The sequence below is a fragment of the Pistacia vera genome, unplaced genomic scaffold (assembly GCF_008641045.1).
Source record: "Pistacia vera cultivar Batoury unplaced genomic scaffold, PisVer_v2 Contig218, whole genome shotgun sequence".
In the NCBI taxonomy this organism is placed as follows: domain Eukaryota; kingdom Viridiplantae; phylum Streptophyta; class Magnoliopsida; order Sapindales; family Anacardiaceae; genus Pistacia; species Pistacia vera.
This window is the reverse complement of record NW_022196022.1, coordinates 936556-997503: the sequence shown is the minus strand read 5'-3', so window position 1 is coordinate 997503 and position 60948 is coordinate 936556. Positions and strand designations below refer to the sequence as shown.

General features: G+C 37.6%; 7 protein-coding genes and 1 pseudogene across 8 annotated transcripts; 1 reads left to right on the top strand and 7 right to left on the bottom strand.

The window, feature by feature from the left end:
- Positions 1-7140: 7140 nt before the first annotated feature.
- LOC116130274 (malate synthase, glyoxysomal-like) lies at positions 7141-9298 on the bottom strand. The gene is made up of 4 exons (XM_031416030.1): positions 8906-9298; positions 8502-8827; positions 7937-8267; positions 7141-7852 (listed from the first exon to the last, which is right to left on the bottom strand). Exons 1-4 carry the CDS (start codon positions 9296-9298, stop codon positions 7196-7198), a joined length of 1707 nt encoding a protein of 568 aa, XP_031271890.1. The 3' UTR covers positions 7141-7195.
- An 8297-nt stretch (positions 9299-17595) lies between these two features.
- LOC116130225 (cyclin-dependent kinase G-2-like) lies at positions 17596-20284 on the top strand. The gene is made up of 6 exons (XM_031415963.1): positions 17596-18724; positions 18990-19125; positions 19235-19326; positions 19480-19591; positions 19699-19796; positions 19916-20284. Exons 1-6 carry the CDS (start codon positions 17862-17864, stop codon positions 20022-20024), a joined length of 1410 nt encoding a protein of 469 aa, XP_031271823.1. The 5' UTR covers positions 17596-17861; the 3' UTR covers positions 20025-20284.
- Positions 20285-20575: 291 nt separating this feature from the next.
- LOC116130226 lies at positions 20576-23790 on the bottom strand. 2 transcript variants are annotated; one of them, XM_031415965.1, is made up of 4 exons: positions 23223-23790; positions 22295-22723; positions 21794-22100; positions 20576-20936 (listed from the first exon to the last, which is right to left on the bottom strand). In XM_031415965.1, exons 1-4 carry the CDS (start codon positions 23655-23657, stop codon positions 20818-20820), a joined length of 1290 nt encoding a protein of 429 aa, XP_031271825.1. In that variant the 5' UTR covers positions 23658-23790; the 3' UTR covers positions 20576-20817. The 2 variants fall into 2 exon arrangements, with proteins under 2 accessions (XP_031271825.1, XP_031271824.1); XM_031415964.1 differs by having other exon boundaries at positions 20576-20960; positions 23223-23789.
- Positions 23791-27299: 3509 nt separating this feature from the next.
- On the bottom strand, positions 27300-29455 carry LOC116130202 (annotated as a pseudogene).
- Positions 29456-29857: 402 nt separating this feature from the next.
- Positions 29858-33077, bottom strand: LOC116130147 (4-coumarate--CoA ligase-like 9). The gene is made up of 6 exons (XM_031415896.1): positions 31966-33077; positions 31606-31792; positions 31378-31523; positions 31207-31274; positions 30666-30768; positions 29858-30317 (listed from the first exon to the last, which is right to left on the bottom strand). The coding sequence occupies exons 1-6, from the start codon at positions 33004-33006 to the stop codon at positions 30192-30194; spliced, it is 1671 nt and encodes a 556-aa protein (XP_031271756.1). The 5' UTR covers positions 33007-33077; the 3' UTR covers positions 29858-30191.
- A 6279-nt stretch (positions 33078-39356) lies between these two features.
- Positions 39357-43247, bottom strand: LOC116130150 (4-coumarate--CoA ligase-like 9). Its single transcript, XM_031415898.1, has 6 exons — positions 42089-43247; positions 41572-41761; positions 41223-41368; positions 41063-41130; positions 40370-40472; positions 39357-39687 (listed from the first exon to the last, which is right to left on the bottom strand). The coding sequence occupies exons 1-6, from the start codon at positions 43097-43099 to the stop codon at positions 39562-39564; spliced, it is 1644 nt and encodes a 547-aa protein (XP_031271758.1). The 5' UTR covers positions 43100-43247; the 3' UTR covers positions 39357-39561.
- Positions 43248-47114: 3867 nt separating this feature from the next.
- On the bottom strand, positions 47115-48364 carry LOC116130201. The gene is made up of 5 exons (XM_031415939.1): positions 48317-48364; positions 47973-48134; positions 47819-47872; positions 47539-47685; positions 47115-47444 (listed from the first exon to the last, which is right to left on the bottom strand). Exons 1-5 carry the CDS (start codon positions 48362-48364, stop codon positions 47115-47117), a joined length of 741 nt encoding a protein of 246 aa, XP_031271799.1.
- Positions 48365-49550: 1186 nt separating this feature from the next.
- On the bottom strand, positions 49551-54542 carry LOC116130149 (4-coumarate--CoA ligase-like 9). Its single transcript, XM_031415897.1, has 6 exons — positions 53267-54542; positions 52362-52551; positions 51358-51503; positions 51192-51259; positions 50449-50551; positions 49551-49918 (listed from the first exon to the last, which is right to left on the bottom strand). The coding sequence occupies exons 1-6, from the start codon at positions 54311-54313 to the stop codon at positions 49793-49795; spliced, it is 1680 nt and encodes a 559-aa protein (XP_031271757.1). The 5' UTR covers positions 54314-54542; the 3' UTR covers positions 49551-49792.
- Between the last annotated feature and the right edge of the window lie 6406 nt (positions 54543-60948).

Sequence of the window (60948 nt, the reverse complement as noted above, 5' to 3'; positions counted from 1 at the left end):
TCACAATATTCATTGCAGAAAAAGCCCTTTCAGCGGTCGCAGTCGCAACTGGTAAAACCAATGCAAGTTTCACAAGCTTATACACCAATGGATACAAAATGTCTTTTTTAAAGCAAACTAAATTCTTAGCCAAATCACCAATTCCTTGTAACTTAGAGAATTCCTCACAAGAACGCATGTCAATAACATAAGTCTCCGCCTGGTTCTCAAGTATCATCAACTCAAATGCAGAAAAATCAGATGGATAAAACTGGGCAAAACGAATCAACTTATGTTTGTCAAAAGCAGAGAATGAATTACTTGGATCTAAACATGCCATACAAAGAGCCTCAGTACTAACCTCGTGAAACGAGTGTTAAGTTCTTGAAGTTGCATATCTATCACAGTATAAAACAATTCAACTCGTAGTGATGCAAATTTGTCATGTGCTCAACTCTCCGTCGTGGCCGCCCTCGAATTGCAAACAATCATCCTATCAAATGGCAATATCATGCTTTTGGCAAAATGAAGAAACTTCACTCAACAAAGATTCCCATCCTTCATCTCTCAACAATTGTAACCGTGTTTGGAAACTTTGACTAGAGCCATGCATTACTGTCTTGATCTTTTCTCTGCAATGCTTGTGCAACTCATTAGTAATCGCCATATACTTTTCATCATATGTAAGTTAAATGCAAAATCAAAGGAATAGATTAAATCTAATAGATTACATGTTTCACCCCTTTGTTCAGGATTTAAACCATCTTCTTCAATAACCTCAAGCACATCGCCCACAGAAGATAACAAAGGATTAAGTTGATCAATGTGTAATAATACAAGCCCCAACATGTATCACTAGGTCGTTTTAGACTTGTCTCTTGATTCAAACCTCGTCCCTTGCTAACCACAATTTCTAGTGCTTGAACAAGTTTATTAATTTGGCTCTCCGAAGCATGTCTCCCTTGCATGAACCTCCAACAACATTTATCAGATTAGTAACCAAGCTAAAAAATGAGCAATAGAAATGTGATTTTTTGCAACAGCTACAAGTGTCAACTGAAGTTGGTGAGCAAAACAGTGAACATATAAGCATATTCATTCTCCCTCAAAATCAAACTTTTCAGACCATTAAATTCTCCTTGCATATTACTTGCCCCATCATAACCTTGTCCACGTATCTTGACAAACTCAATCCGTTGACAGAATATGACTCAGAGCCATCTTAAGTGATACGCAGTTGTGTCACTAACATGTACAATGCCAAGAAATCGCTCAAGTACATGACCCTTTTATCTACATAACGTATAGCAATAGCCATTTGTTCTTTAATTGACACATCACGAGACTCTCAATCAAAACTGAAAATATGTTCATCTCCAAGATCACTAATGATAGCTTTGTGGTTTCATTTGCTGCAACATTCACAATATCTTTCTGAATCACTGGTGCTATCAATTTAAGATTCCCAGGTGCATTCCAAAACAACACTCTTAAAATGTTCATATGCTGAGCTAGAAATAAGAAGTCCGAGAAAGTTACCTTGGTTCTTTGAGTCTTCAGTTTCATCATGACCACGAAATGCCAACCCTTGACGCAAAAGAAATCTAATGCAAACAATGGATGCAGTCAAGCGAGTTCGTATTTGTCCTAACTTGATCTGATTGCTTAGATAGAGCCACTTCAATATGTTGCTTTGATTCATAAATTCACACAACTCTGTCGTGCTTGGTTATGAGCACTATTTGCTGGCCAACATGAATTTGAAAGCGTTCTGGTTTCTTCCAATTACAAAATCCCTCACTAACGAAAGCGTCACTACCAGCTTGGCTTATAATGGAAGGTCTAAAAAGATAACAATACAAACAGAAATGCAGCATCTTTGGTTACACTATACTCAAGCCTCGCCATACACATCAAACCAAGCAGATTAAATCGACGATATCCTTTCCAAATTTTGTCAGTGGAAATGCATGATTTCGAGGCTGACAACAACTCTTTTGCAAGTAAAATCTTCTAATTGCATCCCTATATTAGAGTATAATGTTGATTTTAGGTCGTAAGCTGGATCAGATGAAGATCTTTCAAGATGGCTTCAAGTTCTACATGACTTTCTTTTAATGGATCATTTCTTTATCATTGGCTTTACTTTCTTGGACTGATGAGGATGATTGATCTATTCTGATTTCTTTTAAAAATTTATCCATATTGCATACCTAATAAGAAGTTTTAACAATAAAACTAAGGATTTACAGATTAATACCTATAGTGATTTACATACATAGTAATGAAAAGACAATAAGACATACATAGTAACCCAAGTGATTTACATATAGTTGGAAAGACAATAAGAATGTTATTTTGTGGGTTTGAATTCCTTTTAGACTCATTTAACATGATCATGCATATTTATAGAAAAGAAGCAACTCCTTTTATAAATTGACTTAGTCAAGTAATTTAATGAGACGAAAGAAAAGATCATATACAATGATTTCTCAAGCTAATCTTTACAACAATAAATAATTAATTGTTTATGTTTAAAGTTTAAAAAGTTTTTGATATTGTCAACAAAGAACTATTATATGGTGTACTTGACATTTATTGAAAGAAGACTCCTCTTGAATCATCCCTACTAGGACATGTAATGTGGCCATGGACCACCCCTCCCTTTTTTAAAGAAACTTTTAAGCCACTCAAAATTCTAACCCCACTTTATTTTTTCATTATCTTTTCTCATTTTTCTAATACATAATAGTATTGCTTTATTTAAATGAAATAAAAACTAACTTTTCGTATGGAAATCTAAAAATTAACCAGTCTCCTGTTCTTAAAAACAACACTGAAATAAATACAGAAAAATTGAACCATACTGAGAACTAAATGAAGAGAATAGATGAATGGGTTCTGTGCTGAACTGAAAATTCTGAAGGGTCCACTAAGCAGTGAGATAGACCTATATATTGGTTACAATCATCAATCTTCATTTCATTTACACTTTGAATCAATAAATAAATAAGTGGGGCCGTGGGGTCATGAGTAGTTTCCAATTGAACAAAGTTACACTTTTGATAAACATGCAAAAAGGAGATTCACAAATTCAAGTGGGGACCGTGGGGTTGATTCAATAACCATGCAGAGAGTTTTGAGAACTCTTTCATTTTTGTTTTTTTTTTTTTTTTTGCCTTTCCCATTGAGTGGATTAAAATTAAAATACACCTACAAAGTAAGCAAGCCAAACTTATTTCTCAACAATAATTAAATTAAAAAAACAAACTAAATTTACATGTAACATGATCCAAGTTCCAAATCCAACCATCAGCAGTAAATGAGGCATAATTCTGATAATGAATAATTTATTTTTTTGTCCTGTTTTTCATTGTGCTTGGGGACGTCTGGGCAATGGCATTGCTGCATTGGCTAAATGGTAAGGGCCCCTTCAATTTCAAATACTCTGGTTGGCCATTAGAGCAAGATTCAAGTTTAGTAATCACAAATTCTAATATATAATACTCAATTTTATTGGAAACTAAAATAAAAAAAGTTCTACAACTGTAAAACATGGAATGAATAGAGAAAATTAGGGATTTAGCCTTTAGGATTAGGGACATTACCTTTGATAAATGGATGAAAAGTACTGCTGGATGTTGGTTCAGCCGTTCAGCCTTGGAAGGAGAGTTTGGTGAGAGATTGAGAGTCAGAGTCTGAGAGAGACTGAGAGTTAGAGCACCTGCTGACCTGCACCATGAGAGAAAAAGGGAAGAGAGAAAGAGGAAAGAGAGGTTTTACTTTTTAGCGTGTGTTTTGTTCTGGAACTGTAAGAGTTCAAAACCCAAAAAGCTCTTCTTTTCCCAAAATGTCAAAGTTATATAGGGGGCGAAATGTCAAAGTCTTGTGGGGGCGAAATGTTAAAGTTTTATAGGGGGTAACATGCGAATAAATAAAAATATTTATGGACTCTGAAATTTTTTAAAATTTGAGTGGGGGCCGTGATCCCCACTCGTCATTAAGTAAATCCGCCACTGATCACTCGGATTGTTCGTGACTAGCTTGTGCTAGGTTGAGCTATATATCGACGAGTTTATGCTGGGTTGGACAATCAGTAGAGTCGGACTGATTCTGGGTCGAGCTATTACCTTGCAACTCCTCGAGCTTGATGGAAAATCACACACAACACCACCCCTAATGCCATTTGAAAATGCATCATTAACACCCTGAATGCTAACTCCTTCTGTTGGTGTTTAAAGGGCAAGAATGCCTTTTAACACTTTGACTTATATAAAACGTAGTTATTGTCAAACCCCTAACTATCACTTTCTCTTTGACCTAGCCCCAACAAATTCAACTCAAACCCATAACTTCTAGTTTCTCTCACTACAACCCCCATCCGCACCTTCTCCTCCTAATGATGCATCTCCTCTTTTAACACAAACACAAACCACCCATCTCCTCCACTAACGCAGGCACAACCGCCCATCACCTCCATCAACAAAAACACACATTCATAAACACAACTAATAGATACATTAACAAATTATTAAAATGACAAGCAAGGCCAAAAATCGCGACCTTGCCTAATGCCAATTGTGACGACCTAGGTTGTTTTAAGGCTCTTTGAGCTGTAGACCAAGATTTCTCACAGATAATGAACATTAGAAAATTACTCAAGAGAAAATTCATTCTATTGTATTTTTTTGCTATCTTGATAAAGATGAGCTACAATGCTTTATTTATAAATTGAAAACAGAATTATCTAGGTGATGAGTCATATAACCATATCCTTTGAATTATGGCTTTAACACACATGGTGAGGCAAGGTGTGAGCTAGTGTTGTACTGGGAATAAAAAGTTTGTTGTTGCTTAGTCAATCACCTGGGTGAGGGATATTTGAATAACTTTGCAAACGGTAAACATTATTTGAAATTTCCTTTGCTAACACACCTCCTTCAAGCGACATGGACTTTCAAGAACGTTAAGCTTTTCTTTGAAGAAGTTGAAAGATTCTGTTGTGGAGGTTTTTGTCATAATCAGTAATATATTCCTTCGAAGGAACATATCTAATTTCTGAGTTTCTGTTAGCAACCGAATCTCTGATGAAGTGAACATCAAACTCAATGTGTTTGGTTCTTCCATGGAGTATAGGATTCAAGGTTAGAGAAACTGCTTCTTGGTTGTCGCACCACATGATTGGCTTTTGAATAAGGTTCAATTGAAGTTCACTGAATAAAGAATCAATCTAGGAGATTTCAGAGAATGTTTGAGCAAGGGATCTATATTCACTTTCTATGCTAGACCTTGCAACAGCCCTTTGCTTTTTTGAACTCCATGAAATTAATTTTCCTACTAGAGATATGCAATATCCCCCAGCTGATTTTATATATCATCAATGTCGGATGCCTAGTTTGCATCAAAGAAACTTATTAGGTCAAGTCTCCCTTGATTAGTGAACTTCAAGCCATGGTTGATTGTTCTTTATAAGTACCTAAGGATGCTTTTGCAACTTTGCCAATAGAGCTCTGTTGGTTCATGCATGAACTGACTTTGTTTACTAACAACAAATTAGTTTATTCTCAGCAAATGTGATGTTTGGTCTTGTGTTTGGACCATGTTGCAATGCTACCAAGATACTCCTAGGGAGTGTTCCGTTTTAGAATGTGCTACTCCCTTCTTTATAAGTCCTGAGCCTGTAACCATAAGAGTAGGGGTTGGTTCACAATTGGCATGTTGGCTCTTTTCAGAATATCAAGAATGTACTTGGATTGAGACACATAAAGAATGTTTTTATCTCCACAAATTTCCATGCCAAGGAAATATTAGACATTTCCAAGACCTTTCAGGAAAAATTCTTTGCTTAACTTGTCAATAGCTTGAGAGATTTTTTTATTAGCAACATCATCTAACCAAGATGTCTTCAACATACATAAGGAGAATAATGAGATGATTTTGTTTACGTAGGACAAACATAGATGAATCTGATCTTGAGTTATCAAAGCCCCAATTGAGTAAACATTTCGTAGTCTCTGAAACCAAACTCTATAGGCCTCTTTCAATCCATAGAAGGCTTTTCTAGTTTGCACACATGGTTTGGGTGTTGTTATCTTGAAATCCATCTGGTTTGTTCCATGTATATTGTTTCAGCTAGAATGCCATTTAAGAAGGCATTATCCACGTCTACTTGCATCACCACCCAACCATTTAACATAACAAGGCTTAGTTGGTTGTGAATTTCACCACAAGACTGAAAGTTTCAAAAAAATCTACCCCTGCAGTTTGATAGAAACCCTTTCCAACTAATCTGGTCTTGTGCCTTGACACATTTCCATCCGGATTCTTGCCCCATTGCTCTCCTCCAATGAGAAGTTTGTAATGCTTTACCGACGTTTGTTGGTTTCTCAGTAAAGGATAAAGCTTTTGTCTGTAGAATTTGGTTTAAAGTTATATATGCCCTTCACATATTAATTTTAGATCATTGTATGTCAAGTTTAGGACTTTTTTTCTAGTTTTTAATAAATCTTTCCTTGATGATAGACCAAAATCCTAGGAAATCAAATGCAATTGTTCCCAAACATAGGGTGCGAAGTTATTTTACTATGTTTATCCGGAAAGCTCGCTATCGTCGTTTTTGAACTGAAACTTCAGGATCCAAGAATCGTGCTTTCAAGTTTCCAAGTCTTCGCTCTCGGCCTTCGGTACTCCCATCTACTGTTTGGATTTATTCTTCTATTCAACATATAAATATTCATTTATTCGATATATCAGTTAGGTGTTCAGTGTTCATCATTATTAATATTGTAGTACGAAAATAACTCAAACTACCAAGAAACGGAAAATGATCGTCTCTTCAGTTGTCTTTTGATGATTTTACTTGTAATTCACAATGGTTATCTGGGCTTGGAGAATTTGTTTGGTCTCATTTTAACGTATATTCGCAAATTAATTTGCTCTTTTTAGCAGGACTTATGTTTCTGATCTAGACTTTGTTGTTATGGTTCGTGATATTAACCTATCCAATTGGCTGCGTAAAATCCTGTTAGATTCTCATCAAATTTCAGTTAGAAAAGAAGTCTTGTTTCAGTATACTGCTTATATCTATGGTGGATTATAAATAAGTCGGGAGTTCTTCTAGGAAAATGATGAAATAAGGATAGAACTTATTTAGAACAGGCAGTTATTGCAACACAAGACAGACAAAAACTGTGAATTTGAAAAGGGTTAAACTCATTTAGAGTCTAGATGATCCCTTTGGATGATGTCTGACGATATGATTGTAGGCATCCAGAGTCAGAAAATCATCCAGTGTCGCTGCTTTGCATTGCCGAGTAAACATCTTACAAGCCTCCTTGTACATTCCCTTCCTGAACTTTTCTTTCCCCACCTCCCTCTCAATCCTCGCCATCTCTTCTTCCACAATTCTACCAAAGAGATCACGGCTCACTTTTACTCCAAGCCCGTCTCCATCCAATTCCGCTTCATATTTCAGCCATTGCCAGTTCTGAACTCTGCTAATCTCAGCAGTGGCTGCATCTTCCATGAGGTTATAAAGAGGTACTGATCCTGATCCAGTGAGCCATGCTGCCAAGTACTGGATTCCAACCCGGGTATTTAGGCGAAGACCTTCCAGGGTACGAACTCCTCTGGGCCTCTGTAAGAGGTCTTCTTCGGTTATATTCACTGCATCTTCTCGCTTCATGGTTTGTATCTGATTAGGGGCATTGCCCATGTTGTTGTTGAATAGTTCCATGCAGGCTGGGATCAGTCCAGGATGCGCCGCCCACGTTCCATCGTGCCCTGCCCTCACCTCTCTTAGCTTGTCCTTCCGAACAAGATCCAATGCAGCCTCATTTGCCGCCGGATCATCTCTAATTGGAATCTGAGCTGCCTGTTAAAATTAAATGTTGGATCTTTGTCATAAGTAAGAATGAAAAACGATAGAATAAGTTAATAAGAAGAAGAACTCATTTACCATGCCGCCCATGGCGTGAACACCGCGCCTATGGCAAGTCCTGATGAGGAGATCGGAGTAACTTTTCATGAAGTGTTGAGCCATGCCAACCTGGACCCTGTCTGGTAGAAGACGATTTGGGTGACCTTGGAATGTCTTCACATAGCTGAAGATATAATCCCATCGTCCACAATTCAAACCAACAGAATGATCCCTAAGCTCATACAGGATTTCATCCATTTGGAAGACAGCCGGAAGAGTTTCGATCAGAACAGTGGCTCTGATGCTTCCTCTTTCTATTCCTGCCATCATCTCCGCCCTCTCAAATACAGAGTTCCATATTTTTGCTTCCCTGCCAATAGTATTGAACTTATTGACCAACAGAATATTTCAAAGCATGATGTGTAGGTGTTTGTGTTTAAGAGGGAAAAATTGAAATGGAAATTGTGTAGAACTAAGTCATGGCTTTGTTCTCAACCTCCTCAATTGTCACATTCTATTTTCAGAATAAAAATACAGGTATTGTTGAATATTAAAGAGTTTCTTTATCTTTATAGATTTTTGCTTGTGCTGTCAACTCTCTTACCTTGAATGTTCCATCTTAGGTAGATAGAAGAAAGGCCCAAATCCTTCACCCTGGTTTCGTCGGAAGGCTGCATAGTTGTGGTAAAAGTATAGGCCAAAGTCTACCAGGCAACCAGTTGCAGGCTCTCCGTCAATGAGGATGTGCCCCTCAGGCAGATGCCAACCTCGTGGGCGGACAAATAGCTTAGCTGTCCTATCATTGAGCTTGTAAACTCTGTTCCTGGCCTTGTCATGGAAGCTTATTGTCCCATCAACAGCATCCTTTAAATTCACATGCCCACTAATAAGATTCTCCCAGCTGGGCGAGAGGGCATCTTCAAAATCAGCCTATGAAAAAACCAACAAAATCTTAGTTTTCGTTTCTTAGAAGATTAATAATGGCTTAATAAAAGAAGTAGAACTGACCATGAACACTTTAGCTCCAGAGTTGAGTGCATTGATGATCATCTTCCTCTCCACCGGGCCCGTAATTTCCACCCTCCGATCAGCAACAGCCTGCGGAACAGGCGCACATGTCCACTCCCCTTCCCTTATATACCTTGTTGCGGGATCAAACCCTGGCAACGCCCCTTCATTATACCTCCTTTTGGCCTCCTTGCGACACTCCATTGCATACTTGATATGGTTTCTGAATTCTCTGTGCAAATCTGCAACAAACTGCAAAGCATCCTTGGTGAGAATTCTTGCAAACTCTTCACCGTATCGGCCTCTAATCTCCACTCCCTGAGGAACATCATTGTATGCATTCATGTTTTTTGCAATTGTTGCGGGGTAACCGTTTGAACCAAAGCCCATCATCTTGCGTCTTTTCTGATAAAACTATTCCTGTTGTATTGTATTTGAATAGGATAAGTGTAGGAACTTTAGAAATATAAAGAGAAAGAGCGGCAAGTGGATTGGTACAAAAAGCGTTATCGGAATGGGCTAAGTTTAGAGATTCTATGGCTTTATGTGCGTAACATGATAAACTGTGACTAAGTCCTTGGTACAGAACGGATAAAGGGGTGGCTTTGAAGCTTGTGCCTGCCTCGGGAAGTGCAGTTTCTTATGATACTGTGGAACAAATGGTGCTATTGATGCGTGGCAGTATTGGCTCGTCGATGTTACCAAGATCATCATGTTCTAATTCATGAAGGCTTGTGGAAGTGTGGGCTGAACCCATTGTAAGGGATGATATTTTGTACCTTACAAACACAAAGCCATCTTGTTTCTGAGTTGCTGGTGTGGGCTTTGAAACTTGAGGACGAACAATTGAATTTTGTACCAGGAAAACAATAACTTGAGTCACAAATAATTAATGTTATAAAAATTGGTGACTGTTATGAATAAATGTGGATGTCTCTTGTAATTCTATAACTTTCTAATCTTTCATCTTCTCTAACTCTTAAACCTTTCAAGTTCTACAACTTCAAAATATTTTATTAACTTTTAATTTCATTTATAATATTTCATAATCTTGAGATTATAAATAGATGTATTATAAAAGATAATGTACACTCAATTTTGAAATAAGAAAACCATTTGATCTATTTCCCCTCAATTATCTTCTCTCTTCTTGTAGCTTATTTTATACGTTATCAGTACGAATCTCTAACCATATCAACTTGTCAAAGAAAAAAAGAATTCTAATCAAGTTTCAACTTTTGTCTCTTATGAAATTTGGAGTTGAAGTTTTCCATTTGCCAAGTAAGTAAATTCAATTTTGCTTGTATCTCAATATGCCTTATAAGTATGTTGGAATGGTTAACCATTTTTATAGTATAAAATATATGAAAGTGTTTTAATTTGGAACGTTTTGATTTCATTACAAACAAAACATTGTATAGTGATAGATTTATAATTTGATTAATATGAAAAGACATACATATATTTGTAAATATTTGCTTTTATGATTTGTGTTTTCAAATTATTAAATTCTCTATAATTGTAATAAATTGTATGTGCATTATTGTTATTCTAAACACTTATTTGTAGTAATATTTTCATTTTATTAGAGATTGTCTAATTTATTAAATATTTTTTTTATAGTTTTCGTCATGACAAATCTTACAAAACTTGAATTTGTGGCTCTAGATATTATGGGCAAGAATTATTTGTCATGGATTCTTGATGCTGAAATTCACTTAGATGTTATGGATCTTGGTGAATGGTGACACCATCAAAGAAGGAAATGAATCATCCAATCAAGATAAGGCTAAAGCCATGATTTTCCTTGAACATCATCTCTACGAAGGATTGAAAACTGAATACCTTATAGTAAAAGATCCACTTACTCTTTGGGAAAATTTGAAGGAAAGGTATGACCACCAGAAAACTGTGATTCTTCCTAGAGCTCGTTATGATTGGATACATTTACATTTACAAGATTTTAAATCAGTAATTGAATATAACTATGCAGTATTCAGAATTAATTCTCAATTGAAATTGTGCGGTGAAAATATTACTGATGAAGATATGTTAGAGAAAACATTAGCTACTTTTCATGCATCAAATGTGCTCCTGCAGTAGCATTATAGAGAAAAGGGTTTTCAAAAATATTCTGAACTAATTTCATGCCTTCTTGTGGCTGAACAAAATAATGAGCTATTAATGAAAAATTATGAAGCTCGCCCAACAGGTTATACTCCATTCCCTAAAGTGAATGTGACAATATCTAATAATCATGGGCATGGGTGAGGTCATGGCCGTGGTTGTGGTCGTGGTCGTGGCCGTGGCCGTGGACTTGGTCAAAGTCGTAATAATCACAACCGTTATAACTATAACTCTTCTAATTATAAAAGCTACTAGAAGTGGAATAATGATGAAGAGAAAAAGGAAAAGGGCAAAAGTGGACAACATAAAAATTTGAAAAATACAGAAAATTTGTGCTATCGATGTGGCATGAAAGGACATTGGTCACGTACCTGTTGTGCACCTAAACATCTTGTTGAACTTTATCAAGCATTGTTGAAAGAAAACGAGACAAATACGAAAGCAAATTTTGCTTACCAAAATGAAAATAGAGAAGCAAATTTTGCTTAACAAGATGATAATTTTGATCATGGACCTGATGATATAACACATCTGGATGTTGCAGATTTCTTCGAAAATCCTGAAGGGAGAATTGATCATTTAATCGAGGATGGGAATGATCAAAATTATTAAAGTTATGTTTTTGTGAGTGTTTTACTTTTAATATGTTTAAGTTGAGTGTTTTGCTTTTAATGAGTGTTTTACTTTAAATATGTTTGAGTGTGATTTTTAATTTTAGATAAATTATTTTGTTTTGTTGGCTTTGTAATATGCCTTACTATGTAATTTGTTTTTTAATAAAGAAAAATGAACATTCCCAAGTCTATGATTGGATCCAAGATTGATGATGAAGATCTTTGTCTCGCAGACAGTGCTACAACACACACTATACTTAAAGAAATAAAATATTTTTCTTCTTTGATAATGTGTGAAGCTAACATAAATACAACATCTGGTTGTACAAGATTAATTGAAGGCTCTGGAAGAGCTAATATATTATTGCCCAAAGGAACACAGTTTATTATAAAAGATGCATTATTTTCTTCCAAGTCTAAAAGAAACTTATTAATTTTTAAAGATATTCGCTGTAATGGATATCATACTGAGACAACAAATGAAGTAAATATTGAATATATTTATATTACAAGAATAATTGCAGGCAAGAAATGTGTGTTGGAAAAATTACTTGTTTTTTCTTCTGGATTATACTACACAAACATCAGTGTATTTGAAACACATGTTATAGTAAACTAGAAGTTTACTAATCCTAATACTTTTATTATTTGGCATGATCGGTTAGGCCATCCTGGTTCAATAATGATGCGAAGAATCATTGAGAATTCACATGGACATCCATTGAAAAACTAGAATATTTTTCAATCTAATGAATTCTCTTGGCTGCTTATTCTCAAGGTAAATTAATTATTAGACCATCACCAGCTAAAATTGGGATTGAATCACCTACTTTTTTAGAATGAATTCAATGTGATATATGTGGGCCTATTCATCCACCATGTGGACCATTTAGATATTTTATGGTATTAGTAGATGCATCTACAAGATGGTCCCATGTGTGTTTATTATCTACTCGCAACTTGGCATTTGCAAGATTACTTGCCCAAATAATTCGATTGTGAGCACAATTTCCAAATTATACAATTAAGACAATACGTCTTGATAATGCTGGTGAATTTATGTCTCAGGCTTTTAATGATTATTGTATGTCAATCAGAATAATGATTGAAAAGCCTGTTGCCCATGTTCATACACAGAATGGTCTAGCAGAGTCATTTATTAAACGCCTCCAATTGATTGCTAGACTATTACTTATGAGAACAAAGCTCCCAAGTTTTGCTTGGGGACATGCTATTTTACATGCAACAACACTTGTACACATTAGGCTAACAAGTTATCACAAATTCTCCCATTTACAATTGGCTTTTGGTCAAGAGTCAAATATTTCCCATTTAAGAATATTTGGATGTGTGATATATGTTCCAATTGCTCCACCACAACGCACTAAAATGGGTCCCAAAGAAGATTGAGAATATATGCTGGATATGAATCTCCTTCTATAATTAAATGTTTAGAACCATTAACAGAAGATTTATTTACGACACGATTTGCCGATTGTCATTATTTTGATGAAATAAAATTCCCAGCATTAGGGGGAGAGAATAGGCAATTGGAAAAGGAAATTACCTGGAAAATGTCATCATTATCTTATCTTGATCCCCGTTCTAAACAATGTGAACAAGAAGTTCAAAAGATAATTCATTTACAAAATGTAGCAAATCAGTTGCTAGATGCATTCACTAATTTAAAAAGAGTGACTAAATCTCACATACCAGCTGCAAATGCTCCAATTCGAATTGATGTCCCTGAAAGACAATTACTTGTAGCAAATGAATCTAAGGCACGTTTAAAGCGTGGTAGACCAATTGGTTCCAAAGATAAAAATCTCGAAAGAAAAGAGTAGCAAATGACCAAGATGTTTACATCAAAGAGGCAAGTTCTCATGAAGAGAATAGAGACATATTTAATCATGAAACTCCAGAAAAAGTTTAGATATCTGAAACTAGCAAGAATGAAGAGATCTCAATAAATTATGTCTCTACAAGAAAAATATGGAATCGAAAAGAAATAATTGTCGACAACATTTTTGCATACAATATAACAGTTGATATTGTAAATAATAATGAGGATCTTGAACCTAAATTTGTTGAAGAATATAGACAGAGAGAAGATTGGCCAAAATGGAAAGACACAATCAAGGCAGAACTGAATTCATTAGAAAAACGTGGAGTTTTTGGACCTATAGTATGAACACCTAAAGATGTAATACCGGTGGGGTACAAATGGATATTTGTGCGAAAACGAAATGAGAAAAATGAAGTCGTAAGATATAAAACACGACTTGTAGCAAAAGGGTTTTTGCAAAGACCTGACATTGATTATCAAGAAACATATTCTCTAGTGATGGATGCAATAACATTTCGATTTCTTATTAGTCTGGCAATAAATAAAACCCTTGATATGCATCTAATGGATGTAGTTACAGCCTATTTATATGGATCACTTGATAACGACATATATATGAAAATCCTTGAAGGATTTAAAATGCATGAAGTGTGCAACTCAAATTCTCGAGAATTTTATTCAATTAAATTGCATAAATCATTATATGGATTAAAGCAATCAGGTCATATGTGGTATAACCGTCTTAGTAAATATTTGTTGAAAAACGGTTATAAAAATGACCCTATTTGCCCATGTGTTTTCATAAAAAGATCTGGATCTGAATTTGTTATAATTGCTGTGTATGTTGATGACTTGAATATTATTGGAACTCTTGAAGAGATTCAAAGGACAACATATTATTTAAAAATGGAATTTGAGATGAAAAGACCTTGGAAAAACAAAATTTTGTCTCGGTTTGCAAATTGAGCACTTAACGAGTGGAATTTTTGTGCACCAATCAAATCATACTGAGAAAATATTAAAACAATTTTATATGGATAAAGCACATCCACTGAGTACGCCAATGGTTGTAAGATCACTTGATGTGAACAAAGATCCTTTTCGGTCGGCAAAAGATAAAAAAGAGGTACTTGGTCCTGAAATACCATACCTAAGTGCAATAGGTGCATTAATATATCTTGCTAACAATACACGACTAGATATATCATTTTCAGTAAATTTGTTAGCAAGATATAGTTGTGCTCCGACATGAAGACATTGGAACAAAATTAAGCATATATTCTGATGTCTTCAAGGAACAATAGATATGAGTTTATTTTATTCAAATGAATCTACACCTCAATTAATTGGTTATGTAGATGCAAGATATTTATCTGACCCACATAAAGCTAGATCTCAAACAGGCTATTTGTTCACATATAGAGGTACGGCTATTTCATGGCGTTCTACAAAACAAACTATAGCTGCTACTTCTTCAAACCATACTGAGATAATAGCTATCCATGAAGCAAGCCGAGAATGTGTTTGGCTCAGATCAATAACCCAACATATTCAAGAATCATGTAGCATTGATTACAACAAAGAAGTTCTTATAATATTATATGAAGATAATACTGCATGCATAGCTCAGTTAAAGGGAGGTTATATCAAAGGTGATAGGAAAAAACATATATCACCAAAATTCTTCTTCACTCATGATCTTCAAAAGAATGACAATATTGAAGTTAAACAGATTCGCTCATGTGATAATCTGGTAGACTTATTCACTAAAACTTTACCGACGGCAACATTTGAAAAGTTGGTATACAATATTGGAATGCGTCGGTACAAAAATCTTAAGTGATATCATCATGAGGGGGAGTAAATACGCACTGTACTCTTTTTCTCTTGACCAAGGTTTTATTCCATTGGGTTTTCCTGGTAAGATTTTTAATGAGACAATTTCTAAATTCATATATTACACAAGAATAATGTACTCTTTTTCCTTCACTAGGTTTATTGGGTTTTTTCCTAGTAAGGTTTTAACGAGACATATTCTTTGTGTAATGGACATCCAAGGGGGAGTGTTATGAATAAATGTGGATGTCCCTTGCAATTCTATAACTTCCTAATCTTTCATCTTCTCTAACTCTTAAACCTTTCAAGTTCTACAACTTCAAAGCATTTTATTAGTTTTTAATTTCATTTATAATATTTCATAATCTTGAGACTATAAATAGATGCATTATGAAAGATGATGTACACTCAACTTTAGAATAAGAAAAACATTGGTTCTATTTCCCCTCAATTATCTTCTCTCTTCTTATAGCTTATTTTATAGTGACTATGATATTAATAATTGCGTTAATCAAATTGGAGAAACTAGAAGTCAAGCTTTTTAATAAATTCTTTTTATTTATTAAAGTTTTACTTTAGATCATCCTTTTATTAATTTTTTTATATGATATTTCTAACCAACAATTTTGATAAGCTCCTCTTTTACAATACGGTCCAAAGTAATGTTACGTTGTTTTATCAATAAAGATTAGTTCACAACTCAATCATACAAACTTTCTCTTATAACTTCAACGTGACAATTTATAATTAGGTAGACGATACTTATTACGAGTTGATCAATTACGATCTGTCACATCGAGGTTGTAAGAGGAAGTTAAAAAGATTGAGTTTTAAGTATAGTATTACCGATTGTTTTATAAGTTATATACAATATCAAAATCCAAATGGTTGAGGAGCTTGATTTATATTTAGAAAAGTTGGATTAAGAAAGTAAATTAAGAAGAGTAATACTACACTTACAAAGAAATTTTACAAAGATCTTCATACAAAATGATGTGGCAAAAAATGAATGGAATAGTGAATTTAATGAGTTTGACTTTTTGTTTCACTCTTTCATTCATTTTTTGCCATCTCACTTTGTATAAAAATCTTTGTAAAATTTCTTTATAAGTATAGTATTATTGAATTAAGAATATCCAACTGAATAACGGCTTCGTATTTAGAAATGCAAAACAAAAATATAATTAGTTAATTAATTAATATAAGGAGTAACTTATATTAAAGGAAATTACCACTCCTATTTTTTATTTTCCGTTTCTTTGTTTCTTACAATAATAAAGGAAATTGCCATGTTTCTGTTATCTTAAAAGGCCGTCAGAGGACTAGAAATATAAATACCATAAGTACATGGTAATCAGAAACTAATCTGGACCGTTAATTTAAACCGACTTAAAAAAACGCGTGTATAAAAGATTCTGAACAGATCCACCAAGCACAAACACAAACACAAACACAAACGCAGAAGGAATACGCGTGGTCCGTAGGCAAAGCAGCTTCGGGTCGGTTTCGAGTTCGAATTCGAATTCGTTGTCTCTTCTCTTTCGCTCACTGGTAAGATCTTTAATTACCTGTGAATTTCGAAGGAGAGACAGAAGTAAGCACCAAATTGAAGTTCTAGGGTTTTGATTCTGCTCTGATTCATTACTCAATTTCAATTTTTGTCTTGATTCATCGTAATCATCTTTCTTTGATTTCTATAATTGATTTCTGTTCTGGCTATACATCTTTTTGTTGTTATACTTGATTGGGTTTTTGTACTAGAAAAATTGGGGATATTGTATACTCTGTTTTAAGAATTTGGGACACCCTTTATTATTGAATCTCTGAGGGTTTGGAACTGTTTTTTTTTTTTTTTTTTTTTGGTACTATTATTTCTTGAGTTTGATTTTTGATTGAGAAGAGTTGTGGTGTTAATAATATGGCGGCAGGGCGTACCAATGTTTCGAAGAGAAGAGAGGATTATTATGATGGTTACTCCAAAAAAGAAGTTGTTCATTACAGAAACGGTACTGGTGATGCCAAAGTGATCCGAGATTGGGTTGATGACAAATATAAACATGGGTACCGATATTTGTCAAATGGGCACAATTCTGGTCCGAAACGGGTTGAAGCCAGGTTTGACGATGCACACGGTTGTAAGAATGGTGAAGTGTCAAAATGTGATGATGGGATTCTGTTGCCTTCTGCGAAGAAAAGGAAGTTTTCACCCATCATATGGGACTTGGATGAAAAGAAAGTGGAAATTTCTTCTAAGAAAAGATTTGCACCTACGCGTACTGCTTTACTATCTCTGAAATCTTCTGTGCGCTTGGTTAGTGAGGTGCCGAATGTTGTTTCTGATGGGGGTGTTGCGAAAAGCCCTGCATTGGAAAATAAAGTTAAAGGGCTGGACTTCTTTTCAGAGAAGTCTTTTTCTGATGGTGGTTCAGTGGTGGCTACTGTGTCTGAGTCGCCAGGGGAATTGTCTCCTTCATTGCCTCAAGATATTGTGGTTGATGACCAGGTTCAGTCAGAGGTGGAAGAGTTTGTTCAAATGCAGAATACATCAACATCACGCTGGGCTTCTGACAGTGATTTGGAGGATATATCTCTATCTGATGGTGAAGATGCACCTGTTAAGGGGGAACAGCTTTCAAAGAGGTCTACTCCTGAGAGTGGGGAGTTCTGTAGAGAAAACTCTGAAGATGGGGCCAGATTGTCCGAATCTGATATTATAGATGGGGAACGTTCTTCCAAAGATGAATATTCTGATAATGAGTTGGAGGTTGATGATGTCTTGGATGTTGATAATACAGCTGAAGAGGATATTGCTGTCGAGGAGCCTGCCATTTCTGGACAAAGAAGTAGTAACATGCTTCAGAGTTGTAGGCATGTGCTTGAATATGAGTATCTCAACAAAGTAAACGAGGGCACTTACGGCGTTGTGTATAGAGCCAGGGATAAGAAGACGGGAGAAATTGTGGCATTGAAGAAGGTGAAGATGAATGTCGGTAGGAAAGAAGATTATTTAGAATATGGTTTTCCTACTTCATCTTTGAGGGAAATTAACATTCTCTTGTCTTTTAATCATCCTTCAGTTGTTAGGGTTAAGGAAGTTGTTATGGATGACTTTGATAGTGTTTTCATGGTTATGGAGTACATGGAATATGACCTCAAGGGGCTAATGGAGTCAATGAAGTTTCGTTTTAGTACTAGTGATGTCAAATGCTTGATGCTACAGCTTTTGGAGGGTGTTAAGTATCTGCATGACAATTGGGTTCTTCACAGGGATTTGAAAACATCAAATCTTCTTTTGAACAATCGTGGTGAGTTAAAAATTTGCGACTTTGGCATGTCACGCCAGTATGGAAGCCCACTTAAGCCATATACATCAATGGTGGTTACTCTATGGTACAGGTAAAGATGCATTTCATTTCTTCTGTAGATCATTAAAAGTATTATAATAATAATAAGACGCACTTCTTAACTAATAAATCAACTCTGTCTTTTCAGGGTTACTAAATGATCTATCTAGTATCGTGGTTTAAACTTTAAAGCACCTGATCGTTATCATAGGCCTTGTTTATATGTAGAATATACTTCTTTTTTCCTTGCCAAAAAGATTAGTAGCATAAACTAGTTATGGTAATCTCATTTAGTTCTGTGATACTGTATGTTACAGGGCTCCTGAACTTCTGCTAGGAGCAAAGAAGTATTCCACAGCAGTTGACATGTGGTCGGTGGGTTGTATAATGGCTGAAATGCTAGCCAAGAAACCACTATTCAGTGGGACAAGTGAAGCTGACCAGATTGACAAGGTAGTTATTTCTCATTGACATTATTCCTCTTTTTATTTTTTTAATTTATATATTTATTTCATTTTATGTGTTGGCCTTCTCAGTGATGAATGTTTGAAAATAATTGCAGATATTCAAAACCCTTGGCACGCCAACTGAGAAAGATTGGCCTGGATTGTCTGAACTACCGGGACGAGCCAAAGCAAAATTTGTTAACCAACCGTAAGCATCTTTTTATGCTATCTTTTTTTGGTCAAGTTTTTATGCATATAGACTATTCTAGGATATGGTCTCTTTTTGCAATTCTTGAAGTTAACTGTGCATAGGCACAGTTGTGTAATTTTTCAAATGATCATCTTTTTCATTTTGTCCCAGGTATAATCTGTTGCGAAGAAGGTTTCCTGCCACATCTTTCATAGGATCTCCGGTTCTTTCGGAATCAGGATTTGACTTGTTAAATAGACTTCTGACTTACGCTCCTGATCAGGTAATTTTCTGTTAATATGCAATTCCAAATATGATTTTGGTTATATCTTTATGTTATAAATTGCATGCTCAATACCCCTGTTAACAAATATTTTCTTGTTCATGCAGCGGATAACAGTTGATGATGCCCTCAATCACGATTGGTTTCGTGAGGATCCTCTTCCCAAGTTCAATCATACCTTCTCCCCACAGCATACTTGGAACAGGTAGCTGTCTAGCTAATGAGATAACTAGACGTAGCATACAACCTAAGAAAATTTCCGGCAGTTTTGGTTTCTTTTCTCTTGGTAGTTTGTGTCTCAAATTTTGTTAACTTGGTTCTAAGGCATTTAGAAGGAATGCAGAAGAAGAGAAGAGAGTCCGGACTAGGAAAATGTAGTGACAGTCAGCACGACTACTTGCATCATGTACCATTCATGAAGCGACTTTATTAAGGCATCGATGTGAACCCAATTCTATTGAAGCTTTGATTGATTAGGAGCCAAGAGGGAGTGGTGTTAGTTGAAGTCTACGTTTGGGATTAACTAATGAGTTATCCACTGACGTTTTACTAATCCTCATTGTAGATAGAAATGTAATTGTTACTTCCAGCATGGAGTAAACGAAAAAGGAAAAAAAGAAAAGTTTTTCTTATTCAGATGCTTACTTCAATCTTTTTTAATCACTGCCCCTGGCTTTAGTTTCAAATGCATCATCTTATGAGTGTTAATAAGGATTAGTTTTGTATCTGCAATTTCATTTCCCTTTTCCTTTCTAAACAAGCGAGAAACTGCTTCTGGGTTGCTGCCTAATTGAAAATTGTCTTTCCTGTGAATTTTTCTCAGAGAATCAATAAACATTACCAAGTTAATGTAAATGAAATATCTATCTATTCCCCGTTAACTATATCTATGTGCTACAGAAAGTCATTAAAATTACTTAATAATGAAATTTGAACATCCTATGTACTGTATTCGGACAAGTACATTTTCATTAAACACACATCTTCGTCATTATACTTTATATTGGTGCAGACGCTCTGTATTAGTCTTTATATTGGTACAGGCTTTGTATTAGTCATTTATAAGTACCAAATGATGTTATACATGGCTACTCATTATCTGAAGCAAATGAAGTGTCCTCTCAAGTAATAATATCAGTTAAGCAGACGCCATTTCCACCCATAACCGTAACCAAAAAACTCGGTGGATAGAAACGTGAGTTGCCAAAGAGATCTTGCTATGAATGTCATTTTGTAGTGAAAGTAATGGTCTTCCCAAGCACAAAAAGAACCACAGTGAGTTCAATGAAGAAAATTGTATTGATAAGAGCTCGATCAATAGTCCATCCGAAGATAGTGGCTCCACCTGAATTAGATTGCAAATATGTAACTGCAGGGCAAAAACGGCTCAAGTAAACATCATATATAATTACAAAAAATAGAGGACCAGACAGAATTACTATATAACTAGGGGAGCTGATACACAGATTGATAAAATTGGGGACCTTTTTCTGTTCTCCAGAAAGGACATTGCAGGAACCTTCGAGGAGATATATCTATAATTTTAGAATCCCGGCTTCAGTGTCAACCAAACATCACAAAGATGAAGTTTCTTTTCTGATTGACCTGTTTGGCTAGTCAAATGCATGCCAACTCCAACCAATACAATTATAGAATTAACAAGCTTTCCCTACTTAATCAAACTAGGTAAAACAGTGCAGACTGTCATTGAACCAGATTAACGTCCCTTGGGCAAGAATATATGACACTGTTAAATCTTCTTACAGGTTTAGTTTTTCCTACTTCACTTTAATGGTAAAACCTTGCTTTACAGCATCGTTAAATCTGGAGGTAGCCCATGGCCACAGTTTGGCTGCTGAATTGGTTGTTGCTACCATGGCAATGCCCAAGAGAGAAAAATCAAATCTTCCCGATGCTATTCTCAGTGTCTATGGTGCCTAACTCAAGTAATAGCCTTTTAAGTTTTACGGACTGAATAAGTTTTCTGACTGACAAAGAACCAAGATAGTTTGATCTAAAGACTTGCTGGCCTATAAGAAACTAATGCCTTAGATTGAGCAGAATGACAATTTAAGAATTTCTTATATCTTAGCATAAACTAGGCGAAAGTTTATACTGACTAGCTGGATAAGTGACATTTGATATATTAACTACTAATAGACGTATAAAAATAAGGAATTAATGTTTCATAGATACACATACCAAAGGCCTGTCTCTTGTGATACATGGTCATATAAGATGCCAACTGAGTATTTGTGGCCATTGGCACATAGTCACCCGACTCCAAATCACTTTCAGAGTAGCTAATAGGTATTGAGGATGAAGGATTTGCAGCCTCCAAGCTTCCAACATTACTATTGATTCCCAATTGAGAGGCACCGTTAGAGCTGCATGTGATTGAAGCATGCCATCTGCTAGCAACTGATCCAAGACCCTGCGCTCTATGTGAGATCTTAGCAGCTGCATGAAGGCAAATTACCATCCCAACAAGCTCAACAATACAGGCGACCTACCAAAACCAAAGTGAAGAAAGTGAATGTGAAAATCTTTGAGGTGATGATGGGCCTCACAGGATCGTCTTAACATAAGGTAAAAAAGCAGTTCAGCTGACGTATGAAACAAAAATTATGGCAACATACAAGTTTAATATATTATTGACTCGCATAAACTGAATAAAGAAGGAACATATTTTTTTGCACTTACTGCAAAATCACCGCCATTAATGAAATTGATGATCCCATAGTTCCCTGTGGTTTCCAGTAGCGACATAAATTGAGTTGCTGTCACAACCAAGAACTCAAGAAGCAGATATATTCGAAACCTGTGGCTTATCTTAGATAAATGATGCTTTAACCTTACATGTTCCTCGATATACACTGAAACGTCAAGATCTCTTTCTAAAAGTTTGCCATAATTTTCAAAGTGAATCACTTGCAAATTGCACACCAAATGGAACAGGAGACTGCCAGATAGATAGATAATGGTCGAGTAAGTCCATGATACAAGCAAGGCAACTACTATACCAACAGATTGCCACCACGATTGATGCGCATAGACAATATGTATAACCTCACGGGCAGCCTTCAAAAGAAAACAAGGTAAAATCCAAACGCCCAACAATTTGAAGAAACCCTGAACAAAGAGAACACTTGAATCAATGATCTGATCATATACCAAAACTTAAGTGCACAAGAAAGACCGACCGACCCCTAACCAAAAAGCTTGAACCTGTGATCTCAAGCAACAAAGATGTACTTATTAATATTATACTAGAAATTTACGCATTCCTTGGGGAAGAGTTGAAGCTTCACATCAATTGATCAAATCAAGTGCATAATTGAGTTTGAAACCAATACTATTTAGTTCATATTTCAAAATATTAGCTTTAGGTATCAATTGCATTTCTTCCCTACCAGAACTGATTTTTGAGCTCTATTCTTGAGGAACAAAACGACCTACAAATTTGATACTGTTTCTAAATCCCGCTATTTCGAATTTAATGTGAGATTCCAACCACAAAATTAGTGATAAAAAAAAAAAAAAAAAAAAAAAAAAAAAAAAAAAAAAAACCATTCTTCAATGAAAAAGTTTCTGAAAGAACTGAAAAGAAAAAAAGTTGGGTATTACTCACATGAATCTTCTGTATATACTCTCGACGAAACTCGGCGAGGTGACCGTGTTGGCCGTCCACGAAGAGAAACTTACGGACACCATACTTGCGGAGATTGTGAGAAACACAGAGAAGAGAAATGGCAGCAACAAGAGACTGGGAGATGAGAATCTCAAGCTCAAAGTTTTTAACCTCATACTTTTCACAGTTTGAACAGTAAGATAATTGGATTATGAAAAGGGGAAGAGCAACACACAGAAGAAGAAAACAAAACCACGAAAGACTAAAGCGTAAAAAAGAGTACTGGCAAAATCCAAAGATTCTGAGAAAGGTCTCTAAACGATCCAGAGATTTGGAGAGTTGGGTGTCGTTTACTTCCACATCTTCTTGTTGTAGGGGTGGCGTCTCTGTTTGTATAAGAGGGGTCTGTGTTGTTGATGAGTTAGGAGCTGCCATTAAAGCTAGAAAGAGAAATAGAAAAAGTTGAAGATTAAGTGTACTGGTTTTCTGTTGAACGTGAAGGACACAACAGTTTCCAAGCAACAATCGTTCAACGTGGAAAAGAACACTTCTTTTTTCCTTTTAGACTTTAAAACTCAAACAACTTTAAATACATAATTAAAGCTTGAAATAGTTATTCATTGGTTAAAAAGGAGGTGTTTTGTTGGTGGGTAATGATGATTTAAAGGAAAATGAAAGAGCTTTTCCGAAACCCCAAGCAGAGACAAGCCATGACTGAGCTCACATCACATGTATCTCAGCATTTAACAAAACCACCTTCACTTTATGGCATTCCCTGTGCTATTACGTGGGAAGTTTGATCCTAAATGAATTCAAACAAAACATTTCATCTTCAATATCACGGTCATTTTATTGAAAAAAAGCAGAATTATAAAAGCTATAAGAAAGTTGATGGAAACAGAAAAAAATATGAGTTGGGGCTTTCAAGTTTTATTTATTAATTTTATTTTATCGTTTATGAAATGAGATTAAAGAGGTTGCATGTCTTTTCAGAGTTCAATCAATTCGTCTAGACACATTTGGATTGAATGACAGGACAGGTGAGCTTTCTTTCTAAGAGGATGAAAATCAATTCACAATCCAGAAACCGTAAACCTAGTTGAAATATCATTAGCAAAAAAGGAAACTAGAAATATGTGGAGTATTTGTTATGCTGCACTCGACTGGACAGCATAAAAAACCAGCGACTCTACTGGAAGTATCCAAATCGTGTTTGGAGACGTCTCGACTCTCGACACTAACTACTTTATTACCAATCGAGGCGCAAACCGCGGGGCCACGGATCTCCTTTTTTCTTCGCCTTATGTCAAGACTCAAGGCTATGGGCCTTGCAACTCCAACTTAATTTATTTGGGATAATAACAAATTTCATCCCTAGGATTTGGTCTAGATAACTTCAGTTCAATATGATTTTTTCAACAAATTTTGGTCCTTCAGGTTTGGTTTAAGTAACAATATTATCCCTCAGCTTTGCTAATGACAAGGACCAAAATATTATTGATAACTACAACTAGGGGTGAAAACCAAGCCGAGCAGCTCAAGCTCAAGCTTGAGCTCAAATACTAATTTGAGTCGAGTTCAATCACTATATAACTTATCTCAAAAAGCTCGATTATACAAGCTCAAATTCGAACTTGATTTCTAATTTCAAATATCGAATTTGAGTTTGAACTCGATTCCTCAAGCTTGATCAGACTCGAATTCAATACTGTAGCAATTAAGTCGAGTTCGAGTAGTCAAATACTCGACTTGACTCGACTTGATTTCAACCTTAGCTAGGACGAAGCCATTAAGGGGTGCATGGGGGCATGAGCCCCCACTAGGCTTGGAAGAATTTTAATTATATCCTTCTTCTACTCTATATTTTAACATTAAAACCCCTTTGTTTTATTTAATCAAAATAGCCTAAATCTAAGCATTTTCATCACTTTTTTTTTTTTTTTTTTTTTTTTTGAAATATCAACCATATTTAATTCGTTTCTTTTGTTTTATCTTGTGAATAAAATATACAATATAAGAATTCTTAATACAGATTATGATTCCAAATAATTCTCTCTTTTCGACCTAATTTATCTTAATCTATTCAAATAGTAGTATGCTTTTTTTTTTTTTTTTAAATTATAGATAAGATTTTTATGGTTATTATTATTTTCAAAGAACTGAGATAAAATATAGTTTTGGGATTAATGGATAAATAATAATTTCACTGCACTAAATTATTTTGAAAGTATTTTTTTTAAAGTAAGGAGCTTTATGATTAAAAAAAAAAAAAAAGTTTGAAAACTATTTGAAAACATAGTCACATGATAGTATTTCTTTAATAACCAATCTAATATTATTTTTAATTCTAAAAAAAAAAAAAAAACTTTATCAATCGGAACATAAAATAAACAAAAAATTATTTGGGTTTTTAATTTAATTAACCAAAATTTTGGGGGCTACAAAAGTTGACCAAAATTTTAAACCCTATACCCATATAACCACAGAATTCCATTTTCCAAAATTACCCTCATATATAAACAAAATTTTCTCTCGTATCCTTCCATTTAAAAAGAAAACAAGGGTTTTGGAGCCGATTTTGATTTTCGAAATTTCACTCATTGCATTAATATGGTATTAGATTGATTAAACTCATGATCTTGATTGCACTTTGATTGATTTTCGGACGATTTTGGTTGTGAGAATGAAGTCAACCGTGACACTTTGAAAGGAAGTTTTTCTTCAATCGGAAATCGATAGAGATGGGCAAAAAGATTTGTTCCTTGACTCTTTGACACTTGTTACTACTAATTTATCATACGTTATTACTAGGGTTTATGTAAAATTTTAGGGTTTAAGGTAAGTTTTCTTTATTTTATATGTTTAGGGTTAATGTGATTATTGTTGTGGAAGTTGTTATTTTTATGAATGCTATGAGTGTTGGTGGTGAGGTGGTGGTTGTGTTTGATCTTCATAGAAGTTTATTGGTTGTGTTCGTATTGGATTAGATGTTTTTTGTTGATTTCGACTCTTAATGTGATTTTTTCTGATTAGGGTGATTTTCCATGCCAACTGGCTAAAACATATGCCAATAGACAAAAAGTTCTACACTAGTCGCATAGATATCTACGCCAACTAACATAGGGCAAATTTACCTTTTTCACCTGGCATGGTATTTTACACAATGAGCGCAAAACATTAGATCTATTGGCGTAATTTTTAGCTAGTTAGCATAGAGAATTACTCTAACTCGAAAATGGCCATATGCCTATACACTTCTTTCCCAGATAATGCATCCTTAATCTCAATTTTTTTTTTTTTACATATTTTACGCTATTAATTCACAAAAATATCTTACAACAATACTCATATTAAGTATAAACCAACGTAATAAAAGACAGAAACATCATTTTAAGTTAAGATTAAAAAAAAAAATGTAAGGATATAAAGATTTTTAAGTTAAGATCGATCTTTTAATCTGAATGTAATGCCTTTTCTTGCTTGATATAGAGTTCTTGCAGTGAGAGATTGCAAACGGGAGTTTGAAGTGATAAGGTTTTTTCTTTAAGTGTTAGGAGTTTCGGGATGAGGGTATTATAGTATTTAATTAAAGAAGGTTGTTAAATGGGCATAGGGATGACGATTTTGGTTAATTTTTCTAGCCCCCAAAATTTTGATCATTTAAGTAATAATAATAAGAATAAGGATCCTTAAAATTATAATTTTCATGTAAATATATAAAGCTTTGAAAGAAACTTTGAGAAGAGAATTAAAATATTTCTTTACCGATTTACCCTTTGTTAAAGCAAGAGAGCACAAAACCCCAACTCTTAACTTCTGAGCCGTCTTTCAAATGAGGATAAAGCCCATTATCATATAATTATTAAGTTTAAAGATGGAATCCCTAGATTCAACTGAATAAAAAGGGGGCTTAATTTACAAAACAATCATATTACTAAGACAAACAATGTTGAATTTCTTTATTTATTCTATTTGAACAGAAAACAGAAGATGCTGATTTATTGATCTAAACATACAAGTAAACACCAAAGTTAAAAGAGATGAACGGATTAACGTAACGAGGTATGATTGGTTGTCTTATTCCTCCATACCAAAAGGAATGCAGAGGCCGTCTCCCCAATTGTTTTTGCGTGGAAGTATTATTGTTATATGTGAAGCAGAGAGAGCTTGATTCACCAGCTCTCTCCTCAGAATCTTTCCAGCAGAAGATTTTGGAATAGAATCGATAAAAGCAACACGGCGTATCTTTTTATGTCTGAAACACCATCTCTTTTTAATAATTCGTATGCTAAAATAATATTTGACATTCTTTATAAATAATGTTGAATGTAGCTATTGATATTTGGATTTGGGATCAGCTGAGCCTCAGTGATGCTACTTCCAGGTTTTCTCACCACAAACGCCATGGGAATTTGCCCTGCTTCTTCATCAGGGTACCTGAACTTTTCACAAACATAAAAATTCATAATAGGCATATATATATGGAATTATGGAAATGAATGAAAACTGGATACATACGGAATAACAGCCGCATCAGCAATGTCAGGATTGAATAGAAGTACATATTCCAATTCTGCCGGGGGTACCTGCAATTACATTAACTTCCATATCACCATTTGCTTGTTGAATATGAGTCAAGATAAACTATATGTTGAGTAATTGAATAACCTGATATCCATTGTATTTTATTAATTCCTTCAATCTATCAGCAACAAACACGAATCCATCAGAGTCAAAATAACAAAGGTCTCCAGTCTTTAACCATCCATCTGAATCCAAAGTTTTAGCAGTTGCCTCTTCATCTCCCAAATAACCTGAACCAGCACAGAGCCAACATCATTCTATTTCTGTAATCAGCACCAAATAATTGAGAGATTTATTACTTGAAGATTATATACAGATAATAAGGGTGTGGCGTTACCTTTCATGACTGTTGGGCCACGCAACCACAGCTCCCCTTTCTGGGCAGGAGATAATGCTTCTCCACTTACAGTATCAACTATCTTGGCTTCCATAAGTTCAGCTAAGCGACCAACAAAACCAAACTTCTTTGACTCATCCTTAGGCCCTCTCATCCCCGCCACCATTCCTGCCGTCTCTGTCAGACCGTATTCCTATCACAAAAGAAGAACAACAACAAAGCTCAAACTTTTAATATAAAAGAAAACAATTAAAGAAGAGGAACATAGTAAAGTCTTTACTTACTTTCACAATATTCACGTTGGGGAATTTCTCTCTGAAACCTCCTTACCAAGTGGGGCGCCACCGCACACCAGCCACTTCAGCGAGCTGAGATCATACTTTTATGTTAATTCCGTCTTCACCAATGACACAATATACGAGCGCGAAACCGGAGTGTAAGTGGCCTTATACTTCTCCACGGCTTTCAGCATTTCCTCATCAAACTCAGGCCTCTCCAGTAAAACCAGAGCCAACCCCAATTGCAAATGCCCTCATCGTAATCACTAACCCAGAAATGTGAAAAAACGCACGTGTACTTAATGAAACGTGCTGTAATTGTCGCAGTTGAGTGGGATCATTCGCATAGTAAAAGCCAGCAATGGCCGCTATCAAGTTCCGTTGAGTCAGTAACACGCCCTTGCTACGACCAGTCACTCCTGAGGAGTACATGATTACTGCTATATCAGACTGACTCCCCCAATGTTCTCTACTGTTAAAACTGCAAATAATGTTCTCATGTTGAGTACTTAATAAGGACAGAAACTCGGGCGAGTCGATCAAGATTGTAGGGATATGGGAGGGGAGCTTGTGGGAGGTTTTTGAGGTAGCAAAGGCGATGGTGGGTGTACTTACTTGGACTTGGTGAGTTATCTAGGAGATGGAATCGTCCAGGTTAGCAGGTGAGACAAAAACACCTAAGGAGAGTAGAGAAAAGTAGAGGATAGGAATGTGGAGGGAAGAAGGGGATAGGATGAAAGCCTCGTTGCCTTTGGAAAGAGAGTAGTGTTTTTGAAGGGAGCGAGCAAGAGAGTTGGTTTGGTGGAGGAAGTCGGCATGGGTAAGACAGTGGCCAGTGGCGGCATTGATGAGAAACGTGGTGGTGGAATGAAGAAGTTTGAGGATGAAGTGTGAGATGGAGAGAGGTTGAGAAGGTGGCGGGAGAGGAATATTTGGCCTGAGACTGTGGAATGTTTTGGTTAGTGAACAGAAGCCACTGTTTGGATCAACCAGACCAACGGGGTTTGTAGTTTCTGCCATCAATGGAGCTTAATTCAAATTAGAAAGAGAGAGAGAGAGCAATTGCAGCTATTATTGAACTAGTTTTATTGGCAGTGGATAGAGGATGATATGAGAGGGAATATTTAAGGAAAAGTATACCTTGCCAGATCGGATTAATCGCCACTAAGAAAATTTTGTTTTTCAATGAAATTACAATTAAAAAGATACACAGAGTTTAGACCCCAGATAGATTCAATCGACTGCACATCGATTCTAACATTGGGATATTGTTTTTCTCTTTTGGAATCTAAGGAAGCAGACTATAAATATTAAAATAGTTTACAATGTTATGTTATTCACTATGAGGTGTGAGGATCTTGTGCGCCACACCGGCGCCAGGCTTAACTTTCTGAAAAAACAGTTAATTGATTTGCTTAATAAACGAAGAGGTCAGAGGTAAATGAATTCTTAACATCCATTTATCTAATTATTTGTTGCAGGCCAAAGTTCCACGTTAAACACAATTTACATCTTTACAATCTAATAAACAAACAATAATTTACACAAAACAAATTACAAGCTCAACCTTATCCTATTACAAACAATACCTTCAGTCCTTCACTCTTCCTCCGCAACAATACAGCCACTTCATTGTAACTAACTAATTCATCCCCACAAATAAAATAATATATTACAGATACCATGCATGCCAATTTCAGGATCAGGGGTGATGATACCTGGACGATAACGTCAAATCCAACATCAAGAGTTGTTTGAGCAGAGGAGAAATCATAGTTTAGAGAGATTGGCAGAGAGAGCATGAGTGATCAGCTCTCTCCTCAAGATTTTTCCAGCAGGGGATTTCGGAATAGAATTTACAAAAGCAACACCTCTTATTTTCTTGTATGGTGCAACCTGCAATAAGGAAGAACATGAAAAACATATGTAAGCTGAAACCATACATGGTTCTTCAAGTAATATATGAAATGTCAACGATTAGTAGAAACAGAGTACTATCTAGAAGGCAAGAGGCTTTTTTTCAAAGGGAGCCATAAGATTACTGTGTAACTTCTTATCCTGTCAAAACAATTAAATAAAGGTAACCAAAACCCACCATGTAACAATTATATATTCCATCTTTATGCAACATGAAGTCACCAAATTAGAGTGTTGTGACTATAATTGACAAAATGCAAATATCAATGTATGTTCTTAAGCCCAAGAAATCGCTTTAATTTAAAATTTTGAAAATTGGATACATGCCTGTTTTGCAATGAAATCCATTACTTGATTCTCAGTGATATAGCTTCCAGGTTTTCTCACCACTAAGGCCACAGGAATCTCCCCATCTTCTTCATCTGGGTATCTGCTTAAAAATAAAACAAATGGATAAGAACTGGCACTGTTAAACCACTAATTTTTTATTTATTTTTTTGCTTTCAAATGTACTATTATACCCCTCAACTGCTGGTTATAACAATAAATTATTACTGCTGCTTAACAGTTGGATTTTCAGACCCAGCAAAGTAAAAGACAAGCCACAAATATGACACTGGATGAGGACAGAAATCCTGACAAATTGGATATTAGACCGTGTTAATAGCTTAGGATAATTATCAATCTCACAAAGGCACAAACCATGTGCATTCCTCTTTTACCTACAGAATGTAGCATAGAGTTTTCTCTTAGAAATCATGTTTCAAAGTAATGAAAATGCCATACAGACGTAATGGTTAACAAGGAAAAGCACACGTAGAATAGTTCAACATGGAAAAAAAAAATGACACTAATTACAAATGCATACGGAATCACAGCAGCGTCACTGATTTCAGGATTTGATTGAAGCAAATGTTCCAACTCAGCCGGGGTAACCTGCAATAATGTTCCAGGTAAACCAGATGATCATAACTTTATTGACCTAAAACCATATGTCTATGTTAAATGACAATGTTGATAAAGAGATTGATTAAATCACCTGGTATGCCTTGTATTTGATAATTTCCTTTAGCCTATCAACAATGAAGAGGAAACCATCAGAGTCAAAATAACAAAGATCCCCAGTCTTTAACCAGCCCTCTGAATCCAAGGTTTCAGAAGTTGCCTTGTCATCTCCTACATAACCTGCATTAACACCGCCATTTATGGGTGGATATATGTGAATTAAGCTGCAGGTTACCAAGTTCAGTTTTACAGAATTTGTTACCTTTCATGACAGTTGGCCCTCGCAGCCATAGCTCCCCTTTCTGGCCCGGAGATAGAGCTTCTACAGTTACAGGATCAACAATCTTAGCTTCCAATAGTTCTGTTAGAAGACCAACAGAACCATACCTCTTCGCCTCATTCCGCCCCCTTATTGCTGAAATTCCTCCACCCTCAGTCATACCGTATCCCTAATACAAAGAAGAAACAATTAGCTTTCAACAAGAGGCAGGAATTCACAAGCCATTTGCACTAAATATGTGAGAGTATGCAAGAACATAGTAATTCCCTGCATATTTAACATCAATTACTAGCTTCTTTTATAAAATACATAAATAAATAAATAAAGCTAATTCTATTTCACCAGCAAAAGCTCCATGTGGGGAAATTTATCGTTGAACTTCTTAGCAACCTCCACCCCAAGAGGCGCACCGCCGCATATAAGCGACCGAAGCGAACTAAGATCATACTTGTTTGGCAATGCCGATTTTAATAACATCACAACCACCGGAGGCGAAATCGACACGCTAGTTATTTTATACTTCTCCACACACTTCAACATTGCCTCAAAATCAAACCTCTCCGTCAAAACCAAAGTCCCTCCCGTGGAAACCGCCTTCATTACTTCAAAAAAACCAAAAACATGGAACAGAGGTATCGTCAATAACGACACTTCCCGCGCTTTACTTGGATTAGCTTTAAACCCGACATGGTGGAGTATCGCAATCAAAGCGATGACGTTTCGGTGAGTCAACAACACGCCCTTCACTTTCCCGGTCGTTCCTGAAGAGTAAAGAATGGCTGCCGAGTCGGATTGTTGAACGGAAATAGTACAATCCGTTAAATCAACGTTCTGATTTTGGAGGTTTTGAGTTGATAAGGAGATGAACTGCGGCGAATCGATGAGGATGGCAGGGAGATTGGAGGGGAGTTTGTGTGAGGTATGTGACGTGGCAAAGGCGACGGAAGGTTTGCTGACGTGGACTTGGTGAGAGATTTCGGAGTGGGAGCTGAGGGGATTGGCGGGAGAAATAATGACACCAAGTGAGAAGAGAGAGAAGTAGAGAACAGGGATTTGGAAAGAGGAAGAAGCGAGGATAAAAACGACGTCGCCTTTGGATAGAGAGTAATGAGTTCGGAGTGAGAGGGAAAGAGAGTGAACCTGGAGGAGAAAGTCAGCATAAGTAAGGCGCTGATCGGTGACGGAGTTGATGAGAAACGGAGTTTGAGAAACGTTGGTGGCGGTGGATTGGAGGAGAGAGAGAGTGAATTGCGTTATGGAGAGAGGTTGAGAGGGTGGCGGGAGAGGAACTTCCGGTCGGAGGCTGTGGAAAGTTTTGGTTAGTGAACAGAAGCCGGTGGCGGGATGGATGAAAACATTAGAGTTGGTTCCACTTCCCTCCATTGATGGAGATTCAAATTAGACAGAGAAGGTGATGGAGATAGTGGGATTAGGGGACTGTGATTAAGGATGATAATTAAATTAATTTAATAGAATATGCTTTGATTATCATGACACAGCTGATTGGATAAATTATAAATTTTGTCTGGATTTTCCGTCGGTGCATTATTTCACGTGCTTTTGATGTTTCAACTACCGTCAGGTACATGTCATTGACACGGTGATGGAACAATTATAAATGAGTAAACGACATGTTCCCACCCAAGGTTTGACGAAATCCCAAGTTAGTACCACTGATTTTATTTATTCTAGATTCTCACCCTTAAAGTAACAGTGTTATGAATTTTTAGGGTTTAGAGGGTACAATTACCATAATGCCCTTAACCTTAAATTAATTAAAATTATGTTTTAACCCCTAAAATAGTAGAATTACAAAACTTACCATTTTATTTTCAAATTATATCAAAAACACTCTCAGTCACTATACACCCTCACCGGAAACAGCCCGATCTTGGCTGTTTCCGACGACGTCGAACCCCCTGATCACCTCCATCACCTTCCCCGTAGTCCGTCGTCCAAAACCCCTCTGGTTCCCGACTCATTTGCCCCTCCAATCGCCGGCACCGTTAGGCTTAGGGTTTCGGTGTTCTTCACCGGATTTCGGTCGATTCCGGCGGTGAAAATCCAATTGGACACCACCAATGCAACAAGCGTCCCCAAATCTATAAAACCCCTATGTCCCCAGCAACCGTTTCGTCGTCATTCGCCGGCCGAGAGTTCGTGTTCATCGACCGTTTTTCGTTGCCGTGGCCGGAGATCGGCGAGTGATGAGTGGTTGTGAATGATATGGTTTTGTAGAGGGGAGGATGGGGGTTCAAATGGTGGTGACTAGGGTGATTTTGGGTGAAAGAATCGCCGAAAAAGAGCGAAAAATGTCGGGAACGACGGCTACTAACGTGCGCCGGAGGACTGGTAGAGGCGGTGGTCTGCTAACGTGCGCCGCCCATGTAAAATGACCAATTTACCCCTTTACTGTTATATCAAACGTTTTTTCGTCACTTTAAGGGTGGAAATTTGGAATAAATGAAACCAGTGGTACTAACTTGGGATTTCGTCAAACCTTGGGTGGGAACATGTCGTTTACTCATTATAAATCATTAAATCTTACCAGAAAGTTTGTACTTCATACAATATCAAGGAATCTAACTACTTCAAATAAAGAATAATTAGTAATTAATTTAACTTGTATTAAATTTGAATTTGAATTTTTATTAATTGAAGCTGACTTCTGGTCGAGGTGGGGCCGCAAGGATTTTACAATTAGTCTGTTTGTTTCCTAGCCAATAGGAATTAATTGATTACTTTATTGTTTTTTTTTTAAATCTAGTCTATAGGAATTGGTTGATTTTACCTAGTCTTTAGCTTCTACTAGTGGTTCCTAATTTCTTGCCACTAGCAGCTGCTTTTAGCCCTATATAAAGAGTATTAGTCTAGTATTTTTTAATCATGCACAGCAATAAAAGTTACAAAGCTATGGACACCGATTATTGTATCGAAAATGTGTACCAGCTTACGTGTATCACTGGCCTGATGGTACTCGCCTCTTTTGTCACAAGTACTTAGCCTGTAGGTCTTGTGTTCGAGACGTGGGAAAGACGAAAGAAACCCACTTGCAGGGATGGGGATATCCGGATGAGGGAGGGCCCAAGATGAGGGGGCGCATGTGGAAAGCCCATGAGGCCCCAGTGTGCCAAGATTAGGATAGCTCATGGCCTAAGATGAGGGGGTCCTCACAGAACACACATCCTGTGTTCGTTCGAACACGAACACGAACAATCGAACATGCTTATCGAACGATTTTTGAACGGGCCTGTTCGTTTATGTTCGGTTCGATTGCAGGCCTATATTGTGAGGACACTAACACAAGAGTACATGGGAAAATGTACAATATCCTCAATACCATAGTTCATATTTCAGTTTCAAGTTCAAATGAACACATAAACGGATCACCATATGGTGTGTTTTCAAGCCCAATCCAGGCTGGTTGTAGACCACTGTACACCTAATTGTCAGCTGACCTTAGCACATGAAAAATGAAAATAAATAAGTTCAGTATATCCAAATAAAGAGCAACAGAGGCCAAAATATATTTGTCATGTGGGAAGCGCTTGAACAAATGATCAGTGTCATAGACTATGTATCCGCAGAAGACCAAAGAACTAATTCCACCATATACAACAACAGTCGTTGATCCAAGAGGAAAGAACATCTTAAACATAACAAAAGGATTTTCAAATCCCATAACAAAAATTACAAATACGTATGCAAAATCATGCACATATTTAATGAGGACGATGAAGCAATTTAACAGAACCGAGATCTCATACCTGCATAAAGCTAGTCAGGAAGAGGATAATGAGGCTGGTAAATAAAATTGGTTCAAAGAAGCTAAAGTCCTTGCTCTTGTTAGAGGCCCATAAATTGTACTTAGTTAAAGAGCACACTACGACTGAGATTAGAATTAGTGCTTTGAGCACAATCCTACCTGAAAATCAAATGCACAACAAGAATGAAGTCATAGTGGTAAAATGGGGAGCACCACTACGCAGAGTAAATTCAATCGGTCAAAATTCCGTAGATCTGAGAGTAGAAATTAGATATATATTTTTCATAATCTACTATGGGTACCCAATAGATTATGAACAATAATGCACATATGTCAATATTGTTGCTAGCAGTGCAATAGCAACAATTGTTCAATTAAATTAGGAATATATCCTAGATTACGTAAGGATAAAAGCTAAAAGATACTTGACTAACTAAGATTAACAATTCCTTAAGTTTAGGACTGTAGAAACGCTTGAGACCGGGGCTATGAAACATATATACAAGAATCCCAATTGTAAAATAAAGTAAAATACCTTAACTCTGAGCAATGGTAATTTGATCTCTGATCTATCAACAATCTTCCTGTAGATCTCTCTATGAGATTTCTAACCTGAAATTAAATGAAGTTACAACAATATATACTATTAATGTATAGGCGCATATTACACTAGCTCCTGGGATTACAATCACAAGAAAGTCAAAATAACCCTTGACACTTTGTATAAATGTTCAAGAACTGAATTTTGATCATTGGGATTCATGTAAGATTCATCATTCATACAATTTCTGCCATGAAAATTGAGTTAGCCATATAAAGATCTTCAGAAAGATGAAAAAAAAGAAAATAAATTACCTTTGTATATTCGAAGGGCCTCACAGAAGTCACAGGTATCTTGGTTGGACTACATTGATTACCCTATACCACAATGCATGAATTTTGACACAGTGAAAACAAATGAAACAATGATACCGCCTGTTAAAAAGACAATTAAGGTTGTTTTTCCCAGTAAAAACCTTTATGTCAAATAGAAGCACATGTTTTTGCTTTGATTCTCCATCAATCAATGATGTTGCCACTGAAGAATTTCTCTAATAGGAAATGAAGAAAATAATTAAAAGAATTAAAGAGGAAGCAGAGCTTACCGTGCATACAATTCAAGCAAGGAACTGGAAATTAGTCTAGAAATTTCGTTTTTCGGATTCAATAATGAAATTTCATGACTTAGCCTTAGATTTCATTACCAATAAGCAAGCTGTGAGTTACTCCTTCCTGCATTAAAAACCACAGCAAGATCAGCGCTGGCAGCAGGATCCGAAATTCAAAGAAAAAAGAGTAGAGATACAGTCCGAGATAAACAACTGTAATGAAATGAACAAATAAAGAAATGGATAGAGTTAAATTCCCTCCATATCTGTTTATGAATCATAATTAGCAAAATCCTATCATAATTAAAAAAATAAAAGAGATAGAGACAGAGAGAGACATAAGGGATATGAACAGACGGACAAAATGGAGCAGAGAGAGGAAAGGGAGAAGGCCAGAATTGCCCCTCAGGAGGTTGTTGATGGAAGAGTAGAGAAGGTGACGGAGGAAACAAGAGTGGTCAACACGATCAAGGCGGTCGAAATTCCGTAAACTTGACGGATGAATCCCCAACGGAGCTGGTGTAGAGGTTGACCTGGTGCGGCTGTGGTAGCGGCTGCATTTCGCCTGAGATTGGGGAATGTGGTGGCTAGGGTTCTAAAATTGAAAGGAAATCTGGGAAAAACTTTAGGGTTCGAATTTAAGTGAAAATGAAATTGATTTAGGATTTGGATTTAGGGAAAATCAAATTTGAAATTTGTTATTGTTATTGTTATTGTCAAATTTTTTTTATTTTTTTTATTTTTGGTGGGAGTGACGTGATATTTTGCTGGCATTGCAGATGAGATGGCATCTGCCACGTCAACTGCTGTAAGAGAGTATTGTATGTATAGTGTTATTAAATAACAAAATGCCAACATGTATAACAGATTATCAGGTGACCAGGACTGACAATCTGAGGACCACTTACATATTTTGCTCTGTTTTCAAATTGTGATCCTACCACTTACAACACAATTGTCAAGAATCAAAATGACAGAAGGCTATGAATGATAAAATTTCAGCCATTGAAAGAAGTAACACTTGGGAGTTGATTGATCTTTCAAAAGGGCACAAGATAATTGGTGTCAAGTGGGTTTACAAACCAAAATCTAAGGAGAATGGTGAAATTGACAAATACAAGACGCAGTTAGTAGCTAAAGGCTATAAACAAGAGTTTGACATTGACTATAAAGAAGTATTTGCTCCGACTGCAAGGCACGATACAATCAGATTGACAATTGCTTTGGCAGCACAAAATTCATGGCCTATCTTTCAATTGGACATGAAATCGACATTCTTGCATGGTGATTTTGAAGAATAGGTATTTATCGATCAACCTTTTGATTATGTTAAGATTGGAGATGAGAATAAGGTTTATAAATTAAAAAAGACACTATATGGACTAAAACAAGCTCAAGGAGCTTGATATAGTCGTATAGATGCTTATTTTTCTAAGGAGGGATTTAAGAAATATCCATATGAACATACACTTTTTACAAAAATTAGTGATGGAGGAAAGATGCTCATTGTGTGCCTATATGAGGATGATCTTATTTACATTAGAAATGATAGATTGAAGATTTTAAACAGTCTATGATGGTTGAATTTGAAATGATTGATATTGGATTAATGCATTATTTTTTGGCTATAGAAGTTAAACAATCAGCTGTTGGAATTTTTATTTCTCAAAAGAAGTATGTGCGAGAAATTTTATACAGGTTTCAAATGAAGAATTGCAATTCTGTTAGCACACCAACTGAGTGGGTTTGAAGCTCATCGAAGATTCTGAAGGGAGGAGGGTTGACAACACACTTTACAAGCAAATTGTGGGAAGTTTGATTTATTTGACTGCCACAAGGCCTGATATAATGCATGTCATAAGTCTCATCAATAGGTACATGGAGAGCCCAAGGGAGATGCATCTTCTAGCTGTAAAGAGAATTTTGCGTTACTTATAAGGTAATGTTGATTTTGGATTGCTATACAAGAAGGGACAAATTTCGGATCTGATGGACTTTACTGACAGTGATTATGTTGGAGATCAAAATGATAGGAAAAACACTTCGGGGTATGCTTTTGTGCTCGGTTCAGGAGCTGTCTCATGGTCTTCAAAGAAACAACCAATTGTCACTGTATCAACAACCGAAGCTGAGTTTGTAACGGTAAAATCTTGTGCTTGTCAAGCTATTTGGCTAAGGAAAATTCTTGAAAAGCTACATTTCAAGCAAGAAGGGGCCACCACAATTGATTGTGGCAGTAGTTCAACAATAAAGCTCAGAAAAAATCATGTTCTACATGGTCAAATCAAGCATACTGATGTGAAGTATCATTTCTTGAGAGATCTTGCAAACAATGGAGACATTAATCTAATATACTACAAAAGTGAGGACCAGATTGCTGATATTCTAACTAAGCCCCTCAAATTTCCAATGTTTCAAAAGTTAAGAAAGCTTCTTAGTGTCTGCACTGCATATGATTCTTATTAAACTGATGTTTCAGACAAAACATTCAATTTAAAGGGGGGATTGTTGAATTAGTGTGGTTGTTTCCCAGTCAATAGGAATTAATTTATTAGTTTATTGTTTACCTAGTCTATAGGAATTGGTTGATTATACCTAGTCTTTAGCTTTCACTAGGTTGTTCCTAATCACTTGCCACTAGTCGTTGCTTTTAGCCCTATACAAAGAGCATTAGTCTCGTACTTTATAATCATGCAAACTTGCAAAGCAATAAAAGTTCTATTTCTTCTTCCTTTTGTCTTCTTCATTTCTCCATATTCAAATGTTCTATCATTTGTAACAGTTATCATATCGATTGGAGTGACGCTACTAACAGTTGATTTTGAAGCATAACACTGTTTTTTTTATTGAGCAGATGGAAACAACAAAAAACAAACTACTCCCAATTTTGGCAATAACAAAAATCAAATACTCCGAGGTCATAAATTTTTAAACATTTATGTAATCTATGATAATGAGTAACTAGCCGATGTTGAAAAATATATATTTCTCAACATCAAAATAATACCCCTGGTTTTTGATTAATCACAATTTAGACAAATTGGTAGAGACTGCATGAGTGACCAGTTCCCTTCTCAAGATCTTTCCAGCAGCAGATTTTGGTATTGAATCGATGAAAGCCACACGTCTTATCTTCTTGTATGGCGCCACCTGCAATCAGGAGTGCATCAACATAACTAGCTGAACCCAGCATTTGACATAGTAGTTCTTGAAATAATACACTATTGCAAATGATTACTTTACAGAGGGCAGATTTTTCTTTATAGATTCTCAGTATTAATCAGACAATGGATTCTCATATCATGAGCTTCTTTATGAAGGCTTATTCATAAAGGAGGGGGTTTCTCTTTTTTCCTACTTTCCAGAAACAGTCAATCAAGGATGAAAAATTCTTCTTATATCCTTTTTGTTAGAAGATAAGTTTCAGGAAAAAATAAAATTGGCTGCTTACTTAATCATCTGGTTACATTTGCATAGCCCAGAAGGAAAACTACTGCTTTACTACTGATTATATAAGTCTAAATTCGTGTTCAAGAATTCTGGTGTTTGCACCAAAAAAATAAAGCAATGGACCTTTTCTTGAAGGAAATCTAATTTCCTATAGTTGGTATATACAATTTAAAGATATAAATACACTACCATATAAAAAGATGGGAAGATGTCATAACATAAAACACATCAAACATTAAATTACGTCTTTGTGCAACAAGAGGCCAACAATTGAGAAAGTACTGTGTGCCCGTGATTGATGAAATGCAAAATCAAAAAGACATCATTTCGGCCTTTTGACCCAAAATATTCTTCTTTGTAATGTTGGTTTTCAGAAGCATACCTGTTTTGCAATGAAATCCATTACTTGAGCTGCAGTGATATTGCTTCCAGGTCTTCTCACCACAAAAGCCATGGGAATCTGTCCTGCTTCTTCATCAGGGTAACTGTTTGAGAATAAACCAAATGGTCGAGAGATGAGCCAGGCACCCACACAATCATGACAGATAAACGTAATTCCAAAGGAAGGCTACTAAACTTTAAGATGCATCAGAGGAAAAAAAAAAAATGTTTTCTTAGCCCCTGTAGCTCCTGGTTTTATCTATAATTAAGTTATTAATTGATGTACATTATCTCTCCAATTTTTCAAACTTAATAAAAATCTGACAAATCAAGGAACAAAGAAACCAGTCACAACTGTGCTCCACCTATGATTGACCTTCCTAAATCACATGTTATGCAAGTTGTAAGTGCAAGAAAAAGAAACATGTGCTGAATAACTGTTGCCTGAGAACTTTGGATGTTAATATAAAAATCCTGGGTACCCACCATTGCTTTGCCTACACATATTATATATATTTAACATAAAAGCTCTCTTAAAAACAATTCACTGAAGTAGTGAACAAAAGAAAGCTTTCTAGACACGTGTAAAAGTTTTGAGTCATTGTTATGATGTTACACACCATTAGCGCCAAACAATCAAGAATTTCTACATGCATTCAATATGAAAAAAAAAAAATTGACAGTAAACACATACGGAATCACGGCCGCATCAGCAATTTCGGGATTGGACTGGAGTAAATGTTCCAACTCAGCTGGGGGAACCTGAAATAATATTTTAGATGAGATAACATTGTTCACATACGTAATATGCTTTAAAGAAAAATGTATGTAGAGATTCAGAGTAATTAGCTAACCTGATATGCCTTATACTTGATCAATTCCTTTAATCTATCAACAATAAATAAGAACCCATCCGAGTCAAAATAACAAAGATCCCCAGTTTTTAACCAACCATCGGGACTAAAGGCTTCAGCTGTTGCCTTGTCATCTCCTATATAACCTGCACAAGTAGTTACCAGAGATTGCATAATCAACAAAAATAATTTAATATTTTGCTTTCAAACTATGTCGAAATATATAAAACCTGGAAAGAAAGTGTAAGCGATTTACAAATTCTGTTTTTAGGCATCACTAGCATGCAATTAAATACATAGGTGGGAAGCATTTTGACTAGACAATTAGCGTACTTTCTCAGATGATTACCTTTCATAATTGTTATTCCTCGCAACCACAGCTCCCCTTTCTGACCCGGAGGCAGAGCTTCTCCAGTTGCAGGATCAACAATCTTCGCTTCCAAAAATTCGTATAAACGACCAACAGAACCCAATCGATTTGCCTCATCAGGTCCCCTCATCCCTGCCCCCACGCCTCCAGTCTCGGTCAAACCATATCCCTAAGACAAAAATCAATAATTAAGCACTCGCTAATCAACATGAAATTTGTAAATGTATTATCACGGAAGATTATGAAACACAAAGTAATTCTTCAATCACTACCACGCTAACCAATTTTATGTAGTTTTAAAAGTTCTAATAAGAAATGCTAACCTTACAAAGATGTATATAAAAAGAGTCATACAAAGACAAATCTTATCCTTAATTTTCATGATTGTTTTTCTCTTTCTTTTTCCCTTCTTTCAAGAGTGGATTTATCTTTGTATACTCCTCTTTATATACATCTTTATAAGCGTAGTATTACTCAAGTTCTAATACCCCCTTACCTGTATAATCTCCACATGTGGAAATTTCTCCTTGAACTTGAGGGTAACCTCCTTACCAAGGGGAGCACCGCCGCTGTGCAGCAACTGAAGCAAGCTAAGATCGTAGGATTTAGTCAACTCCGATTTTGCAAACGCCACAATTAATGGTGGCGAAACCGCCATGCGACAGATTTTATATTTCTCAATAGCCTTTAACATCGTCTCAAAATCAAATCTCTCCATCACGGCCAAAGTATAAGTATTAGTGAACGTCAGAATTAACGCTAGAAAACCGTAGACATGAAACAGAGGGAGTGGTGATAACGAAACCTCATGCAGCGATTGAGCTTCAATTGAGTCAGTTTGGGATTTCGAATGGTAGAATGCGGCGGCCAAAGCGATTAAGTTTCGGTGAGTCAACAACACGCCTTTCACTTTCCCGGTTGTTCCGGAAGAATAAAGAATGGCGGCCGAGTCAGACTGATCAACAACCGGAGTCGTGAAATTGACGTCGTCGTTTTGTGTTTGAGTGGACAAGGAGACGAACTCGGGGGAGTCGATGAGAACAGTACGGAGATTGGAGGGGAGTTTGTGTGAGGTGTCAGAGGTTGCGAAGGCAATAGAAGGTTTGGTGAGTTGGAGTTGATGAGAGATCTCGGAGGCGGAGGCGAGTGGATTGGCGGGAGAAATAACGACGCCGATGGAGAGGAGCGAGAAGTAGATAGCGGGAATGCGAAAAGAGGAAGGTAAGAGAATGAAAGCGACGTGGCCTTTGGAGAGAGAAAAGCGTGTCCGGAGAGAAAGGGAGAGAGATTGAACCTGGTTGAGGAATTGTCCATAGGTGAGACGTTGATCGGTGACGGCGTTGATGAGAAAGTCGACGTCAGGGGTGGTAGTTTGAGGGAGGGAAAGAAGAAATTGAGTGATGGAAAGAGAATGAGAGAGCGGAAGAGGAACTTGGGGTCTAAGGTTATGATAAGTTTTGGTTTGAGAAGAATAACCGCTTTTAGGATCGATATTTGTTCCCGCCATGAATGGAGATACAGTTAAAACGAGAGACTAATGAAGAAGATGAAGATGATGAGAGAGTTAATTAAGTGTTTGAAAGAAAGAGGGAATGAATTTTGTTCATGGCATTCAATTCAGAGTGGATGATTGACTTTGAATTTAATGGGAAATTGCCAGCGGAGCAGGTAAGGACTGTTGATTGTTAGTTGTTGTTTCATGTTTGCAAATAAAAACTTGTTCGTGCGTTGAATATAACTAAAATCTGAAAGGCTTGGGGCCCTGGCGGGTGCTTTAAATAATTGCCTCCACATGCACGCCTCGTCAGTCGTCAGATCCCCCCACCTGGAATCCCTGTTATCAACTAAGTTTTAAAAAACAATGTGAAACTCGTATCCCAAATTGTAATATTATTAACATTTATTTTAATTTTGAATTTGAATTTACTTATTTTTAATAGTCTTTCGAAAAGTACTCCCTTCCCTATGCAAAATATGCATATCCTCAGTGACCACGTGTATAGCAAAATTTGGTATTCAAATGAGCAATGGACAACAGGGAAAGCTTCAACCATGCAAGAAAACGTTTTTTTAATTTATTCCAAACAAGTGGATAACGAGTAATCAATATTTCTTATTTCAATAAGAAATTAATTTTGGTTAAATTATTCTGTTGACGGATATATATACTTAACTCTAAATTAATGCATAGTTGAAATAGATTTTAGATGATTAATTATTCCAACATATATATAATTATTTTTATTAAAAATTGTTCAAAAATAAACTATTTTATACCAATCATATTTAAAATAATAAAAATATATTTGAAATTATAATATAATTCTTATTTATTAGCGCGTGGAAGATGAATACCATTATTCTAATCTAATACTATCTCGAGTAAACGACATGTTCCCACCCAAAGTTTAGCCAAATTAAGCTTACCACCCCTAGTTTCATAAATCCCATATTCCCACCCTTAAATGAAAACCGTAAGTGATTGTTGAATGCTATTATCCTATTGCCCTTGACAAAACCCACCCATGGATTCATAAATTCTAATAGCCATTTTGGTTGCTTTCTCGTCGAAAAATCCACCAACCTAGTAGGAATCACTCCCCTAGCCCCCCTTTGACCAAAATTTGGCCTAATTGCACTGGATTTGCGCCTCCACCCATGACCTCCTCCGTTTTGCTATCGCCGTTTTCTGGCCAAATTGGTCTGATAACGACGTCTTTGGAACAACCCGACACCACCAAACACATCCCCTCACCTCCCTTATCAAAACCGCTATCATTTCCACTCCTCTGCACCATTAAATCGTCGACCGCCACTCAGTGGAATTGCGCGCTTCTTGTCGATTTCCAACCAATTTCGACAACAAAAACCTACCCCGACACCATCTTTTGATCCATTGGCATCCCCTCTCTAAAACCCCCACAACCCCAAGCTGTGATTGCTAGTTGGTTGTCGCCCACCACTTCCCCAATGAATTCTTAATAGTTGAAATTGGGTTTTCAATTGGAGTTTGTTTTGAAGCTTAGTTGAAGGGAAATTGATTGTTTATGGAAGTGTTTCTTATTGTTGTTGATTTTGTATTTTTTTTTGGCTGTTTCCCGTCGCCAGCCATAAAACCACCTGCTGGACCCTTTGCCCCAACCAACATCCAAGCTTCTCCCCCTTGTGTGCTGCTCCAGTGCACACAACCCACCGTGCACGAGCTCAAGTTCCCAGCTGTCACGAGGCCCTCATGCGGCAACCAAAATCTGGCCATTGTGAGGGCTAAGAAGTAGCCATTTGGCTACTGCTTCTTGGCCCTCTCGATGGCCAGATTTTGGCTGCTGCGTGAAGGCCTCATTGCAGTTGGATTTTGTGGCCACAAAGCCCTCACGGGGCGACCAAATTCTAGCCACTGTGAGGGCCAAGAATCAGCCATTTGATTGCTGCTTTTTGGCCCACGCAAAGGCCAAGTCTGGCCGCCATCAGAGAAATGTTAGAGAGAGAGTGCTTGTGAGAGAAATTTAAGACACAGAGGGTTGATTTTAAATTTTTATTTTTATTTCAAATTTATTGCGGTATAAATGACCATTTTACCTTGTATCCATTAAATTAAACGTTTTTGTGTTAATTTAAGAGTGGAAATATAGAATTTATGAAACAGAGGTAATAACTTGGGTTTATGTTAAACCTCGGGTAGGAACTGTCGTTTACACATACTATCTCTACAAATTTGCTTGTCAAATTTTTTAATGATTCATGTGATTACACATTTACACTGATTATCTAATATAATTGTTGATTAAAATAATTGGAAATACATTAATCCCTCTATCAAAAATGATATAGTCACCGAAGGTTGTGCACCAATTTCATGCACCGAATGACATAGCAAAATCTTGACTGTCGATTAATAATCAGTTAAAATTAATCAACGATCAGAATTTTATTACGTTATTCGATGCATGAATTCGATACACTATTTCAATGACAGTAGCATTAATCATCCGCTTATTGGCTAGTGCCAGATCTCAGTTATAAGTTTTTTTTTGTTTTTCCCTGTTAAATCAAACAGAGTACGGGTAAACACTAAAAGGTATCTACACGTATTTTTCAATTAAAATAAAATAAAAAAACATTAAAACCTAGTATTAGTTGGATGCCTGCAATCCAAACTGCCACGTGTCTTTAGTGGATTCTATAACAAAAAGCCAATTGTTCATCTTCCTTCTTCTATCGCGCCAAAACCAACGCAAATAAACCCTAAAACTCATCACAGTTTTAGGTAATGGCCTGAACAAAACAAACGGGGAATAAATAAATGAATAAAATCAAAAGTCAAAGTTCGTAAGTAAATACATTTTGAAGAGGCGAGGGCAAATAAGAAGTCGTCTACGTTTCTTGCGCTGGTTTTCTCCGCGCTGTATACCCTCCTCCTGAATCTCCCGACCAGGTAAACAAACTTAATTGTCTATCTTGTTAATTCGTTGGTTTCGGTGCTCGGTGATTTTGATTTTTCGGGTTTTAGGAGTTGGCCAAGATTTCGATAACTGAAAATTTTGAGTTTTTTTTTATCTTAATCAAGTTTTAATTTGATTTTTTTACGGAGATTTTTTTTCGGGAGAACGTAATTAAAGATGGGTTTTAGGGTTTTAAGTGACTGGTTATTGGGAAAATGTAGAAAAGTTGAGTGAGAAGCATAATATTATTGCTCTGTCATCGAAGTGGGTAACCATAGCATATCAAATTATTTTCTCTGGTTTAATTGAGTGGAAGGAGGGAAACGCGAAATAACTTCACTAAAGTTCATCATCATATGCTTAAAGCTGAATTTCCATGTTGCACTAACAAGTAGATAATTTCCTTGCAAGTTTCTTTTCCATTTGGATTTGGGTACTAATAAATACATATATGTGCTACAATATTGTTCATCAGAAAAGTTTAGAATTTACATTTTCTCAAAGAAACTAATAATCTCCAATATCACTTTTCGTTTGGCCTATCCTGTTTACAAATCTCAAGGGTCAGATAACAATAATCCATCTGGTGCATTATGTGCCTGTTGATTGGGAAGAAGCCCCATTTTGCAACATGTAAGAGATTTTATTCCATCATGTCTATGGTTTTCAATGTCACTGGCTTTATACTCATGCTGCCCTGTGACTTGTTTTTAAGCTATGTCCGTCATCAAAAGATGTTATTTTTAGCTGGCGGTGAAGGATTGGATTCCCCTGAAACCACCAAATCCTTCTTGTGATTTGTCGGTGACAAACTCAAGTGAGCAACCAAACTGCTTTATTGATGCAGCCGACCAATCTACAAGTGCCTTTTTTCCTAACCTTCAATTCAGAACCAGTAGCTGAATCCGTGAAGTCGGCGTTGTCGGCCTCTTGTTCCTTACATTGTTTTAAAAGCCGGACCGGAGGGTAACCCACTCTGCTGTCCGGGTCACAGTTCAACTGGTCCAATCAGTTGGACCGACAGTTGGACTGGTGATGTCATCACACATTATGGTGATGTCATCACACATTATGATGATGTCATCACACATAATCTGAAACATAGTAAACATCATAGCAGTTGTACTCATCTGCATAAGTAGATACCCATTCCAGGAACTTCAAGATACGAGAATTATCAAGAACTCTCATTCTCTTCATGTAACATGAATCGCCGAAAATTGGGTCTAGATATTCTCCATTTCCCATTTTCGTTGCAGTGTGGGGAGATTGCCCCAACTTTAAGCTGTAAACTTCACCTCCCCATTCTACACTTTCTGCACCACTAATTATCAAACTAAACAAGTTATGAGGCCAGTACCCCACGTTGATTTTTTCTCCATACTGCATCCACCAATTGCTTGTATTTGGATCCTGAAATCAAAGGATTATAAAAATTCTGAAGATATGAGAATAAAATATTATTCAAAGCGTTTTCAATGAAAGAAAAGTTCCATTTCGTTTTTACCTTAAATATGTAAATACTTATCTGGTATGGAAGGCCGTTAGCTACTGAGATGGGATAAATTGCAACCCCAAGTGCAATTTCCTTGATAGTTTGAACAAAACCAGGGCAAGTAAGATCAAAGCACCCTATTGCCTTTGATCCATCAACCTATTTAATAAAGAAAAGAAATAAAATTTTGGATCTTATGTTGTGTATTTAGACTATTTAGTAGCATAGACATCTCCACAAGAAGTTAACCTCCATAAAAGTTATAATAACCTATTTGTTGACAAGTACTTACGGTCCAATCTACATACAATCGAGTCTTCTTATCCCCATACACTCTTGGATTTACCTGAAAAATTATGAACCAAAAAAGGAAAAAAGGTATTTGTTTAGCTAGTGCTGTAATGGATGAATGACTGAACTGAAAAAGAATTCTTAGTTATACTAACTGCCCATCCAGATTCAATGCTTTCAAAATCGTAGTAAGGACCACTTTGGAGACTAACTCGGGAAGTACTGTACTCATCGTCAGATTCGACAGAAGGGTCCCAAACTTTGATGTCTGCTTTAGCTCCAAAGTAAATATAACCTAGTGTAAGCAGTATTGCCTTCTGATTTAATTACAGAAATTGAACCAAATCAGAAAAAATAGGAAAAAGATAATGATTCAAAGTGAATATGATCAGGTATTAACTATTAACCCTAAAAGTTCATAAGGGTACGAATCAGAAGATGTTCGCTAAATTTATTGTTTGCAACTCACCTTGAATCAAATTGGATTGTCAAGACATGCATGCCAATCAGCCTTCATGCGTCGATTTCCGGCGAGGGAGGAACGCATCGTCGCGATTTCAGAGACTGGAGTTGCGATCGATTTTAGTAAGGAATGGTTGCGATTTCAGCAAGGAATAGTTGCGATTTCAGCAAGATTCAGTTTTGATTTGTGTGGGATTTCAGATTTTCGTGATTTCATTCAAATTTTTTCAGAGTATTTTGTGCGTAGAGGAACTGGGGATGAAGAAACTGCGCGATGGGGAGAAAGTGAGAAAATTAGGGATTTTTTTGCCCTTTTCAGTGTTTGGGCCGATTTTGCTTGCGGTTCGGTTGGATCGGCGGTCTAGCACTGTTCACGCGGTCCATTGACGAGTTAAAATGGGTTATTGCATAATATCGGTTTTTATGTTGACTCGAACCGGACTCGTGACCAGTTCACGGTCCAACCGGTTGGACCGGCCGGTCCGGTCTGGCTTTTAAAACAGTGGTTCCTTATTCAAGTTCTTTATGACAGTTTCATCGTTAAGCTGTTTTTCAGGACGATTTATATCTACATCTTTGAGGGAATTTGTGATATTAGGTGTTTTGTTTTAATGTGTATAAAACGGTTTTTTCCTTCGTCAAAATATGGGATTTAAAAGTGATTACTTATTTAAAAGTATTGAAGTTAGTTAAACAAATTAATACATATTATATGATAACTATATTGGTTGATTTAAATTTATTTTTAATTTTGTACAGCTGTTATTTTAAAGTTTTAAGAAAGAAGGAAATGGTGTCTAAATAATCCCAAGGAGTTGGACGGTAAAAAAAGATTGTTTCTTTCTTTTGAGTTTTTTTATTCAAATTTTAGAATCACTTATCATAATAATATTGTGGTTTACCTGATACTTTAAGTTTATAGTTGAGATGATATCCCGATTGAAAATAAATAAAAAATAAAATTGGTGTCTAAATAACCTAGGAAAGGCCCTTTACACTTACCTTAGTTTAGTACTTGACTTAATTGTGGCAGCAAAAAGCAACTACGTGGAAATCCATGTTGATTCACTGAAGTGCTTGGTTTTGTGGAATTTGGTGACTATATAGGCTGGGAAAGGCCCCTTTTTTTGTAGATATGCGGCATGTTCATTCTTTTTATTCCCCCCATTTTGTATGTTTTCGATTTTGCAATTATATATTGAATTATTTGTTTCTCTTGCTTTTCATATTAAAAATAAGAAAAAAGAACAGAAATAATAAGTAAATGAGTATTGCATATTTTCCAAGATATAACACAGAATAAAAACAGAAAAAATGAAAACAGGAATACATTGAACGGATCCTTATATTATCACCCATGTAAAGAGAAGTGGTAAGGTTAGACCCAAATGGATACAAATTTTTTTGCAGCTGCTCTCAACTGAAATATCTTCAATAACTTCCTAACATTGGATAGTATGATGCATTTCTGAGCATCCAGCTAAGAACCCTCACTTTTGCAGGGAAAGATGGATCATAATTTAGACAAATTGCCAGAGAGAGCGTGATTCACCAGTTCCCTCCTTAAGATCTTTCCAGCAGGAGATTTTGGAATAGCATTGATAAAAGCTACACGTCGTATTTTCTTGTATGGTGCAACCTGCAATACCAAAACTCCAGGGTAAGAATATCATGAAACCTTAATTTGATGGTAAATTACTTCACAAAATGGTACATAAAAAGCAATGACTACTATGAGACGGAATATGTTATACAAACCAGATAGTTTTCTCAATAGAATAAACATTGATTTCGACAATAAGATTTCACTTAAGAGAACTGGAATGATAATGGTCAATCAAGCATGAAAACTTCATGTAATCTATTCCACTGTAATAATAAGTTATTTTGATAAATTAGGCGTAAAGATAAGAGTAGAAGCATATCCTAAGAACCAGACTGTTGCAAGATCAGATTATAGGTGGGAAGAGATTGAATAGCCTAGAAAGAAAACTAGCTATATCATAAAACTTATCAAATGTTAAATTATATCTTCATGAAACTAGGCTACCAAATGTGAATATTTTGTAGCCATGATTGATGAAAAGCAAAATGGAAAGACACTTAAGTCTAGCCTTTTAACTTCAAAAAGAAAATGCTTCATTGTTATATTAGTACTCAGAAACATGCCTGTTTTGCAATGAAATCCATAACTTGAGCTGCAGTGATATTGCTTCCAGGTTTTCTCACCACAAAAGCCATGGGAATCTGCCCTGCTTCTTCATCGGGATACCTGCTTGAGTATAAACCAAATGAATGAGAGATTTGCTCTGCTAAACCATTATGACATAAACCTTATTCCTATTGAAGGTCCAGATTGGGCTAGTCCACTTTAAGAACTATGAAACCCAAAAAGAAAAATACACTATTAGCTCCTCAATTCCCACTAATATTTATTAGCTCTTAACAGATGCATAACATTCCTTCAATTTTCAGACCCCAGAGAGTTGATTCATAAGAAACAAAGAAACCTGTCAATATTATAATATTTCTGCTCGTATAATTCTATTTTCTGCATCAATCATCTTATACAGTAAATTAAGTTTAAAATATCAAACAAATAATTTTAGGTAACTTTTACATTGCATATGCAAAAGCAACAACGATGAGTGGTAAAAGTGATTAAAAAAATCCTGATTCATGTGGATGAAGTGATCTCAGGATATATCCCATAGACCCTACATTCACTGTTGTTTCACCAAACACCATGAACTTTTCTGTTAGAGAAAATGTTCAGAAGTATTGCACAAGAGAATGCTTTGAAGATATTTGCGAACTAGTGAGCAAGTTAGTAGTTTCAAATAGTCATGATATAAGTCAAGTGTATGCAGATGTACTCAACAGAGGAAAAAAAAAAGACACTAGATACATACGGAATCACAGCAGCATCAGCAATTTCGGGATTCGATTGAAGTAAATGTTCCAACTCAGCTGGGGGAACCTGAAAGATATACCAGGTAAAATGAAATGAAATTATTCATCTACAACCATGTCTATCACGCCAAGGCAGCTGGTACAGATTTGGAGTTATAAAATCACCTGATATGCCTTGTATTTTATCAACTCCTTTAACCTATCAACAATGTAAAGGAAACCATTGGAATCAAAATAACATAGATCTCCAGTCTTTAACCAACCCTCTGAATCCAAGGTTTCAGATGTTGCCTTCTCATCTCCCACATAACCTGCTTTAAAACCATTCAGCTAATTATACAAGAAGCTTTATCATTTTGTTTATTACTAGAGATGATAGAGATGTTTAAATTAGAGACAGTGGTGAAACTCGGAATAGAAGTGCAAAGGCATTTTTGAGACAATAAGAAGTGTACAGTAACAAGCCAATCCATAGAAGAGATCATAGATTATACTTTAAATAAGCATTTCAACTGATGGTCTGTGTCAAAGACATATCCTCTTGAACAGTAAGAAAAAGAATACTAAAACACTGTCTAATAGTTGTCATGGGCCTTGTGGCAACTGGCAAATGAATACCCTCCAAAACTTATCTGTTTCGGAACAGGTAATAGCTGCCCCACATAAGTGTAATATGCGTGGTGGAATCAAAACGTTAAACTAAGAAAAGGAAGAGATTAGCCAGGCCAGTCAATGGTTTCAAGAATTGATATCCATCAACCACTTGCAGCAGCTATTTGCCAAAGAGGAGGCTTGCAACCTCTTTCAGCAAATGGCAGTGAGCCATGGCGGCCAATTATACTGTAGAGAAAGGGATGGTGAGTAAGTGATGCATAGGGATCAAAGGGATAAGAATGGAAGTGCCATTTACTAAAGCAAACTCCAAAGATGGGAAATCACCCTTCATATTGCCCTACCTACTCACTGAACAAGCCCATTGCATGCAACAGAATCACTTTGTCTGGTGAATTCTACAGAGCCAAACATGCATCTGCGAGTTCAATGATTCTAAAATTCTCTCTAATCAAAGAGTGAAAAGGGTACTACTACTGTAGAGATTTTGGGTGGCTGATATACTTCAGTCAATGATTATATAGGAAATTACAGTCATTATCTTCTCATTTTGTTACCTTTCATGATTGTTGGCCCTCGCAACCACAAATCCCCTTTCTGGCCTGGAGGTAGTGCTTCTCCACTTGCAGGATCGACAATCTTGGCTTCCATTAATTCAGCAAGACGACCAACTGAACCATACCTTTTCACCTCATCAGGCCCCATGGTCCTTGCTGCCCCTCCTCCAGTCTCAGTTAAACCATATCCCTAAGACAAAAGAAGAAGAAGAAGAAAAGATTTATACTCAGCAACCAGCATTTACTCATAGTACCCTTGAAATATTTTATTGACAAAAATAGGCATCACACTACGAAAATCAAAATGGAGAGAATATGCAACTCAAGTAATTCTGCAGAACATTACAAAGCAAACTTCCCGTCAATGTGGTTTCAACACAGTTTATGCAGATTTTCCATTGCTTTTCAGGAGTTGGTAAGTTTTAATGACTAAACTGACAACGATGAGAAGCGTAATAAAGATGTAAATATCAATTATAGGATATGGACAATCTACTTGTAACATTGCCCGGTCAAAAGCATGCTGTTATATCGACCTAATTGAAAGACATAACAACATCAAAGCTTTATCATTGTTAAGACAAATTCATAACTAACCAAAATTGATCACAAGTCTACGGCCAGTCCCCCAGCAGTAGCACTCTTCTTCATTGATTATAGAACAAATAAAGTCGAACAATCTCAACATCACCAAACTAATTTAGGCGACCAGAAACATTTAAAGCTAGTAACAGTGAAAGCATTTCATGTGATTAGAAAAGCAATCAATAAATTGGTCAACGCAAAATCTAGCATTATTATTTATTAATTACCTCCTAAAGCGGTCCATTTAACATTAGTTGAAAAACACAAGAAGTTACCAACATTAGATTCAAAATAAAAGGACAATTCAGATTCTCTCTTACCTGAAAAATCTCCACATTGGGAAACTTCTCCTTGAACTTCTCAGCAAGCTCTTTTCCAAGAGGCGCCCCACCGCAGCCGAGCACTAAAAGCGAGCTAAGATCGTACTTTTTAGTCAACTCCGACTTTACGAAAGCCACAATTAGAGGTGGTGAAACCGGCATGTAAGTAACTTTATACTTCTCCACCACCTTCAGCATTGTCTCAAAATCAAACCTCTCCATCAAAACCAAAGTCTCACCCAGAGTAAGCGCCCTCAACAACATAAAAAAACCGAAAACGTGAAACAGAGGCAGCGTGAATAACGAAACCGGATGTGGTGGTGGCGGTTCATCTGGGTTAACTTCCGGCTTCAAATGGTAGTGTCCGGAAATTAACGCAATCAAGTTCCGGTGTGTCAACAACACACCCTTGACTTTGCCGGTAGTTCCGGAAGAGTAAAGAATGGCTGACGAGTCGGACTGGTTTACCTCAACTCCAAGAGTAGAATTGATGAAGTTAACGTCGTCGTTTTGGTTCTGGTTTGATAAGGAAACGAACTGTGGGGAGTCGATTAGGATTGTACGCAGATTGGAGGGGAGTTTGTGAGAGGTATGCGACGTGGCGAAAGCGATGGAAGGCTTGCTGAGGTGGATTTGGTGAGAAATTTCAGAGTCGGAGCTGAGAGGATTGACGGGAGAGATGACAACGCCGAGTGCGAGAAGAGAGAAGTAAAGAACGGGGATGTTGAGAGAGGGAGGGGAAATGATGAAAGCGACATCGTTTCGGCGGAGAGAGTAGTGTGTCTTGAGTGAGAAGGAGAGAGAGTTAACTTGGCGGATGAACTGAGAGTAGGTGAGAGCTTGACCGGTGATGGCGTTGACGAGAAAAGTAGTGGAAGGAGTGGCAGTGGTGGAGGTTTGGAGAAGAGAGAGAGTGAATTGACTGATGGAGAGAGGCTGAGATGGTGGAGGAAGAGGAACGTTTGGTCTTAAGCTGTGGTAAGTTTTGGTTTGGGCGCAGAATCCACTGTTTGGATCAATAGAAGGGTTAGGATTGGGTTCCGCCATGAACGGAGAAATCAAAAGAGAGGGAGGGAGATGTGATATTTTTTGTGTGTGTGGTGGTGGTGGTGGCGGCAAAGTGCCTGCAGCTGACAATTAAATTAATTTAAGAAGGAAGCCTTAATAAAGGCTGAGCCAGAGCCAGAGCCAGACCTGAGTTGCGGTTCAAATTTGACATGTAAAGTAACTCTCCACAATACATTTGACTTAGAATTTGGGTTCTGCCATTCTAGATAACTGGTTGAAGTCAGAATGATTTAAAATGACAAGTTTATAGAGAGAATTAATTAAGTGTGGTTGTAGATAAACTAATAAAGTAATGTAAATGACTGGAAACGAAATACCCTACTATAATTGATAGAAACGTGAAATTCATTCATATTACTCATTCTTCTCCCACGACGTATTTCATGACGCATGTTATCAAATCATTTAAACGAAAAAAAAAAAAAAACGTGGGGACAGGTCTGAGCATAATAAATACTGTAAATGTGAATATTTCAAATTCTAAAGGTGGGTTTCATTGGATTACTTTTTAATTTCTTTAAATGTTTTTGTGTGTATACTACTTAGATTATGTAAAATCCGGATTTTCTTGACAAACAAATTGTTGATACGTGATTTTTACACCAACGACACGCACGTGAGAAATACTGAGCTGATCCAGAAGACACACGTGAAAGTGATGGATAATGAGACAGCAAATACAATGGGGGCAATTTTTAAAGTGGTTCGGATGCTAAGGTAGCAAGTCCTACGTCCACTGATGTTTATATTGATGATAAGGGTCAGGTCGCTTTTCGCTGACTGACTTTATAATGATATTACAAGGTATTGAATGCTAAGAATTCTAGGGAAAGAGAGAATAATTAATCAAGCGTAGAATGTGCCAGAAAAATCCCCCTTTAATGAGAGAGGAGCTCCCAATTTATAGTGGGATGCATTGAGGCAATGATCACTGAATCTGAAGTTGGTGGGATTATCAGTGCAAATCCCTCTTTATGTCACATTGCCCACCTTCCAGAGTGATTTGCGCGATTTAGAGTAGGGATTGGACACGTGGGAGCACCACAGCTCCTGACTGGCCTGACGCGCACCCACTATCCTGACGGAAGCAGACGGTGGTTGTTCCAATGATCTGACTCTTGTGGGCTGAATGGACCTGACGTCAGCCCTCATACTTTTTAGGCATAACAGAAGTCCCCTAGTTTTCAAGGTTTGAGGATTGAACATTGGAAACTATAAGTCATGCCACAGCGGGATGATTTCTAGAAATTCTGGCCTATTTGAAAGTAGGTCGGGATTGCATTTTTATAGGCGCGAACTCGCATGTTGATTGTTTGCAGAGGACGAGCGACCTAATTTCGTCTTACGTCACACGTTGTTCTGGTGATAGGGATGCATTTAATGAAGCAATCCCTGCGCTGACAGGTGTGTCCTTTGCGTGATAAATGCCAGCCAATCGCATTAAATGCGTTTTATGCTGAAACATCGCACTTTATCAGAACATTAAATGCGTTATACGTTGGAACGACGCCCCTTATCAGAACATTAAATGAGGATTTGAGACGAAATTAATGCTCTGAGAGAGGTATGGCCGTCGTTTGAGCTTTTCAACTGGAAAGGTGAAAGTCTGACTTTATCCAGTCGTTTCGTTCACCCCTCCATGCTGATAAGCGACACGTGGCTGAGATCAATGGTAAGAAACCTTTGCCGCCCAAACGTCGTTTCGATTCTGGGAAATCCAGACGCCGATTCACACGCTATAAAAATCTCAAATCGTTCTCAAGCAATGACACTAGAGCCTTTTTCACAGAGAGCAAAAGATTTTCGTAAACTTGGAACCTTTGTCTTCCAAACCTGCATTTTTCCGGCGTTTGAAGCAGAGGCTTTTGTCACACTCCGAGAGGTAAGAACTTCTCTGCCATTGTTTCATTATTTTCATGAGCTAATGGCGTCAGTCTTTCGGTAACCCATCGGAGACGAGACATTTGCGTCGGGTTTGAGCCATGAATGGTGGCTCGAATCGTGCTGTTAGGGTTTTCTTTAGGATTTAAGGAGTTTGTTTCCTCCCACGTCATCGTACGGAATAATGTACGGAGACAAAATGACCCTTCTGCTTGTCGCTTTTGCAGACTAGCAAAATGGACCCCTCAGCAACCACATCCGAGCAGGGAACCAGCTCGTCCTTACAGGGTGCTCCGAGTATCCCTCTCGAGGTCTTCTCGGTACTTACCGGGGACAAGCTTAAGAGGGTATTAGATCAGTACGGTATCAGGTGGACGTGTTCCATGACCTGACGCACTCATCGCAATATCCGTCAAGCGGTCTGGCCGTGATCTCCGAGGAGATTATCAAGGGTAGGGGACTAATCCCCTTCCACCCTTTCATCAGGTCGTTTTTGGACCACTTCGGGGTCGCGCCGATGCAGTTGACTCCGAACGCTTACGTCATTGCTATCGCAATGTACATCGCGTGCCAGGAGAGCGGGCTGGGCGAGCTGACCGCGATGGAGCTCGGATGCTCGTATTATTTGAAAAAGAGCAAGGACATAGATTCTTATTACTTGTCCAGGCAACCTTCTATCGCCGATGGGATACACAGTTATCCTAGCAACGCGGGGGCCTACGAAACGAAGTTTTTCTTCTTTCGCTATGATGGCCATTGCCGCTTCCAGGAACCGAGTAGGCCTCGTCCTCTTTGTTGTTGTTGTTGTTTTTTTTTTTTTTTTTGACAAACTCATTACATTCGAAGTGTGCACTTTCTAACGATCTGATTCCTTTCTGACAGTTAACAAAATGATCGACTTAGGGCTGCTCCTCGTCAGAAGAAGAATCGTGCACTTCGGCTCTCTACCCGAGTACCAGCGCGATGTGAAAAAACTCGTGACGACCACGAATTTGTGGAAATACGGGTTCTTTAACACAAACGCGTCGTTAGAGCCTCTGCCGAGTAAGTCCTGCTAACTGATTCTTTTCTAGTCGTGAAGTAGAATACCTTTGCTTACGATGCTTTGTATGCAGCACCCATGCCTCCGAAGGAGTCAGAGCAGCCGCGACGAAGGCCGCTCAATTTTCCTCAGTCGAAAAAAGCTAAGGCGGACGAAGCCGCTCAAACTATCCCCTTGGCTGAGGGTGCAACCTCGGGCCAACCGGCGCGACCTTCCAGAACTCTTCAGCCACAGCCGACAGAAAACGCGCCAATGCGAACCACGAAGGCCTCCCAGTCGTCACCTGCTCACCCGAGGATAAAGACAATGGCTCAGCAAAAGAAGAGGAGGCAGATTCAGGTCGAGGAGTCAGAGACCGAATCTGAGGGCGAGCAGCCAAAGAGGTCGAAGAAGGACGTTGGAAGGAGGTCGGGCAAGGAACCGATAGTCGATGTGGCCGCTGCTGAAGGTGCGAAGAAGGATACCCCAATGTTAGACTCGCTAGGGAACCTGCCGGAGTACCTACAGCCGATGGTTTATACCTTACTGGAATGCGGACTCTTCGAATCATTCGAGCAGTTCGTAAATTTCAGCGACGTCGACCTGATGTCCACATCGGTCCAACACTTAAGCAAGGTGAGCGAACTGTCCTCGGCGAGGATTACCCTTAGCTTCTTTTGATTGGCTAACTCTATCTTTCTTTGTTCGCAGACCCTTCTTTCCATGCGAATGTCTTTGGAGAAGACTCAGATAGGAGCCGCAAAAAGGGAAGGTTGCGCTGAAGGAAGAGAACGCAACTCTCAAGCGAAGCCTAGAAGCCGCCGAAACGGAGAGAAACCTATCTTCCGAATCAGCAAACAGGTACCAGAACGAAAGGGATGCGGCTTTTAGCGCAGTTGACTTCCAGAAGACGCAGCTCGAGAGGCATGGAGAGGAGGTTAAAGAGCTGCAAAGGACCATAGCCAGGTTCTCGAAGGAAGTCGGGGAGAAGGACCAGGAACTCAAAGCGACCTCTCTGCAGGTCGTGCGAACAGAACAGGAGAGAGAAGCTTCCGAGAAGCTAAGGCAAGCTCTTGAAGTTGAACTTCAGGAGAGTTAAGGGAAAGTTGCTTCCTTGACAGAAGAGGTGCAGAAACAGGCAGCGGAGGTCGAGGAGAAGGCTGCCAAATGGGCGATTGAGTCTATCTATGCCCTGCGGCCGAAGAATCCGCGACTTGATATGTCTGACCTCCCGGATGACTGGCGAGAAACACTTATGTCAATGGAGAGGGAGGATGATGAAGCGACGACTTCCAGAGTAGGTGGTTCGGGACATGCTCCGGACAAACCCTTAGCCGACCAGCCCTAGGACGTAGAGGTCGCTCCTTTAGGAGGCTGATTAGGGCTTTTAGCCATATCTTTTTTGCTGTACTCCTCACTAATGAAATTTACATTTTTGACTTATACAATTTCTGTTTGTTTCATTATACATGAGTATTATCTGGTTGCTTACATTCATTGAACGAGTGTGATAACATAACTCATTTGCACGAAAATGATCACATGCGAAGATTGTTACAGACGCCCAAGATAAGACTTTACAAAGAAATGACTTACAAAAATCAGAAATTAATTTACAAGGAAAGCTGAGTTCGGAATTACTGATAGTATGGCCGAAGGTGCTCAGCATTCCAAGAACTCCCGCACTGGAATGCCCGATAAAGTAATTAGCTCGGGGTACTTTGGAACCGTTTAGCCTTTTGAGATGATAAGACCCCGGTCTAATTACTTTATCGATGTGGTATGGACCTTCCCAGTTCGGTCCCAAAACTCCCGCACTTGGTTCCCTGGTTCCGAGGAGAACTTCCTTTAACACAAGGTCGCCGACCTGGAAATCTCTTCGTCTGACCTTTGAATCGAAGAACTTCTTTGCGCGTTGCTGATAGGCTGCTATCCTTAGCGAGGCCTTGCTGCGGTGTTCTTCAACAAGGTCTAGGCTCGCTCTCATAAATGCTTCGTTGTCGGCTTCACTATATAAGTCCCTCCGAAGTGAACCAGTTCCTACCTCTACAGGGATCATCGCTTCGCATCCGTATGCCAGCGAGAAAGGTGTTTTCGAGGGAAGTTCTTGGAGTTGTTCTGTACGCCCATAGGACTTCGGGGAGGTCGTCGGCCCAATTTCCTTTGGCTGCGCCAAGTTTGGCCTTCAGAGTGTGTTTGATGGTCTTGTTGATAGCTTCAACTTGGCCATTTGCTTGCGGTCTTGCGACTGAAGCGAATTTTTTATGGATGCCCTGCTCATCGCAAAACTGTTTGAATTCCTCGTTGTCGAACTGTTTCCCATTATCCGAGATGAGGGTGTGAGGAATTCCGAAGCGGCACACTATGTTCTTGAAAATAAAGTCTTTGAGCTTTCTGGTCATGATCGCAGCTAATGGTTCTGCTTCTACCCATTTGGTGAAGTAATCTGCCGCGACCACGTCATATTTGACTCCCCCTTTTCCAACTGGCATGGGGCCGATGAGATTGATCCCCTACATGGAAAAAGGCCAGGGGCTAATCATGGTTATCAGTTCGCGAGAGGGAGCTCGCGGTATGCTGACACTTATCACACTTCTTGACAAAGTTGTAGGCGTCATCTTGAATTCGGGGCCAATAATACCCTTGACGAACAACCTTGTTTGCGAGGGATCGTGCGGCGGTGTGATTACCACAGATCCTTTCATGAATTTCCCTCATGATGTAGTCTGCTTCTTCGCTGGTTACACATCGAAGGAGAGGGGCACTAAATCCTCTCCTATACAGCTGGTCCCCGATGAGGGTGTAACGAGCAGATCTTATTCGCAGAACCCTTGTATCGACCTTGTCGTCGAGCAAGATCCCATTCTTGAGGTACTGAAAAATGGAAGTCATCCAAGAATCTGATTGTGTCACATTCACGGCCTGTTCAATCGGGCTGATACTAGGGACCTCGACGAATCGAACAGGAATGCTGTCTGGTGTTTCTGAATCTAGCGATGAGGCTATCCTTGCCAGGGCGTCCACCACATAGTTGCTATCTCTGGGAATCTGAGTGATCTCAAAATGTTTGAACGGCTCGAGTGCGACCTTAGCTTCTTTCAGATAACGGACCATTTTTCTTCCTTGGCTTGGTATTCTCCCAAAATCTGGTTGACGACCAGCATGGAGTCGCTGTGGACACTGATCACGGTTGCACCCATTTCTCTGGCCAACCGTAACCCAGCGAGTAGGGCTTCATACTCAGCCTCATTGTTGGTTGCCTTAAATCCAAACCGAAGAATGCCGTGAATGCGAGCCCCTTCGGGGCTCAGGAGGAGGAGACCTGCACCTGCCCTCTTTCTGTTCGATGACCTGTCGACGTAGAGGCTCCAGGTCGACAGATTCTGAGTATTTTCCTGGATGGCTTCGCTAGGCTGTTGCTCGCTTGGGAGATAGGAAAACTCTGAGGTGAAGTCTACAACTGCCTGCCCTTTGATGGTCGATCTTGGCTTGTACTTCAGATCTAACTGACTCAATTCCATGGCCCATTTAAGCAATTTACCCGATGTCTCTGGCTTCTGGAGGACCTGCCTGAGTGGGTAATTAGTCATCACATGGATAATATGGGCATGGAAGTAAGGTTGCAACTTTCTGGAAGCGATCAGCAGGGCATAGACTAATCGCTCCATCTCCGGATACCTCATCTCAGCATCTGTCAGGCGCTTGCTTGCAT

Coding starts and splice junctions, on each gene's coding strand:
- LOC116130274 (XM_031416030.1), bottom strand. CDS start 9,298: ATGATGGGCTTTGGTTCAAACGGTTACCCCGCAACAATTGCAAAAAAC. Junction 8,828..8,905: donor CTGGAGCTAAAGTGTTCATG/GTCAGTTCTACT, acceptor GTTTTTTCATAG/GCTGATTTTGAAGATGCCCT. Junction 8,268..8,501: donor CCTAAGATGGAACATTCAAG/GTAAGAGAGTTG, acceptor TACTATTGGCAG/GGAAGCAAAAATATGGAACT.
- LOC116130225 (XM_031415963.1), top strand. CDS start 17,862: ATGCAGAATACATCAACATCACGCTGGGCTTCTGACAGTGATTTGGAG. Junction 19,327..19,479: donor GCAAAATTTGTTAACCAACC/GTAAGCATCTTT, acceptor ATTTTGTCCCAG/GTATAATCTGTTGCGAAGAA. Junction 19,592..19,698: donor TGACTTACGCTCCTGATCAG/GTAATTTTCTGT, acceptor TTGTTCATGCAG/CGGATAACAGTTGATGATGC.
- LOC116130226 (XM_031415964.1), bottom strand. CDS start 23,657: ATGGCAGCTCCTAACTCATCAACAACACAGACCCCTCTTATACAAACA. Junction 22,101..22,294: donor TTAATGGCGGTGATTTTGCA/GTAAGTGCAAAA, acceptor TGGTTTTGGTAG/GTCGCCTGTATTGTTGAGCT. Junction 20,961..21,793: donor TCACAAGAGACAGGCCTTTG/GTATGTGTATCT, acceptor TTTGCCCTGCAG/TTACATATTTGCAATCTAAT.
- LOC116130147 (XM_031415896.1), bottom strand. CDS start 33,006: ATGGAGGGAAGTGGAACCAACTCTAATGTTTTCATCCATCCCGCCACC. Junction 31,275..31,377: donor TCAAATACAAGGCATACCAG/GTGATTTAATCA, acceptor ACATTATTGCAG/GTTACCCCGGCTGAGTTGGA. Junction 30,318..30,665: donor TGGATTTCATTGCAAAACAG/GCATGTATCCAA, acceptor TCCTTATTGCAG/GTTGCACCATACAAGAAAAT.
- LOC116130150 (XM_031415898.1), bottom strand. CDS start 43,099: ATGGCGGGAACAAATATCGATCCTAAAAGCGGTTATTCTTCTCAAACC. Junction 41,762..42,088: donor CACATGTGGAGATTATACAG/GTAAGGGGGTAT, acceptor TTTTTGTCTTAG/GGATATGGTTTGACCGAGAC. Junction 39,688..40,369: donor TGGATTTCATTGCAAAACAG/GTATGCTTCTGA, acceptor TCCTGATTGCAG/GTGGCGCCATACAAGAAGAT.
- LOC116130201 (XM_031415939.1), bottom strand. CDS start 48,364: ATGCGTTCCTCCCTCGCCGGAAATCGACGCATGAAGGCTGATTGGCAT. Junction 47,873..47,972: donor GCATTGAATCTGGATGGGCA/GTTAGTATAACT, acceptor ATAATTTTTCAG/GTAAATCCAAGAGTGTATGG. Junction 47,686..47,818: donor GATTGTATGTAGATTGGACC/GTAAGTACTTGT, acceptor TTTATTAAATAG/GTTGATGGATCAAAGGCAAT.
- LOC116130149 (XM_031415897.1), bottom strand. CDS start 54,313: ATGGCGGAACCCAATCCTAACCCTTCTATTGATCCAAACAGTGGATTC. Junction 52,552..53,266: donor CCAATGTGGAGATTTTTCAG/GTAAGAGAGAAT, acceptor CTTTTGTCTTAG/GGATATGGTTTAACTGAGAC. Junction 50,552..51,191: donor GCTGATGCTGCTGTGATTCC/GTATGTATCTAG, acceptor ATACTCAAGCAG/GTATCCCGATGAAGAAGCAG.